Consider the following 72,089-nt stretch of genomic DNA (forward strand, 5'->3'; position numbering starts at 1 on the left):
TGTCCATGTTTTAGCATGTGTTGGGACTTCGTTTCTTTTTACGGTTGAATGATATTACATTTATGGATATACCACATTGTGTTTATCCTTTTGCCCATCATTGGACATTTGGGTTACTTCCACCTTTTGACAATTGTAAATAATGCTGCAATGAACATTGGCATGGAAATATCTGTTGAGTCCCTGTTTTCAATTCTTTGGGGTATATACCTCGGAGTAGAAGTGCTGGGTCATACAGTAATTCTATGTTTAGCTTTTTGAAGAACGACCAGACTATTTTCCACAGCTGCTGCCCCACTTGATATTCCCATCAGCAATGTACGAGGGTTCCAATTTCTCCAAGGATATGTTCTTTAACTGAATTTCCACCACTAATGGGCACATTTCACATCTGTGCGCCCTCATTTCATGTGTCTGGGAGAGAGAATGCCATTGGCCCAGGTTGGGTTGGATCAGGGGCTTGCCCCCAAATCAACTGGCAATGCAGGGAGGAGGGATCATGTGATACAGATGCAGTCAAGTGTTGGGGAGGCAGGTGGGATTGTGCGAGCTGAGCCGTCAACCCAGGATGTCTGTACAATACTCAGTTTCCTCTTTTCTGAAATGGGGATAATAATACTCAATATAATGCACCTGGGAGGATTAAATAAGATAATGCACAGAAAGTTTTCAGTAATTGCCTAGCACCTGATAAATACAGGTTAGTAGCAAAAGCAGCCGAGGTCTGAGAGTGCGGGAAAAGGATGCTTTGGGGGCAAGCACCGCTATCCTCGGTCAAGTGTCAAGCATACCTAGCTTTCCCGTTACAAAGGAAAGCCTCTGTTGTAGATTTATAAGCCCTGAGTTTATCCAAAGCAATTTTTGAGCCTACTTCTATTTGCAGCCTGTATCACCTTCAGCAGCAACATGTTTCGTTTCTTTACGCCTGCTTTGTCCAGGAGTCATTTGTTGTATTTGTCCTAACCGCCCCCCGCCCCCCGTTTTCAGCTCCTGTGACAGCTTCGAAGTTCTACCGCAGGAGCCCCGGGGACCTTCACCACCTCGACCTGTTCGAATTTCTGACTTCAAGCCAACGGGAGCGTTTGCACAGGTGCTGGGCTTTCTCCTGAGTTGCTTTCCAAATCATGTATTTTCTTTACATTATCTTTACAGACAAGCTTATAGCCTTTTTAGCTCTATTGAAGTGTCAGAGAGAAATCACTTCTTTACAGTGTTCACGTTAAGTTGCTGCCCATGAGAAGGACAAAGCTAAGTGGCTGCTTTGTGACTGGCTAGGTGCCACCACCGTCTCTGGGCCTTGTTCCTGCTACTCGCCACCCAGCACAGGCCATGCAAACCCGTGCCGCAAATAAAATGACAAATTATCTTACCTGCCTTTGGAGTTACTCTGATCACGAAGGAAAATTCATGACTGCAAGAGTCTACTGATTCAGAAGTCAGTGAACACATGCATTTTTTTTAGCTTCTTTTCTCTTCTATGATTAGAGGTGCAATTAGGGGCATCTGAAAAGAGCTTTTTCTCCATATAAAACTACAGAGAGCCAACTGATGCTCTTCCTTGGGCCCCCCCAACTGAGTTAATCACATTAACCCAAGCTCTGAGAAATGCTACTTGCAATGTGATCCATAGGAGACCACTGTGTCTCTTCCCCACATACAGTCACTCCCAATTATCTGCACAAATGCAGGGGTGCGGTGGTGCAGATAATTCAAAACAGCAAACAATCCAAATGCCATTTCTGCTTGGCTTGAGAATACATTATGCAAATTTTGACAGCAAATTTACCTTCTTTATTACATTTTGCTTGGATTTATATTAAAAAATTATTTGCATTCTCTATGAGTTGAGTGTGTGGGGGGAGGGGAGAGAGGAGGAGAGGAATGGCAGTCTTGGAGTTCAAGAGAATCATAAAATCTTGGCAGTGAAAGAAGCCTTAGGAATCATAATGCAACTACTCCATTTTTTTTTTTAGAGAACGCAGCCAAGGCCCAGAGAGGAGATGGGACTTACGTGAGATCCCGAAGTAAACTGGTGGCAGGGGAGGTACCAGATGCAGCCCTCTGGCTTTTTCATTCCAAGGGGAGAAACACACAGGGTTACCTCAGAAGCCCAACTGAGTGTTCCAGTGTTTTCAGGACAAACCCAAACACACAAACCATCTTGTTAGTGCTTCCAAAGGGTGAAGCTATCCACACTCTTGTTTCCGGAGGGACGAAACTTCCAGAACAAGGCTGGATCAGGAGGTTCTGCCTCCGCGTGGACTAGACAGTACCTGTTTCCCCGAGGCAGCTAATAGTCCTGGAGTGCTCTGAGCCTTCTTATCATACGCTGTCGAGATTTGAATTGCTTGGCATAAGCCAAGAGCTCTCAAGGAGAGTCACTTGAATTCTGTTTGAGTAGAGAGTAGGGAATTGTGGGGAGACCACAAACACTGAAATTAGCGGATCTGTGCCTTGGGGAGCATTGGGAGGGAGAGTGTGTGTAAACATGGTGCTTTGACTCAGGACTCCAGCAGCGTGTGCCAACCTGATGAGCTGGGATCTGGCCTCTGGTGAGTGAAGTTGACCTTGAAATAACAGCTAAAGAGCAAACACAAAGCAGATAGGCAGGCCTCCCCGCTCCGTCTAACTTTCCTAAGAAGCATAGCAGTGAGGTTCAAGAAAAGACATTGACAAGATCAGCCAGCCAGCAAACATCAGCTCAGGTGCCTCTGGGGAGCTGGGTGGCTAGAGGGGGCAGTAATGACCTATGCTGGGTTGCCCCATTCCACATCAGCTTCCAACCCGACTAGCAGCTGTGCTAAGGGTCAATGGCAGCTAAAGGCTCTTTGTAGCTTGGAGCCAACTGGCTGTAGTTCCTGTGTAAGCAGGTGTTCTCAGGACCTTGGGTCCTCCTGGAGTGATTCAGCAGAAGGTGCTAGAGCACTTGGAGGTGCTCAAAGGCTGACACGGCATTGGAGGCTGGCTTCAAATGGGAATGGAAGCCAAAGATGGAGGAGATGCTCTTTGCAGGGAAACAGGTAGGGTTTGCTTGGAGCTTCCAGTCTGGCAAGTTTGACCTACCAACACCACTTGCGTGTCCTGCACACCCTTATTTTCTGCCAAGAACGAAGACAAACATTTACATTTGAATGCAGAGTGACGTTTGAAGCTACTTAATGGCTCCCTTTTAATCAGAGATGGATTTTATTAATGTTTATTCATTCTTTTGGGGCAAAGCCTTTTTCTCTGCTCATAGCAACATCTGCTTAGAACGGCTAGGGTTATCAATAATAGCAATGTTATCACATAGTAGGTTACTAACAATAATACATCATAACCATACAACTTTAGTTTATGGAAAGTTAACACTGATGGAATAGTTTGTATAGAATTTCCCATTTATTTCCCACAATAGCCATGTAAAGTAGATAAGAGCATTTTATTATCTCCAGGTCTTTAGGGAGCTTACACAAGGACACAGTAGGACAGAAACTCGAACCCAGGTCTTATAATTTTCTTTTGCAGGTTCTATGGCTCTCCCTCCAAATACCTGGGAGGAGAGATTCAATGGCTTAGGATAAGGCAAAGTGGGAGCTATGAGCTGGACCCCAGTGCTCGGCAGGATGCTCCGTGCATGGTGAGCAGAGCAATGCTGCATTGAACACACTGCTCTCGATTACACCTGCCATTTGGATTGAGAACCTTCTACTACCAGCTCATAGAGGACACACAATAGGTAGTGGTCTACAGAGGGTAATTTGAAGATCATTAGAAAGAATTGCAAATACAAATTCGTAGGCCCTCTCCAGATCTACTGAATCAGAAACTCCGAAGGGAGACACAGCAATCCGTATTTTAATAGGTCCTTCATGTAGCTCTGATGCTCACTAATGTTCGAGAACCACTGGCTGAGACGAGGGGTCGGCAAATTTTTATTGATTTGTATATCTGTAAAGGGCCAGGTAATAAGTATCTTAGGCTTTGACAGCTACTCAATCTCTATCGAGATTATTCAACTCTGCCATTGTTGTGAAAACAGCCCTAAAGAATATGTAAATAAATGGATGAGGCTGTTTTAGTAAAACTTCATTTAGACTAATCAGAGCTCACTTGGTTGACATTAGTGCATACCAATGTGAGTATACCTATAGAATAAATTCCAGTAAGTAAAATTGCTTTTTCAAAGTATAATGCACTATTTTATGAAATTTTAAGAAGTCTTATTTATTTTTATTTTCTGATGACTTATCTCTAGCCTAAGATACCTCGCTTTTCAGTGTTACAAAGACACCTAAGTGGGTTGTTTTCCCTTTTTTTTTACTGAATTATATTTCTTTTTATATTTTATCAGTATATACTCTTATATCAGTATATATATATATTCTATATATATTTTTATATCAGTATATATCTTTTATATCAGTATTTATATCAGTATAAATACATACTGATACATTTATCAGTATACATTCTTATTTATATTTTATCAGTTAGCTTTGCTGCCCAACAAACTACCCTAAAGCTGAGTGACTTAAAACAGCAACCATTTATTATTGTTCCTGATTCAATAGTTCAGCTGGATGATTCAGCTCACCTGGGCCAGGCTTGGCTGATCTTAACTGGGCTTGTTTATGTGTCTGTGGTCAGCCAATGGATTAGCTGGGGGCTTACTCATCTAGGATGGCCTCACTCACACACCTGAAGGTTAGCAGGTGATGATGATGGTGACTCAGACACATATCTCTCATGGGAACAAGGCCAGGCTTATTCACATGGTAGCTGGGCAGCGCTCTAAGAGGTCTAGTGAAAGGCCACAGGTCTTGAGGCCGATGCTCAGAGCCTGTCCAAAGTCACCTCCACCATATTCTATTCATAATGCAATTCACAAAGTCAGCCCAGATTCAAGTGGTGGAGACCTAGACAAGTCCTCTTGATGGAAGGAGCTGCAAAGGCACATTGCGAAGTAACGTAGATTCAGAGAGGAGAATAATTGTGGCTATTTTTGCAATCTACTGCAGAGATGCTTTTCATTTTCATATTTGCCTTTTAGAAAGTTCTAAAAAAAACTGCATTGATCATGAAACTAGCGTAGAGTCCTGCATGACATTTTGGGTTTCTCCATCCCCGCTGATACATCTGGGAAAGAATTATGTTGAATAAGCCTTATGAGACCTTAATTACCTACCCAATGCTGTGAGGAAAGGTCCAATGAGGGGGGACTATTTTAGTCTCACCTAATGATCTGTGAAACTAGAACTATTTTGGAATCATTGTCCATTCCCCTATTCCTCTCCCTCTCGGTTTCTCTTGCTGAGATATAATGTACATGCAATAAAATTCACCCTTTTTAATGCAGTTCTATGAGTTTTGACAAATGCATATCGTTGTTCAACCCACAGCACAAAGAAGATACAGACCTATTCCATCACTTCAAAAAAATCCCCTCCCCTCCTCCAGCACCTGTAGTCAACCCCACACTCTACTCCCAGCTCCTGGCAACCTCTGATCTACTTCCTGTCCCTATAGTTTTACCTTTTCCAGAATATTGTAGCAATAGAATCCTACATTATATAATCTTGTGGTTCTGGTTTCTTTCCCTTAGCATAATTCCTTTAAGATTTATCCACTTTGTAGCATGGAGTTTGTTCTCTCCAACTGGTGAATAGTATTCTGTCTGTGTTCTTTTAAATTACTCTTTAGGAAATTAACTTAGGCCAAGTTCAGAGGTAGGTTCTATTCATGCAAACATGTTCTTTTCTACTCCAAAGCTTATGGAATTAGCATAAGAGCAGGAAAGAAGAAGCCCATGCAGGGGAAGAAAAGTCTTTATTTAGCCCTTTGCCATGCTAGTTACTTTTCATACCTTTCTCCTTGGAGTGGTTTCTCTCCTTTGAAGTTTTTAAAATTTTTTTTTTTTTTTTAAGATTTTATTTATTTGTGAGAGAGACAATGAGAGACAGAGAGCATGAGAGGGAGGAGGGTCAGAGGGAGAAGCAGACTCCCTGCTGAGCAGGGAGCCTGATGTGGGACTCGATCCCGGGACTCCGGGATCATGTCCTGAGCTGAAGGCAGTCGCTTAACCAACTGAGCCACCCAGGCGCCCCTCTCCTTTGAAGTTTTTAATAAGTGCTTTTTAAAGCTAGGAGCAATTTTAAAGATCACCTAATATGACCCCATTATTATTTAAAAGTAAATGTTTACGTTTTATCAAATTATCATAGGCAGGTAATTTTTAGAAATCGAGGAGTGCTGAAACACATAGCTAAAAGTCACAGCCCCAAGCCCCACCATTTCCTGGTTCCCCACAGGCCACTACTCTGTTTTCAATCCTTTTGTTTCTTCCTTCTGGTTTTTACCTACACATCTCTAGGTCATGAGCTGATACTGATGTTTGAGTTACCCTTTCTGGTGTTTTCTATTGACTGTTACGTCAGATGAAGATTTAGGTTTCTTATGCACTCTTTCCCCTCCCTCCAGACTCGTAATGTACTCATGTCACAGTTGAAGATTAAACTGACATTTGTACTTACATGACATTATTTTGACTGTGCAAACTTTGTCTACTGGTGTACCAAGTAGTCCACTATGATTGTTTCCTTTCTTGGACTTTTTCCTCTGGTGTTAATGATTGCCTCATATTTTTCATTTCCTGCTTTCTTGGTAAATATTTAATTTTTCATCAGATGATCAATCATTTCCTTCTTTTCCCTGGAACCTTCCATTTTCTTGCTCCAGTGTTGACTGGTTGCTCTCTGGGCTTGCTGCTCTCATTCTAAGAATTCTCTTTATCTTTCTCCCTTGTGTTGGATCCCTGATGATCTGTTTCCCATCTTTTCTTGTGTCTGTTTTAATCCTTTTTGTGGAGTGCATTCTTTAGTAGCTTCCAAAGAATGATTAATGAAAGGTAAAAATTTTAGGTCCTTTTATACCTGAAGATGTCTTTACTTTATTCTCACAGTTGATAGTTTGGCCAGATATAGATACAACATAATTTTCCTTCAAAATTTTAAAGACATTTCCCTACTTTCTTCTAATTTCCAATAATGCTGTTGAGAAATCCAATGCCATTGTGATTCCTGATCTTTTGTATATGATTTAAAAAACAAAAACAAAAAACCTCTAAAAGATTTAGGCTCTTTATTCCTGATGTATTGAAATTTTACAATGATATCCTTGGATGTGGGTCTTTTTCATTCTTTGTAGTGACATTCTGGAGGCTCTTTCAATCTGGAGATCCATGTCCTACAATTTTCTTGTATTATTTCTGTGATGATTCCCTCCCTGTGCCTTCCCTTGTTCTCTCTTTCTGGTACATCCATTAATCAGATGTTGGATCTCTTGGTTTGAACCTCTAATTTTCTCATTGTTTCTCCTGTGATTTTTCTCCTTGTCTTTTTATTATACTCTTTGAGACATTTCTTAAACTCTTTTTTTTCTACCCATTTATTGGGAAAAACATTAAAAATGTTTTACGGTAATATTTTTAATTTTTAAGAGTTCCTTTTCTCTGATTATTCTTTTTATAGTTCCTTTCCCCCCCATGGATTTATTATTTTCATTATTTCTAGGAATATAAATTATATTTGTTTTTTGAAAATAATTTTTTGCTACTACATTGTCTGTTTCTTTGTCATTCCTTTTTCCCTGTGTGTGTGTGGGTGCATGTGTGTGTGTTTTAGTATCTTTCATATTGGAGGATTTTCTCAAATGTCAAGAGATCCTTGGTTGTCAGTTCATATTTTAGAAGGAGCTATTAAAGAGCTGATTGGAAATTCCATCTGTAGAGCTGAGCTTGCTGGCTTCGTTGTAAATTAGTGGAGTAGCGAGCTGATTGATTTTTATTGGTAGAATTCATATCTGTATCTCTAGGTATTTTCTCTGGGACTTTCAGTTATTCCAGAGAAGAATTCTACAATTTATTTTACTTTCTTTGGGTAGAGGGTGGTGGGGAAAGGGGAAGGCCATGGCAATAAATCTGGTTCCCAGTGTTTTGGCAGCTAAGCATAGCAGAGGAGGTGGGGGTCTTGCTGTTCATTTTACACAGAATTTACTTTTTTTAATCTAGTGCTTATTCCCTGCCTTCCACTGGGCTGGTGACCCTGAGTTTGAAGCCACTCTGCTTTAATTCCTACTTGGTCCTGGGAATGAGAGAGATACACATGTGACTGCTCAGGATGGGGTGAGGCTCTGCAGGGTTCTCTTTGTTCCTTATATAGACTTTTAATCAATCCCCATTTTTAGCCACTTTCCTCACTCCTGCGTTCTATAGTATTGTCTTAAAAATCCTATTGAACCAACTATATAGGCTTTCTCCATGCTGCTACATCATTTAAACTCCTTCATTTATTTTCACATATTGTAGTTTGAGGTTATAAATATTTCCTAATTTCATGGATTATGGAATTTGTGTTTTGTTTCTCATATTCCTTGTTGGTTTTGGGTGATTTCTTAGAAGGAAAAGCGGCAGGAAAAGACTACACTGCTATCTTAAAATTGGAACTCTCTAATAGCACGTTTTAATTTTGATGCATATTCTCAAATTGTCCTCCATAGAGTTTGCACCAATTTATATATAACAATATAAAAGTGTCTTCCCTATATCATCACCATCTTAATATGTTAACTTTTTAAAAAAGATTTTATTTATTTTATTATTTTTTTTTAGCGCGTGAGAGAATGAGAGTAGGGAGAGGGGCAGAGGGTGAGGGAGAGGGAGAGAATCTTAAGCAGTCTCTGGGTGCTGAGCCAGAGACCCATGCAGGGCTGGATCTCACGACCCTGAGATCGTGACCTGAGCCAAAAATCAAGAGTCCATCGCTTAACTGACTGAGTCACCCAGGCGCCCCAATATGTTAACTTTTTTCTCTTGGTCAATCTTTGTGAAAAATGGAGATGGCACAATTTTAACTATATCTTTCGTAAAGGGCAATAAGACCTCATTCATTCTAAATGTAGTCTTTCAGTAAATACATGTCTTTGCGTACAAGTGTTTGTAGAGAAATTACTATAAATTCCTCTTTGGAAAATACCTCAAAGCGTTCACTTTTCTGACAGTAGATTGTCAGGAGAGTTGTATTTATATATGAGGAATTGCACATGAGTGAGCTTGTTTATATATAATAAAGGGCCCGGGGAAGTGGAATTTGAAGAACTCTGAACCCCGTCACATTATTTCTTAGTTTGCCCTCTTAGAGTTTCCTCCAGGGAGGCAAGGACAGGTGATGAAAAGGGGTGGGGACACTTATCCTACATTATGCTTTCTTCTCAGGTTCCTGACTTCTGAGCTCTCAGTTTTGCACAGTATGTGTCCTCTAAGCTGTTCAAGGTGGTCTATAATCTCTTTGACAGTGAACATTTCATAAACTGCACAATAGCCCTGCCATTAGATACCAGGCTAAAGGGAAATATTTGGCATAGAAGCGATTCCAAATCTCTGGCCTGCCGTCACTGAGGGTTGTGGAAGATATTTAGCTGAGAAAGATCTGGTTAGGAAGTTACCTATCCTCATGCTTAAGAAATGTGAAGGGATGGAAATAGATTTTCCATTTGATGGTCAATTCTCCTCCACTGGGGTCCTTGTCTATCTGGAAAGATAAAAGACACTATTGGAAGGTATAGAAGAGAGAGTTGCCTCATTTTAACAAATTTAGTACACCAAATTGTGAAAATAGTTTGCCATTATTTGGAAGAACTGCTTCTTTGCCCTTTATTAACCTGTTATGACAATTTTTATACCTAATTTCCAATTCCTAGCTTGTATCTGTGGCTAAGTTGGGTAGGTAATCTCAGTTCAGGGAGAGGCTAAGGGGGTAAACAAAGAGGGATTCCTAGTTAGTGTGGCATATTAGCTACAGAAACATCCTGGCACCAGCTCTTACTTTTTTTTTTTTTTTTTTTTTTTTTTTTTTTTTGAGCCTTAATGACTATATTGTCTTCTAAGGGTTATTCTCCTCAAAGATTTAAATGGGTCTTTAATGTTCTGAAAAATTTATAAAACAAACAAAAAGGCTGCTTTCATTTAAAGGTGATTTATGGCTTTGAATCTACTTCACTGCATTTCATCACCCTCATAAAAAGGCAAAATGGAAATAGACCTCTTAATTCCTTGATATTAGAGGAAAAAACACAACTACATACTTTGCTAGACTTTTCTAGGTAGAGTATAGACAGGGATCTATGCCTTGCATTTCAGTGAAGTTTCTAAGCATAATTTTTAGCTTCCCTAGTGAATGCCTAACACCTGTGTGTCTCCAATGCCATACTGTATTTCTACCTTATATAAGAGACACCCAGCAATTCCATCAATAAGGGTTTTTTTTGTTGTCACTTGACAAGGGAACAATACGCTGACAGACTAAGCCCACAATAGCTTCTATCAATCAAGCACTTTGGGAAATCAGAAATGACAATGAAACCCACTGCATTAAATAACCCATGGTGCTGGGAATTAATCAGAAATCTGGTGTTGTTGCAAATAAATGAGTTTTTAATAAATTAGATTTGAGAATTACTTATAAGCTGTGGATTATGGGTCTGTGCAGAGGCAGCTTCTGATTCATTGGGAAATCTGCAGGGGGTAACTGCTGCTAAAGTAGACAGGAAAATATGCTCATTCTCCCAGAGAAAAGGAAAAGGAGGTTGGTTGCCCAAAGATGTGCCAACTTCTCCTCTCCTGTCCATTCCCATACTGGCTGGGCCAGATCTTTCCTTGAAGCCCCTACGTTCTCTGTGTTTACATTGGTAACCAACAAAGAAACATTTTTCCTACTTAGCGCTCTTACATGAAACATCTGCTTTTCATCTTAGATTTAAATTACCTGAAGTTTCAGAGTAAATTATTTAAAATATGATGACACTCAATTTCATAATTAAATTAATCGATTTGGTTTGGGAGACATTCAGTTAATGATCTACAATAGTCAGCAAGATCTGGCCTGCCATACCCTAACAATCAGTTAGCTTTAACTCAAGACAATATAGCAATTAGTTATGAGTTCCTACTATGTGCAAGATCCTATGCTATGTATGAGGAATATAAAATTGCCAAAGCTCTCTAAAGGATCTTAGAATCTTACGAGGAAGTTGGATCTGAATACAAACCAAGGTGTCCTAAGTGCTCAGCTATAATTACAAATGCCTATAGAATGGCAGAGGAGGGACAGGAAATTCTAGGTTGAGTTGTTTGAGAAGATGTCACAGATGAGGGCATTTGGAGTGGATGCTGGATGACTAATCTGATTACAACAGATGAGCGAAGGGTTAAGGTATTCCAAGCAGGTGGAACAGTATGAGCAAACACTAAGATGGAATCTTGAAAATGCAGGATAAATACAGTTAACAACACTATATTATAAACTTGAAATTTGCTAAGTGCATGAATCTTAAGTGTTTTCACTATACACACAAAGGGAAGGATAGAAAATGGTAAATATTGATGGATATGTTAGTTAGCTTGGTTGTATTTATTATTTTACAGTTTGTACATATATCAAAACATCAAGGCATACATCTTAAATATATATAATTTGTATTTGTCAAATATACCTCAATAAAGATGGAGGGAAAAAGAAAGTGCATGTTATATTTGAAAATTGTAATTTATTTGCTCATCCAACAAGCATTGAATGCCTACTCTAGCTTAGCTTCTGTATAATGAAGCTGAAGTGTAAGGTTGAGGAAAGACTATAGCAGGAGATAAGGCAAGGAAAAGTTTGGGAGTAGAGGTTGAAGGACCAAGAGTTCATGTAAAATATTTATTTTTATTTTGTTTAATGTTGTTTTCATAAATGGGGTTATACTGAGCCTATTTTTCTGCCACTTCATTTTTTTCACTTAATATGTCCTGGAGACACTCCCATGTCCATACCTATAAGACCATCTCATTCTTTTTTTTAATTTATATATCTTACATAAAAATGAACTATAATTTATCTAACCATTTTCCCATTGATGAATATTTAGATTGGGGAAAACTATCTTAAACATTTTCTTTCATTAAAAGAAACCAGCCCAAGGGCCATTGCTATGTTGTAGAACTTTTTGAAAGGAAGCTTTCTTAGAGCCAAGACTGGATCTTATCAATCAATCAGTCAATCAGTCAATAGTCAATATTTGCAAAGGATTTTATCAGAGTCATGCCAGAAAAAGAGAATGCATTCACACTAGGTAACTGAGAAGAGTTTAATAAAGTTCTACAAAGTCTGATAAAGTAAGAATGCTTAGTAAAGGCAGTTTTTAAGAAAGCATAGGCCTGGTTTAGGGAAAGTAACAAGGGATGATGTTATACCCCACAGTCAAAAATCAGGAAGTTGTCATCACCTATTGGCTAGACCGGCAAGGAGCCAGAGAGGTTCTTGGACACTCGGCAGAGAGAGGCAGCCAACTCCTCATGACCAGGCAAAGAGGGATCCACAGGGATATACACCTTGCCCTCACTCTTATCCTGTTCTTTCATCTGGGTATTCCAGTGGCCAAACAATTTAGCAGCCAGAGAGCAAGATGATGCAGTTCACAGAGGTCAGCCCCTTGGGTCACAAAGCAGAATGGAGAAAGATGTGTACCCAGAAAATCTCTAGTAGAAAGACCATTTAAGACCATTTAAGACCATTTTCATATTAAAAATTATACTAAGGGGTACCTGGGTGGTGCAGTCGGTTAAGCATCCAACTCTTGGTTTCAACTCAGGTCAAGATCTCAGGGTCATGAGAATGAGCCCCACGTCGGGCTCTGTGCTCAGCTCAGAGTCTGCTTGAGTTTCTCTCTCCCTCTCTCATTGCCCCTCCCCCCCAAACAAATAAATCTTTTTTTTATTAATTATACTAAAAGATGGGAAGTTTCATTGAGAGTTTCAGGATTAGTACTTATTGGGAAGAAATTAAATATTATTATTTAATATTATTGAAGGTCAGAAATAGAACTTTTAGGGCATTCTACAATATACCTGATTAGTATTCCACAAAAACAGAACTTCTAAATCCGTATTCTTGACTTTTCTCCTGAGTTCCAGACTCCTCAGATTTCAATTGATTACCGAGCATCATTTCTTTCTTTCTTTCTTTCTTTCTTTCTCTTTCTTTCTTTCTTTCTTTCTTTCTTTCTTTCTTTCTTTCTTTCTTTCTTTCTCTTTCTTCCTTCCTTCCTTCCTTTCTTTCTTTCATATCTCTGCAGGAAGTCTGATTTTATTTTAATTTATTTTTTGTTTCAAGTTTTTATTTAAATTCCAGTTAGTTAACATAGAGTGTAATATTGGTTTCAGGAGTAGAATTAGTAATTTGTCACTTACCTAAAACACCCAGTGCTCATTGCAAGTGCCCTCCTTAATGCCCAACACCCATCTAGTCCATTCCCTGCCCACCTCCGTCCAGCAACACTCAGTTAGTTCTCTATAGTTAAGAATCTCTTGTGGAGCACCTGGATGGGTCAGTTGGTTGAGAGTCCCACTCTTTATCTTAGCTTGGGTCTTGATCTCAGGGTTGTGAATTCAAGCCCTGTGTTGGGCTCTGCACTGGGCATGGAGCCTACTTTAAAAAGAAAAGAGAAAACAAAAGAAGAGAAGAGAAAAGAAAAGAAAAGAAAAGAAAGAGTCTCTTATGGTTTGCCTCCTCTTTTTCCCCCTTCCCATATGTTCAACTGTTTTGTTTCTTAAATTCTACATATGAGTGAAATCATATGATAATTGTCTTTCTCTGACTTATTTCACTTAGCATAATACACTCTAGCTCCATCCACGTCATTGCAAATGGCAAGATGTCATTCTTTTTGATGGCTGAATAATGTTCCATTGTATGTATATACTACAGCTTTTTTATCCATTCATCAGTTGATGGACATTGGGGCTTTTTTCATAATTTGGCTATTGTTGATAATGCTGCTATAAACATCAGGCTGCATATGTCTCTTTGAATCTGTATTTTTGTATCCTTTGGGTAAATACCTAGTAGTACAATTGCTGGATCATTGGGTAGTTCTATTTTTGACTTTTTGAGGCTCCTCCATACTGTTTTCCAGAGTGGCTGCACCAGTTTACATTCCCACCAAGAGTGTAAGAGGGTTCCCTTTTTTCCACATCCTTACCAACACCTGTTGTTTCCTATGTTGTTAATTTTAGCCATCTTAACAGGTGTAAGGTAATATCTCATTGTAGTTTTGATTTGTATTTCCCTGATGATGAGTGATGTTAAGCATCTTTTCATGTGTCTGTTAGCCATCTCTATGTCTTCTTTGGAAAAACTTCTATTCATGTCTCCTGCCCATTTTTTAACTGGACTATTTGTGTTTTGGGTGTTGAGTTTGGTAAGTTCTTTATAGATTTTGGATACTAACCCTTTATCAGATATGTCATTTGCAAATATCTTCTCACCAGGCATCATTTCTATGTCAAACTTAATATGCCTCATTCATGCCTCCTCAGACTTGTCCTTGATCCTGGCCCACCTCGACTACTCTCTCCTTCCCTTGCCCCTGAATTTCTCTATTTCTCTCACCTTATTATAATCTGTCACTCTAGGTTTCTTCCTCCACTACATTGTTAGATTGTTGAATTCAAGACAAGGATATGGCTCCTTTTTTTACCCTCCACATGTCCTGTGTAGAGCTTGTCTACCTTTATCTTGGGAAGAAATAGGAACTTTCTCTTCCAAAGCAAATCTATTCCACAGGACTCATTCTAATTTGTATCACCTTAGTTGTTCCCAAGCCATTCAATTTTTTTTAGCCATCTCCTCACTATATTGTAAGTTATTTGAGGGCAGGGACCACATTTATTTGTGTTGATATGCCTTCTGGTGTCCCATTTTTTGTGGAAAGAACTTAACACTCAGTAGGAGACCAATGGCTACTATTGATGTTTTTGTTCTCACTGTTAATTGTGTCTGGAGTAAACCATATCTCAGCTTGGGCACCATATGAGTTTACCAGACAAACTTCAACATGAGAACTAAGTTTGGAACTGTAATATTCAAGACGGATTCCTGTTGTGTCAGGGCTCCCCACTAGGAAAATTGCTTTCAGTTCAGCCAGTTTTTAACTGCTCTGTCAGCTGACATAAATATGCAAAGGAAAAAAAGGCCACCGACAGATCACAGGGTGGCTTGGTGATTAGGCATTAACAGACAATCAAAGTTTGGACAGACCGAGTCTTCAAGTGTTGCAGGTATCAAGAAAATGTACTAAATTGTTCTGATTTCATTGAAATGGCTGTTAGACAAGACTGAAAAATACTTGATTATAACTATCGCTTTGTGGGTCTTTTCCACATTCATTTGAAAGAGGTATGGCAGCTCGTAAAGAGCAGCAACTTCCTTGCAAGCCAGAGGGCTTAATGAAGAATTAAAGATACTGCAAACTTGTAGCTGAAATAATAGAAAGAAAATTGAATTATTCTTCCCATATTAAATGCATATATTTCTGAGTGTTTCTGCCAAAATGCCTTTGCTAAGCCGTGGAGTAAAATACACTTTGTTTTCACATGGGTGCCTTAAACAAAGCTGGGGCTCTACTACAACTGCTTGGAAGGGAACAAAAAACATCAGGGTGAAAAAGCGTGCTAGATGGATGGTTATATCAGCTCTAAATTGTATCACAGCTGCTTCTGGTACCATTAGACGGAACACTGGGCAATTTATAGAAGTCATTTTTAACAATTTGATTGTTGGTATATATCTGCTGAATTGATTGGTTGCGGAGACAGATCTTTATTTTTGTAATAGCAATAACGTCCTTTGCAGATTACTGCTCAATGTATTCCTGACGCTAACATTACCACCAGCATCTATCAATTTATGTTGGAAAAATATGTTCTTATTTCTTAATTATCTGTTTAATTGTAGGGAGACTAGAGTCCCGTGATGCCCTGGTTTGCCAGCACTGGGGAGCCTGCCAGAGTCAATGAGAGTCTCTCAGTTTGGCTTCTAGAGAGCTCTGTGCAACCTCATGGTATTAACAACATTTGCCCCCATGGATAATAAGGAGCTCATGCCCTGAATCACAGCCCGCAGCACAGCCTGCTCTTCTGTGCCCTAACGGAAGTCTCTGCAAGCCAGCAAATGGCTTCTCCATTGACCTACTTTCCCGCTGCTCTAATCTTGCCAGCTCTCGTGTCAGGAATCCTGGTGCTGACACCCTCCATGGGGTCTCACTTGGGCCTCTCTGGAGAGTGACTGACGGGAGGGCAGGACTGTCCAAATTTTGTGGCAGCTCCCTGGGATAAATTATGGGCCTCGTTTTTGACCAATGGATTCAGACTGGTAAAAATGGAAATTAAATACATGTTGCTGGTTTCCTCTTTCACCCCAGTCACCAATACCACTGAATATAAATGTATATCTATGTAATAAATGTGCATTAGAAAGCAACTACTGTAATTAAATCATATTTGCCTGTTCTTTTATTTTGAGGTTTCCTTTATTTTTTATTTATGTTATGGTAAAATAGATGTAACATAAAATTTACCATTTCAGCCATTTTAAGTGTATCATTCAGTGGCATTATGTACACTCACATTATTTTGCAATTATCACCACCATTCATCTCCAAAACTTTTTCATCTTCACCAACTGAAACTCTGTACCTATTAGACAATAATTCTCTGTCCCCCACTCCCTACCCCCCAGGCCCTGACAAACTCCAACCTACTTTCTGTCTATAAATTTGACTACTCTAGATGCCCTGTGTAAGTGGAATCCTACAATATCCACTCTCTAGTGTTTGGCTTCTTTTATTTAGCATAATATCTTCAAGGTTCATCCATGTTGTAGAACATATCAGAATTTATTTCCTTTTTAGGGTCGAATAATATCCCATTGTATGGATAGACCATATTTTGTTTATTTTTCATATCTATCAATGGACATTTGGGTTGTTTCTACCTTTTTGGCTATTGTGACTTCTTTATAGTGGTATGATTCGATCTCTTTCTCTTTATCTTTTGTGTATCTACTAAAGGTTTTTTCTTTTTTTTTTTTAAGCTTTTTCTTTGTGTTCACCATGAGGTTTACATAGAACATCTTACAACTATAGCATTTCATTTTAAGTTGGTTGTTGTGAATAATGCTATCATGAACATGGGTGTACACATCTCTCTTGAGTCCCTATTTTTAATTCTTTTGGTCTTTGCTTACTCTTTAAAAGTACTGCTCATCTTTTTCACCATATGACCACATCCCAACCTCGTCTCCTTGTGATTCACAGTTCCTGCCAAAGCGTTTCATTGTTGCTACCTGAATTTCCCCTTTTCTCATTCTCTACCATTCCTGCATCCTCTTCTTCAGCTCACAGACTGTCATTTATCTCCCAAACCTCCTTTCCACCATCAGTCTACTATAGAAAAGGCAGAAGCCTAAAGGTGGATTCTCAGAAGAGGAATACTCCCATCTCTCCCACTGATGCCCTATGGTCAGGGTGGGTCCCAGTCCTAAGCCTTCCACAGCCAGAAGTGGTAATTCCTGATTTCTGCCTGGCAGCCTATATGAATGCATGAAAATCATCCCTGATTTTGAGACCCTGGCAGAAGATAAAGGCTGAGCATAAGCCCTGTGGCCAAAGACGAAAAGCCAGCACTGTGATAATGGCCAGCAACTTTGAACTCCATCAACACTGTGGCAGGAGGAGGCAATCTTTGTCCCAAGTGGGATCCAAGATCAAATAAAGACAGCCCTCTCTCCAATAAGGAGGAAAGTTTGGTTGGGGCCAGCAGCCCTCTCAGGGGTTATAATCACTCTTTTCTAAATCACTCTGGTGTTTTATTGTTCTTTTAATCACAATCATCATCATTATCTTAGATCACTACCATTTCTTGCATGCTTACTACATACAAACTACATGATAAGAAATTTACTTGAATTTTTTCTTTTTGTATATTTTTAAACTCACTTTTAATTGGAGGCAGAATACTCTTTGGAACCAGACTTCCAAGTTCCAATCCCACTAACTAATGGCTTGAATCTCTCTATCCCTCACTTTCCTCACGCAAGAGGGGACAATAGCAGTCTGTATCTTGAAGAGCGTCAGGATTGAATGAGAGCATCCATGGAGAGCATTAGAATCATACCTAGCACAGAGCCAGTACTTGCCTAAGTTAGTTCTTCTTATTTCTCCATCTCGAAGATAAAGAAACTAAGGCATAAGGCAGAGCAGGTTAAGAAACTTGCCTGAGTCCACACATTCTGGGTCTATTGACTCATAATATTTCTCGGCTTTGTAGATACTTACTCTGTTGTCCATGGAGGAGAAAATAGAAAAAGCTATATTTCAGCCTTTTATATACATTACAAATATGTACCCCCCCCAAGATATATTTTGTGTTAGCCAGCCTACCTCTACTTCCAGTTGCAAAGAGAAGATAACACAGAGTTAAATAAAATTCCTGCCTCTAATTTTTACTGACCTAAGGCAAGTAGATATCTAAAAGGCTGATATATTGATATCTTCCATGTACAAACACACAGAGAGCGTGGAGATTCCTTATCTCACCCTCTGCTAAATATCTATTCTCCACATTCCCAGTCACTGGAAAACAGACTATTAATCCTTTCTCCTATCTCACCACCCTCATCACTCTCCACAAATTGGTACGTGAGAGATAGTGAGTGGAGATGGCAATTCACAGAGCGGGAAATGATCTCCACATGTATTCCTTCTGCAGAAAGCTGCCCATTCCCCAAGAGGAAGGACCAGATGAGTCCTGCTCAAGTGCATTTCAAAGTCATCACAGCGAAACTCTTTTAAAATCTGCATCACTTCAACATTACCTTTAATAGACTTAGCATTTAATTTTCTTGGACTTGACTCACATCGGAAGCAGTTTGACTTTATTATCCCTCTCATCAAACCTCATGCTGTGGTTGATACTGATTGGTTATTTGCTAGTGGGCGCGGCCCTTCTGACCACAGGAAGGCAACAGGGCACCAGTCTGAATGCAGACAGTTGTTGGGTTTTTTTGTGGGTTTTTTTGCTTGTTTGTTTGTTTTTGGTTTTTTTTTTTTTAAGATTTATTTATTTGAGAGAGAGAATGGTGGGGAGGGGCAGAGGGCAAAGGAGGGAGTCTCAAGCAGATTCCACCCTGAGGGCAGAGCCCATCAGGGGGCTCGATCTCATGACCCTGGGTGTCTGAATGCAGACAGTTGTTTTGTTTTGTTTTAAGATTGACTTATTTATTTGGGGGGGGCAGGGAGGGTCAGAGGGTGAGGGAGAGAGAGTCTCAAGCAGACTCCATGCTGAGTGCAGAGCCCATCGCTGGGCTGGATCTCATGACCCTGAGATCATGAGCTGAGCTAAAACCAAGAGTTGGAGGCTTAACTGACTGTGCCACCCAGGTGCCCCTGAACACAGACAGTTTTAAATTGAAACATCATTCTGCCTCGGTTGTGATGGGTCCCTGGACATAGATGTGAACTCATCTTTGAAAGGTGATGCCAGGTAATATGGACATGGTGGAATGCAAGTGAACTCTTTAGAGTTGGTTCACGGAAGACTGGTGGGCACATGTCTAGGTTTTATGGAAACTTTTCTTGCAGAAAACAATGTGCAAGGTGTTAGACCAGAGAGGGAAGTGTGAAGTTTATTTTAATGTCCACATTTTCTGATTCTATAGGCAAAAGATGGAGTGTGTGTCTTAGGGAAAAGATTATGTCTAGGTCAGGGGTTGGTAAACATTTTCTGTAAAGGGACAAATAGTAAATATTTTAGGTTTGCAGACCATGTGGTCTCTGTCACAAGCTCTGGCATTGTAGCAGGAAAGCAGCCATAGACAAGATATAAATGAATAGTCATGGTTGTGTTTCAATAAAACTCTGTTTACAAAAACAGGTTGTGGGCTGATTAAGTCTATGGGCCAGAGTGGTCAGCCCCTATGCTAGATTCTATGCTAGGCACATTTATACATTATCTCAATTGCTCAGACTGAATGTAAGATATAGTACAGTTATGCTAACCTAGTTAAGTTACATGAACAAAGGTAGAGAGAGATTTTTCTCATGCATCAAGTGAAGAATAGTAAATAAGGCTGGCCCCAGACTTCCACAAGAACATCCAATGCTAGAAGAAAGTAAGGAGGGATATCATCAGAGTTCTAAGAGAAAGAAAGTGTGATCTGTGAACATTACATGTATGTGAAAAGCTATAGCAGACTCTCTCACATATGAAATAACAAAGAATACAGACCCATGAGCATTTCTGAAAAAACTGCGGATAACAAAATTCCACATTGAGGTAAATCAAAACAAAGAACCCAAGAATGGACATTCCATGATCAAAGGACTGGTAGAAAGCATTAAATACCTTTGAATAGACAGCCAAATCTAGAGCCAAAACCAGATTCCAAGGAACTATGGGAATGACATGTACAGAAATTAAAATGAAAGCTACAAATGTAGACATTATAAAAACAACCATTCAGCAAACACAGATCAGGAGGTGGGTGAAGAGAGCTGGGAGGAATTGAGAGAGTGCTAATGTCTTGCAGAGAAATATGTGATGATTCTCCCTGCCTAATAGTTTTCATATTCTCATCTTAGCTTTGAAGGGATCTTTTAGAAAATTGTTTCTATGGCAGGTGAAGGAAACAGTCATTTGAAGGTCAACAGTTCTGTTTCATGTCTATTAAAACAAAGCAAAATTAAGTTTAGTTCTTTTAACTTAAAATAGCATCTATAGTGTGAGCTCATTTAAAAAAAATGTATTTCCATCTATTTCTAGGTCCACGTTTGCATTTTAAAAAGATATCTTGGGTAACAAAAGGGTTTTTGTTTTGTTATCCTAAATAAAGAATAGAATTTTGGGATGGAGGGATTTAAGCTGTTTCTAAATTTCTAATTTCTTTTTTTTTTACATTTCCATTAATTGAATTTACATCCTGAGCAAGTAAATTTTTTAATAAAATGATGGAGTGGTTTTCATAAAGAAAAGAATGAAAAAGAAAAGAGAATCGTGTTAGCAGTAGTTAACTTTCGGTGAGGATACAAAAAAAGATTGAATATTTCATTTTGTTCATTTATATATTAAAACAATCAAAGAAACCAACATGAATTTGTATAAACATAGGACATATTGTCATAGAAGCCATAGAAAGAGCATTTTCGAGGCAAGAATGGTCAACAGTGCCTATTCTTAAGAGAAGTTAAATAAGATCAAGACAAATATTACCAATAGGAAAGTCACAGTTGACCTTAATGAAACCAATTTCAAGGGAATGATAGAAACAGAAACCAGAGAAGTAAGTGAATGTGGAGAGAGTAGGAAGGGAAGAAGTGGAGATTCTGAGTTTAGGTAACTCTTTCCAAAATAAGCCATTTTTCCTCAAAAACACCTCTTAGGATAGATGATATTTCCTCTATTCTTATGGGGAAATTGAGGTTTATGGTCCTTAACCAAGGTCACATGGCTGGTAATTTCTGAGCCAGTGCCCCAACCCAAGTCTGTCTGATTCTAAGCCTATTCTCTTTCACTGTACCATGATTTGCGTGAAGTTGTGGTTGAAAGGTTTGGTTGGATGATAGGACTATCCCGGCCATACCAAATGGACTAGAGGGGACACTCAGTAGACAGTACTGACTGGACTGGAGTAGATCAAATACAAGCATAAATCTTCTGGGAATTTTTATTAGAGCTACAAGATACAGTACTTTTTTTTTTTTTAAGGCACTTGAACTGAGGAAATTAAAATGGGTTGAGGTAGCCATATTTGTCCTTGTGCACATAAAGAGGCAGAGAAAGCTGATTAAGAGAGACAGCTAGATGGAAGAAGGTGGAGATGGAGATGGAGATGGGGGTGGGGAGAAGTCATGCAGGGAAAGGGAAAGTACAAGGCCATGTGATTCTAGAAAGGGAAAGGGACAGAATGAAGTAGAGAGAAGCTGCTTTGATTCATCTAGCTTTTCGGTGCTGGTTCTGGCAAAGTCCAGCTGCACTTTGTTGATTGAGCTTGTTATTTCTATTCCTGCCAACCCATTAGTCTTGACTAGGGCAGTAAGGTAAGCATTTAGTCAAATCAGAGGAAGACTGATGGAGGGGTGAGAACCGAAGGGTGACCTGACATCGCCATGGCACTGGGCCTGCTACTCACCAATGGATTGTTGGAAGGACTGCCTACCCAGAATGTTCCAATTCTACTGAATAAAAAGAAGTCTCCTGAGAAATATAGCTCTGACCCCTCTTTCCAGATACTTTCCTCCCTCTCTTGCTGGGCCAAGAGAAGATCAGAGCATGAAATTTTACAAAAGTATATAACAGGAAGCATCTATAACCTAAAGGCAGGTTATGAGCTCTTGAAGCCCCCTGAAGTTGCACTGAATCCTCCTTTCTTGAAAGAACCTGGGAGGATTCCCAACCTGCTATGAATTCTTGAGACATACTCCAGTACTTCTCAGTCTTTGAGGGCTGTGGTGTTCCCAAGTCCCCTTACTGTTCCTTAGCAGGGTTTGGAGAACATAAGGTTTCCCATAATTACTAAGTCCCAGTCCTTCAGGCAGCAGCCAGAGGAGGAGACCATTTATTCATTTCATTTATAGTGGAGCTTACTTCATTTATAGTGAAGAGTTGGCATTAGAGAGACATTCATTCATTCATCGTTCATCATCATCATTCTCCTGCAAAGCTCATGTACTTAATCAATTGATAAATGGGTGACCATAATACGATCCTAAGTTTAAACAACTATAAGTCATTTGGCATTATTCTGATTCAAGGTGATAGCTGTTAATCGAGCCGTAGGCTTCATGAGTTACTTGATAGAGATCCACCAGCATCAATACTTGAAGGTGATATTTTCACAAGGCATAACCCATTCCGCAGTAGATTGGAGGCACCATCCTCTTTCCAAACATTTGGATTAGCTTCATTTGTCAGATCCTCTCTCATAAGGACCCAGTCGTTGTGGAGTTTTCCAGCAAGGAACTGATAATTCAGTGCAGTAGAGGAACTTCGGCTCTCAGATGGAGTGTGATGTAGATGCTCTTCCTTCATGCATTTTATACCCTCAGCTATCACTTGCTGCACCTGAGACCGTGTCCTCTGAATAATGAGCATATCGTGTCCAAGCCAACGTGTGCAACTTGGCTGATGCCGACTTAAATGCTGCGATGCATTACAAAGGGCTTCATGCCACCCCAGGTTGTATTCCCCTCCATCACGGCTTAGGTTGCTGGGATGCAACGTAACAGGATGTGGCAAAGCGGGGTGGTGTTTGAAGCAGCGTTACGTGTCCTGCCTGCAAAGCAGTGTGTTCTCCATGGGAGCAGCACATCACAACAGAAAGCCCTGCTCTCATCCGATCCTGCGTCTGTCTGTGGACTGGGGGAAACTAGCTCGCTGAGGCTCTCAACACCTTAGTTCAGTTCTAAGTGCATTTTACCCAATTCTATCAGCAATTGCTTTCAAAGAATCAGCCTGAAGCCAACCTAAAGCCACCTCGGGGGAGATACGAGCCTGGAATTGCATATCTGTGGTTAGAAATTAGGCATGTGTGAAATCTTGGCATTTGCCTTGACTTGCCTTGAAGGCTGTTACGAGGGCAACTTCCGACATAGCTCCTGCATGTGTTTGCCAGATTTGCATTTCACTCCGAATATGATCAAGTCAGTGATACCAAAGAGTCTACGCAAGACCACCGTTAGCATAGAAGTTGCTTTTTGTAAATTAGAAAAAGGCACAGCTTTTTCTACTGGGTGTCTGCAAGGCTGCTCATTCTGACAATAGCTGCTTGCTATCGAGAGTCACAACACCCCACCCGCTTGCTCTTAGTCACTTGAAAGGATCTTTAGCCCATCTCTTCCTTGGTCAAGTTACCCTCGTTTCTTGCCCATTGGCATTGCCTATGCCTATCTCCATGGAGAGCTCACTTCAGAGAAAACTTACACAGACAGTCAAGGGGTGTTTAAAATTCCAGGTTGTTCCAGAACATCCACTCGCTGAGTGCAGGACAAAAACACACCAATATATACCCACAACAGTGAAGATAATGTTGTGGGTTCTCACTGAATACGAGAGATATGAATCATGATTATTAAATGAGGTTTTGGTCTTTATACATAATCGGCTTTCCTAATCATAAAAGTGGTGTTTATTAAAGAAAAATTAAAATGTACAAAAAGCATAAAGTAAAAAATTAAAATCACCTACAATCCTACCATTCAGACATCATACTATCTGTTTTGGTATATTTTCTTCCAATTTTTGTTATAGGCATACTCATGCATTAAAAAAAAACCTCTTGAGATTATATATATGATACATATTACCATGTACAATGTATTATACATAGTAATTACATGATATAATATTACATTATTGCAAAAAATATAACATATTATTACATATAAATATAATATATATAATTTTGTGCCCTTCCTTTTCCCCACTTATTGTAATATTATTAACATTTCCCCATGATTTACTTTGGATAAATTACTAGCACGGGAATTACTAAGTCAGAGGGGCATTTGTAAATCATGCAATGTATATGAATGGTCACACCACAAGGATGTTGTCTGGCTTTGAAATCTCAGCAAGCTCACAGGCCAGGGAAGAACAGTCCATCGTCTTTCCCTGAGAGGGACCCAGGTACATTATGGGAACTAATCCACAGCAGCTGGAGGCTGAGGGTGCTCCTTCGACTTCGTTCACCAAGTCACTGGAACAATACATATTTCTACCCCAAGCCTCACCTTCTACCTCTATGAGAGGAACTTAAAAATTACCCTCAGGATTCCTGAGGTCTTGTTGCAAGGATCACAAGACAGCCAGGCTGGGTTCCCAGACTTCCTCACACATACTGCCCACCATTCCTGGCTCTCCCCAGAAGCAGATTTTTTTTTCATATGTTCGGTTCTTCTGGAGACTGGGAAAGGGGTTCTCAGGTGAGCAGAGGGTTGGGAGCAGAAGTGAAGGATGACAGACAGAGGGAAAATGTTACAGAAGCCTCATGCTCTGCTCCATCTCCTAGATTCTTCCTTAATTCCCAAAGACTTTTCTCAGGAGACGTTGGGAATAAAATGTAAACTTGTCCTTTAAACCTGTCCAATGCAGTAGCCACCAGCCTCATGTGGCTATTTAAATTTAAATGAATTAAGGGGCACCTGGGTGGCTCAGTCAGTTAAGTGTCTGCCTTCAGCTCAGGTCATGGTCCCAGGGTCCTGGGATTAAGCCCCATGTCAGGCTCCCTGTTCAGTGGGGAGTCGGCTTCTCCCTCTCCCTCTGCCTGCCGCTCCCCCTGTTTGTGCTCTCTGTCAAATGAATAAATAAAATCTTAAAAAAAGTTGTTAAATGAATTAAAATGGAATACAACTAAAAATTTAGTTCCTCAGTCTCACTAGTCACATTTCGAGTGTTTAATAGCAACATGTATCTATTTAGATCATTTCCATGATCTCAGAAAGTTCTGTGGAGGGTGCCTGGGTCACTCAGTTGGTTAAGCGACTGCCTGTGGCTCAGGTCATGATCCCGGAGTCCTGGGATCGAGTCCCACATCGGGCTCCCTGCTTAGCAGGGAGTCTGCTTCTCCCTCTGACCTTCCCCCATCTTGTGCTCTCTCTCTCTCAAATAAATAAGTAAAATCTAAAAAAAGAAAAGAAAAGAAAGAAAGTTCTGTGGATAGCACTGCTCTAAACTATTCCTAGTGAGAGCAGAGTAAATGCATACACCTGGGATTTGGGAGCCTTCGCCAGAACTTTATCAGGGAAGAAATTTCTTTGAAGACTCTTGTTTTCTTTGAAAAGCTCATGTGAATTTTTCATTTCTAAAATATAATGCATACACATTTGCTTTCATGTAAAAACATGATTTTAACTACTGAACACTGAATAAAAAGGACAGACTGAAAAAGCGTTACATTTTTCCTGTGCTTTCTCATATCACAGTTGGAGGAACACGCCTGTGGGGCATGGAGGGTATTGCTCTGCGCTGCCTGTCACCAGGGCAAACCTCTCACAGAATTTCCCCCCCACACCCACTGAGATACTGTAAAACACAGGGGACATTAGGGGTCATTTCAGAAGGTCTTTCCCATGTTTTAATTATGCTGTGACAACCTGGCTGGCCGAGTAAGTACAGACTGCTTTTGTTGACCAGACAGCAGGTTCCTTGTCTGGTCACTGAGGTCCTAGCCTTCTCTCCGGGAATGCTGTTCTCAGGGAGATCATTTCAAGCCCAGCGCTGAGGTTTGGTCACCTTAGGCCAGAGGTTTTCGAAATTTCAAAATAATTAAAATTATTAAACATGTAAATTCCCTAATAAACAAGAGGCTTGAGTAATTATATTACATGTGATCCCTGAGCAATAGTACCTACTGAGCACCTACTGTGTTGGGTATCGTGGCAGGCAATGGAAAAATAAGGCAAATAGTCATTAATTTCTAGAATCTTAAGATTAGGAGCAACCCCCAAAGCATATACAAACCACATCTAAGCCTTCAGTGGCTTCAGTTATAATCTCTAGTCTGACCTTCCTTCCAGTGCCTGAGATTAGGGCTCTCCGTTAATGATTTGGCCTGTATTTTTTTCAAAATCCTGCTTTCATTTAGCAAAGGATGCTTAATGATTTCCAACAAAGAAGATGTCCAGAATGAGATGAAGAAAAATGGAAATTTGTACAGAGCATTGGGGGGGGGGGGGCTGGGCTGGGATTTATGGCCTCTTAGCTGTTCTCAAGGCTTCCAGGGAATTAGATCGAATGTCTGGGTCGTCTCCTGGTCTAGAACCTAAAATGTCAAAATGTGTGCTCAGTTCAGTTCCTCATTCTGTAGCTGAGGCTTTATTTCTTCTCTGGGCTCAGGAGAGATGGAAACAGCGAATTTCTATTCTTAGGGGAAAAAAAAACTCCTCGTAATGTTGAAAATCTCTATTAATGTCTTATGCAGATTTATGGCCCAGACTCAATCTCTGCTCTCTCACCTTCCCCATAGGTACTATTTTCCAACTCAATCACTCTTGTTTGTTTCTGGAACTTCTCCAACGAATCCATGCCCACTCTAGGGTAAATGGGATGACAGAATAAGGTCTGAACCAGTGCTGCGGGGTTGGATTCCATCAAAACTACACCAGGGCCAATTTCAATTCCAATTTCTACTGGCCCATTGGTTTTTCTCTAACCTGGGGCCTAACACCTGTTGTGTGTGTGTGTGTGTGTGTGCGTGTGTGTTGCTTTGTTTTGTTTTGTTTTGCTTCACGTCTGATCAGACCCCACTGTTAAGATTCTGTCAGCATTCAACTGTTGTAGATATATCATATATAGGAGTTGTTATTGCAAATATTTTTTTAATTAATTAGCAATGGCCTTATGATGAAGCCTGCCTGCATTTTTCTATTGTAACCATGTGGTAGCTCTAGCCCCAGGCGACGCACAGCCCAGCAACAATCCTTAACGACCCTCTTAATTACACAGTTGGGGTAACCATTCTGTCTAAAAAATCTGCTTCGTAATTACAAAATCACCAGCCCAGCCAGCCGTGTTGACCCATCAATCGCTTGCATTCCACTGTGTCCTTAAAATGTGTGCTGTTTTCTCTCCAAATCACAGGGAGGCTTCAGAAACTGGTGAGTGCGGGGCGCAGCTTCCTGTCGTAAATGTCTCTGCCTCTCTGCCCAGGGCTGCTCCACTCCTGGGCTTCTTTGCCTCCTGCCATCTTTTCCTCCACCAACGCCTCAAACCCACAAGGGAATTCATTTCTTCTTTCAACTCCATCTACAAAAAGCTAGTTGCTGTCATTTAGCATAAGCCTGAAAAAGTTCATGTTGGCCCCTCTCGTTGACTGGCTTGGTTCCTTGGATGCAGAAGCTGTTGTGGAAATTGCTACTTAACTTGCTCCCATTTACTAACCAGGCTTGTATCATCAGCTCCCAGATCAGTGTGTGTCCCTTTGTTACCGTACGTATTGCATTGAATTGTGATGACCCTGTGGACATGTTGGTCTCCTCCGTGTACAAGGAGCTCTGGGATCCTAGCATCGAGCACAGTGACTGGCCCATGGCATGGGCTTGGTGCATCTTTGTGGTTAAGTGTTGGCAATGAAAAAGCTGGCAAGTTCTTAAATTCTCTGCTATGTCACATTTTTTCATTTTGAAGGCTCCTGCTGGTAAATTTGTCCTGACCACAATATACATGAGGAAATCTTGGGATCTGGATAATATATGTACATCTTGAGAGGCTGGTTAGTGGAGTTCCTTTTTGATATCAGGGAAGTACTGTTTGGCTATGTGATAAGAATTCCTAGTATCCACATGCCCTTATTTCATCCAGGCAATCATAACCTCTCCTTAGATTGTGAAAATACCAAAGCTCCAGGTATCCTTTGGGAACCGATGGTGCCTAGAGTCATGGGCATGGTAGATTCTGAGGATCTATGTCTCAGTCACCACCCCTTCTTATGGAAACCCTGCCTTCTGGAGCAGTGGAAACTGGCTAGTTGCTTGTCCTCATGTTGCCAGTGACATGATTTGAATTAAAAGGGAAGGTTTGGAACAGCAGGAATGCTCATTCATTGCTGGTGGAAATGCAAAATGGTACAGTCCCTCTAGAAGACAGTTTGGCAGTTTCCTGCAAAGCTAAACAGAGTCTTTCCATACGATCCAGAAATAATGCTCCTAGGTATTTACTCAATTAATTTGCAAAGTTACGTTCACAAAAACCTACGCATAAATGTTTATAGCACATTTAAAAACATTTTTTTATTTTTGAGTAATCTTTACACTTAACATGGGGTTCAAACTTACAACCCTGAGATCAAGAGCGGCATGCTCTATCGACTCAGCCAACCAGGCACCCCCATTTATAGCACTTTATTCATAATCGCGAAATGTTGAAAGGAACTGAGATGTGCCTCAATAGGTGGATGGATAAACAAACTGTGGTATATCCCTACCATGGAATATTATTTGGTGATAAAAAGAAATCAGCTATTAAGCAACAAAAATACATGAAGAAACTTTAAAGCTCCTAAATGAAAGAAGCCAATCTAAAAGGCTATATATTATATGATTTCAATTATAGGACATTCTGGAAAAGGCAAAACTATACAGCCAGTAAAATGATCAGTGGTTTCTAGGGCTTCAGTTGGAGGAGGAGAGGGATGAATGGGTGAAGGACAGGGGATTTTTTTAAGGCAGTAATATTATTTTGTATGATACTGTAACAGGTATATGACATTATACACTTCTCAAAACCCAAAGAACTTTACAACACAAAGAGTAAATCTTAATGTATGTAAACTTAAAAAAATTATTTAGGGGGTTGAAGGGTCCCAGGAAGGAATGCAAACTGTGATAAGAGGATTTAAATGTATGAAACATTCCCCCTGAAGGGGACAGAGGAAAAGACGCTGACCTAAGTAATCTTGGAAATCAGTCAAGTCTGTAAGCCTGAAGATGAAAGACACTGCACACCAGTTGTTATCGAGTTTGTTTATCGAGTTGTTAGCCACAGGGGTGTAGGTTAACAGTTCTGATACTGCTATTTGTGTATATTGGAAATGAACATTCATGTGGATTGGAATTAGGTAAATGAATGGCAAATGGTACAAACCAGGTTTCTCACTGATGGGGTGGAAATTTCCGGATCAGCAAGGGGAGAAACCTAGAATGATTCATGTGGTAATGGATTAGAGTTGGAGACATCAGTGTGAATTCGTTTCGCCTAGTATAGATATAGAGGACTACATATGGAAACGTATATTTTTGTCTGTGTGCATGTGTGTGCACATGTGCACACATGTATTTATGTGTATATGTGTGTGTAGATACCTAGATTTTGGTTTCTAATATCATTCTTCAATGAAATTTCTTCAATGCCTATGAAGAAATGGCAGATTCTAGAACTAGGGCTAATGTGACAAAATAAGAAATACATATTTGGTATTTGGTCTTTCTTCCCAATTCCAGGCATAGAACTACTAAAACCCTTGGAACTTCCTGAGTGGTAGGATGAGGGGCGTAACTTTTGTTCTTCACGATAAGCCCCTTTAAACTGTACCCAAGTTTATGCTAATGAGGTGACTCTTGGAGGATGGGGGCTGGTTGCCAGAGGAACCAATCATGTGACTGGAGACTTGGAACTTTCAGTCCTACCTCTACTTTCAGAGAAGGGAAAAGGGCAAGAGATTGAATTAATCACCAGTGGCCAGTGATATAATCAGTTATGCTTACGTAACGGAATCTTTATAAAAACCCTGCACAAGGTGTTCAGAGAGAGTCTGGGTTGTTGAACATATCCAAGGTGCTAGGGGGACGACATGCCCCAAGAAGGCGTGGAAGCCCCACACGCCTTCTTCCTTCCTTGCCCTATGCATCTCTTCCATTTGGATGTTCCTGAGTTGTGTCCTTTATAATAAAGCAGTAATAGTAAATAAAGTGTTTCTCTGAATTCTGTGAGCCATTACAGCAAATTATTGAACCTGAAGAAGCAGTTGTGGGACCCTTCAATTTGTAGCCAAGTGAGACAGAGTGGATGACCTGGGTTCCCACTGCTCATGATTGGCAACTGAAGTCAGGGGCAGTCTTGTGGGACTGAATCCTTAAGCTGTGGGGTCTGTGCTAACTGCAGATAGTTAGTGTCACAACTGCTTAATGTAAGGGAGAACTGCACACATTTGGCATCGGAAGTGTTATGTGGGTAGAGGAAATAGTTTTTCTTTTAGCAAGAAATGCACAGAATAAGCTTTGAGCACCTTGTGAGGCCAGAAATTAAGAAAGCACACACACAAAAATAAAAACAAAACATATTGATGGGGATGCATCAATGGAATACAGGAGCCAACTGAAAAGCTCCCAATGGCCAAAGCTGGGACAGTTTGAACAACGAGATAAAGTAGCATTGGATTATAACCCAAAGCAGAAAATAAATATCCGTGAGTCCTTACTGACATAATGAATGACTGAATAAAATAATAAATGGTAGAGAAAAGAGAAATCTGACATGCAGAAGAATTCCAAATAATTTATGTAGATGCTCCACCTTCAAGGAGGGGAAGCATAAGTCTGCAATCCTTAAGTGTCACATGTAGTGACTTCCTTCTAGAGTACACTATGGAAAAGGGGAAAAAAATAACTGTGTGGTGCAGAAAGCTAACAGACACTTCCTCAGCCTGGTGATCAAGGTCAGCATCAATAGGCATAAATCACATTGAAAGTATGTACCCTTGATATGACATGATAAAAATGGTACTTTACCTCTGTGGTTTTCGTTCCAGTAATCCATAACCCAGTCTTATCATGAGAAAAACATCAGACAAGTTCCAGTAGAGTAGCATCCTGCGAAATACCTGACCAGTACTCTCAAACCTGTCAAGGACATCAAAAACAAAGAAAGTCTGAGAAGCTAAAAGTCACAGCTAAAATGAACCTAAGGAAACATGGTGACTGAATGTAATATGGTATCCTGGATGGGATTCGGGGTGGGGGATATCAAGATAAAACTAAGGAGATCTAAAAAAAACTATGGAGTTTCATTAATAGTAATGCATCAGTAATACTGGCCCATTAACCATAACAGATGTGTTATACTAGTTTAAGATGTTAATCACAGGGGAATCTGGGTGCACGGTATATGGAAACTCTTTGTATTACCTTTTAGATTTTTCTAGAACTCCAAACTGTCCTAAAACATAGACTATTAAAAAGAGGGGACAAGCTCTGTGGTCATCAGGGCTTCCAACCTGGTCCCCTTCTCTCCTGCCTCCGCATGCTGGGGGACTCATAACTCTTCTGCTCTGCCCTCCTTACCCTTGGCTAGGATGTCAGGGCAAAGCTGGCTCTACTGTTTGTCCTTCTGCACTCGTTCCTTAACCTTTCTCTGTGCCTCTAGAAGTTGCCCACTATGAATTGCACCAACTGGGCTCTCTTGCCCTCTGACTCCTGCTGGGTTTTGCAAAAGGAAGGCACTGGCGGGAGATCAGGAAGTGCAAGGAGAGAGAAGCTGGGGTATGTATTCCCCTGGTGTCCTTCCCGCTTGGCTGTGAGCTGGTGGTGAGTGTGTTGTACTCTCAGAGGCCAGAACTCTGTCTGGGTGGCCCTCTCAGAAGCTCTCTCTGTTTCCCTAACCGCTCCCTCCCCTCGTTCCTTCAGATCAAGGCTCGTTACAGGTGCTGCTACCCAGATATTTTACCATTACTCATTGGTTTCTTTTAACCCTGCCCAGGGCATTGTAAGTAGCCCCTTCATTTAACTCAACCCAATTTCCCCACTTAAATGTGCCACCCGGATCCTGCCCCGATCCTACTGACACTCGGGGCTTCAAGGCCCTGATTATCACCAATGCTCCCTTATGTGCTTGACCCACCCCCTGGGGCCCCGCACCTCGCCAGCCTGTAACCCACATGCTGCTCTAAGAGAACAAGAGAAACTTGCTTCCTCCTGGCGCTCCGAAGTCCACCCTAACAGGGTCTGCAGACCAGGTGGAAGCAGGAGGATGAGAGGTTTAGTCAACATCATCTCTCAACGTAAACTAATGGTGAGCCACCCTCTCACCCCTTAGTGAGGTTCTTCATTTGAAAAATGGGGATGTTGCCACGGGCATACCTTATTTCTTGCTATAAGAACTGCCAGTGACAACGAAAGTGAAGTCATTAATAAAACTAAAGAAACGTGTAATAACATCGTTTTTATAGTCTTTTCTCCTCGTTACAAAAGTAATATAACTCCTACAGTGTTGAATTTTTTATAAGCATGTATTCATATATTAATATTGTAATGAAAAGGCTATAAAAAGGTAAAAATAAAATACATGCTTATTGTTAAACATTTGAAAAATATTTTAAAAGTTTAAAAGAGCAAATAAAAATGACCCGCGAGGTTGGGACAACAAAATGGCATGTCGAGACAACATGAGACTTCGCAGTTAAAATGCTGGTGCCATCCCTTTTAGCTGTAACCTTGTACAAGTCACTGAGCTCCTCGGAATCTCATTCGTCACAGCTATAAAGAAGGGACACTAATACTTCCCTGTGAGTATTGTGGCAAGAATTAGCGATAATATAAGCATGGCCTTTTGTACAGCGCCTCATGCAGAGTTTGAGGAGAGACAGACCTGGGTTTGACTCTCTGCTGGTCACAGGCTGTCCGACCCTGGAAAAGTTAGCTAACCTCTCCGAGTCTGTAAAATGGGGAGACAGAAATGATTACTCTTTCCTAGAGTTAAACAGGGTAATTCGTGATAGCTTCTCAGAGCTTCTCAGTACCGCAAAGAGCCCGCAGAGAGCACCTTGCATTGCAGCCTCTGCCTTCGTCTTCCTCGGGCTCCTCATCTTTATACCTTCATCATCATCAACCCCCCCCACCACCACCATTATCTCAGGAAAAGAAATCAATTCCAAGGTGACCCACCCGGTCTGGTCTTACAAATAATGTATTTACATATTCAGTGAGGGGGGCAAATTGGGCCCGCTCACTATCCCCAGAAGTGCGCCTTCAGAGATGTATTTTAGTTCAAGCCTGTTGAAAGACAATAAGGGTAACGTGGGAGCTCATTGGTCATGGGCTTTAGGAAGTCCTGCTTCCTAGGGGATGGGGGCTGGGGCCCTCCCCACCCCGACATTCCCAGACTGATCAAACCTGGTAAGAAAAAACAGTAGCAATAACCTTACATTGGAGAAGAAAAAAAAAATCAGTAATGTGGTGAGAGAGAGAGAGAGAGAGAGGGAGGGGGGACTTGGGGGTGGGAGGTGAAAAGGAGGGGTGAGAGAGTGGGCTGTTAGGAGAAGCTGTCTTTTCCAACTTGTCTCAGCAGTGGGGAGTGTTTGCCAGGTTTTTGTTCATTTTATTTATGTTTGTGTGCTTGCTGAAGAATCCCCTATACCGTATTCTATGAGCCAGGCCCTGTTCTATGCACTGTGCAAATATTAAATTTGTTGTAAACATACACATTTACAAGTATAATCATTTGATTATATGGAGTCCTAGGAGTCTCCGACTTGGTTTAAAGCAGTAGGTACACCCGTTCTGCCTCACTCTCCTCTCTCTGTTCTGGGGGTCGGTACGATGGCATTTGTGCACCTAACTATATACCACTCATTCATTAATTCTTCCAAGAAAGATTTACTGCACACCTCTTAAGTCAAGGAAATAGCTCACACTGATGACATTCTGGAGCTTATATTCCAGTGGAAAGAAACAGAACAAAGAAAAATTGGTTATAAATAATTCTTCTAGGGAACCCAGAGTTTCAGGATGAATAAGTCCATCAGATAGTCTTTCTGAAAGCAGGTGTTGATGGATGAGAGGATGGCCAAAACCCAAGGACCTGGTTTTGGGGAATGGGGTTATATGGGGACACGCTAACAAGAGGAAGACCCAGATGGGGTGATCAGAGGTCGGAACTGATCCCCACATCACATCTTTGGCTGGGTCCCAGCCTGGAGCTCGGGCATCACTAGCTAACCAGGCTGTCCCCCACAATCTCCAAGAATGAGGGGAGTGCTGAGCCAACGGCCGGCCGGGCGGCTTCAGAACTCCCTTATCTCTTTATCTCCTGCGCGGACTGTTTCATAAGGCAGAGGGGAAGCGGGGATGATAAATTTTCTTAGGAAAATCATATTAAAGTTCAATTTGTTAAATCAGCCTCCTGATCTTATCAACGGTGGGCACTCATTCTAGCAGCAGAACCACGAGGTGATAAATTCTTTAGGCTGAGCCCACAGATGGTTATCCTAATAGAGGACGAAATTAATGGAGAAGTCATCTAAGGAATGTACTCGGGGCTTATATAATACCGGGCTGGTAATATTGCTTGATCAGACTGCAATCACTATTCCCCCCTGGTGTGTGTGTCATTTCAATAACAAAGCTTTCGATACTGTTGGAATTTCCCTCTTCTGGTGAGAACAGCAGAAACACCTGTTACCTATGTTCTTGTTTTCAACAACAAACTTCAGACTCTACTGTGCCGAAACATCTCCTGGAAATTTTTGGAAACAAGGCCGGGAAAGGAGGTTTTATGCTGCTGGCAATGAGCACACGCCCATTTGATGTATGTGTTTCTCAGAGAGCCTTCGGTGCTGAGGAAAGCAACCTGACAGCCTGAGGGGCAATTGGGGAAGCAGCTGCCTTTGGGGAGACTTTATGGGCAGATGAGATAAGGGGTTACACCAGAGAATGCCTTAGGAAACAGCCTAGGGACTGGCCTTTACCCCATTGATCCAGTCACCCAGTAAGTGCCGAGCAAGTTCTGTGTGCCAAGACCCGTGTGAAATGCAGATTGGGGGGTGCCTGAGCAAGTCGTTCCCTTGCTCAAGGACCTTCGGATCTAGGGCAGGGTGGGCCATATCTGCCCCTGCTTGGTCTTCTTTTAGCCCAAGGGCTAAGAATGGTCTTTACATTTTTTTAATGGTTGCAAGGGGGTGAGGGTAATATCTCATGACAGGTGAAAATAGTAAGAAATGCAAATTTCAGTGTCCATAAATAAAGTTTTATTGGAACACGGCCCCACTCATACATCTATATTATAGTCTATGGTTGACTACTCACTACAGTAGCAGAGTTGAGTACCAGTGACAGAGAACTTATGACCTGCGAAGCCCAGAATGTTTATTATCTGGCCCCTTGTTTATTTATTTGTTTGTTTAGTATTTATTTATTTAATCTGGCCCTTTAAAGAAAAAGTTTGCCGACCATGATCAAGCGGGTACAGGTAAGTAAGAAGGAAGAAGCTGCCTCACAGCGTTGACAAGACATACAGGGTGGTACGTACAGCAGGGGCCCCTTACCTTTAGGACCGGGACTCGGCACGTACCACAGACATCTGCATGACAGGTGTCCACACAGCTAGGCAGAGAGTAGAAGGAAGCTTAAGCCCCTGGCCGTGATCCACTGTGTTGGAGTTATGTCTCCTGCTGCTGGCTCCTCAGATCCCCTGGCTGGCCTTGCAGCCCCTGCCGGAACATGCACCTCCTGGGCTGGAAAGAACACGGTTCTGGGAGTTTGGAAGGCCTGGGTTCCCTGTATTAGTCAGGGTTCTCCAGAGAAACACACCCAGAAATAGTGGTTGGCCAAGTATCTGGGCACCCTGTAATCCAGTCAAGTTGACATATAAAATTCACCTTCACAGTCCTGACTGACCCTGATAAGCTCTTTATCTTTTCAGACTAGAAAAAAACTGCCCTTTCTAACTCATACACTAGTGGTGAGGCTGAAACTCGCTTCAAGCTTCACAAAAGAGCAGAGTGCCATAGAAATATGACATGATTACTATTATTTCTATCAGAGAGCCCTTCTCCTTTCTTCTGTAACACTGAAGACTTTTCAGAGAGTGTTCGTTGCCCATCAGCAGCTGGCCAAGAGCCTCATCTGTATACAGTTAGCACTTAGCAGTGGGAGTGTGCCTCTGTGGATTAGATGGGTTTGCTTGGCCCCAGGATGTGTCTTGTTACTCACTGGCATTTTCCTATTTCTTGGTTAATCAGTCCACTTTGGAGCACTAAAGAACCATAAACATCCATGAAGAACTATAGGAGATTCATGTTTCTGACAAAAACAGCTAATCCTTTGACCAGGACTTTTTTTAAAAATTAAAATAATAAATATAAAAACGAAGATGTGAGACCTTCCTGAGCTCCCAACCCACTCTGTTTCCTGAAAAAAAAGAGTATGTTTGGGTGACAGATGGCAAGCCTCTTCACGTCTTGCTTTCCTGAGACCATTGAAAAGACACTTTTCCTATATCTGCTAAATTGATCTTTGATTGTATTTGCTGCTTGTGTAATATCTGGGGAGAACAAAATATCCTGCTGCTTTTAAATATATGCAAAGTATCTCACCCTGATAGAAGACAGTGTTCATCAAAGGGAGAAATAAGCAGGGGAAGAAAGAGGGAGAAAAGGAGGGGTGGGGCGAGAGAGAGAAAGAGAGAGAGAGAAGTGAGCCATCTCACGATGCCATCCCTACTCTGGGCTGTCAGAGAAGAGGCAGGTGTGCAGAGAAATGATAGCAACAGGGGATCGTCAACATCTGGCATTCACTGCTCATCACTGCTTGGTTCAGTCTAGGTGAAAATGTTATGAAAAAATCTCTTCTGCTTAAATCCATTCATTTTTACAACAGCTGAGAGAGGCACCAAGTAAAACCAATTCCATTTTGCAGATATGAGAAGTGAGTACCTAGTGTCCTATGACAGTGGGGCTGGAGAGAGAATCCAGAAACGTCCATTCCCTGGAAACCCCTTTGGCTTAAAGCAGCCTGATTCCCTGCGGTCCCATTCTGCCCCTTCCTTTGCTAGTTTGTCCCTCCACCCCTGATGACATTTCCTTCTCAAAGTAATTATGAGCAGTAGTTCTGAGATCCTGCCATTTGAAGAGAAAAACTGTTTTAAAAATTGAAACTCTCAAACTCTGGAGTCAGTCCTTTAAGTTTCCTTCTTGTTTTAAACACTAAAAAGCAGAAATGCTCACTATTCTTAAAGAGAAGCAAAGATCAAAGGCAGGAGTTAAACCCACGGTTACAGATCTATCATTTCAAAGATTTTCCCACCATTGCCATATTTGGAATTTGCAGTAAGCAGCGTGTCTCAAGTCAGTTGTTTCACATGTCTTTCATGATTCCTATTCCTGAGGATTTGACAATCTAACAGTATGTTTCCCCCATCACAAAAGTCAGCTTGATACCCTTGTTTCTCCTTTAATAGATAAAGGCCCTATGATAGAGAAATGGCAAATGGCTTTTCCTGTGGTCTTATCAAAGTCAATAGAAGACTCAGCACTTGAACATATAACTCTGGCACTTCTTCTATTTAGGATTACCAACTAATATATCCAGTCCGGTCCTGGGCTGACTGGACTGTAAGAAGGCAAAGAGGAGTAATAAACTGGGACAACACATTCACTGGGGGATCTGGGTGGCATATCACAGCATCTTTCTAAAGCCTTTTGTCTTTTTAAAATTAATTAATTGATTGATTTGAGAGAGAGTGTCAGAGAGCACACACACCAGAGGGGGAAGGGACAAAAGGAGAAGCAGAGAGAATCTCAAGCAGACTCCCCACTTAGTGGGGGTCCGACACGGGGCTTGATCTCAAGACCCGGAGATCATGACCTGAGCCGAAGTCAAGAGTCAGACACGACCAGCTGAGCCACCCAGGCGTCCCACCAGCAATCTTAAGACAGACACTGATAATTCCGGCAAAACAAAAAAAAGAAAGAAAAGAAAAAGAAAATGGATGAGGAAGGAGAATCTAGTAGTCAAGAGTCCCTACTCCCGCTCGCCCCTCACCAGCCCTTTGGCAGGAAGCTTGTTACACACATACAACAGGCTCTGGAAGAGGCAAGACATAAGCTGAGCGAGGGAAGCTCAAATCTTCTTGCTGTGGGTGGCTGCACAACCCCCCACTCTGTACAGAGGGGTGTCCGCTAGCAACAGGGAGCCCAGACAAGGCTTCAAGTGTTGGTTTTACAAGGAAAGGACCAGAGTCAGAGTAAGATGCTGTCCTCCCTGTCTCTAAGGAACCTGTGCTTGCAGAGCTCAGATTGGTTTAACTCAAAGCTACCCTGGAGTATGGTAAGCAGCAAAGGGCAAATTCAACACAACTTCAGTTTTGTTATGAGAGCTGAGCCGTGCAGGGCACCCCTCTCCTACAGACTCTACCAGGGGCTCTTGAGCTAGCTGCTCCGAGGGCCTTCTCTTCTCAGCAACTGGAGCCTGGATCCCCGTAGCAATTAATAGATGCTCATGAAATGGAATGACCCTAAAAATGAGACTCAGATCCACAGAGGAAGTCTTATCACTCCTGGGGTGTGGGTGTCCTTTTCCAGGTCTACACTCCAGCATTTGAAGCTTGGTCTATGTGAGGAGACTCGGGGACAGGAATGAAGCTCCGGGTTCTCAGAGCTCCAACTAGGATGCTGGTACTTGAAGAAGGTCCAAACTGAATCAAGTCTGGAGATCTGACCTGCTTTTTTCAGTGATGCCCTTTTGAGTTGTGAACACCTAGAGAGCTGAATACACAGGTGAAACTGAGCCCATCGATAGGGCTGATCTGTCAGGATGATCTTGACTTCAGAAGGTAAATTCCTGTAACTATCCAGGCATAAAACTTTCCCATTCATTCTTTTAACAGACATTTTTGTGGACCCACTCTGGGCTAGGCATTGCATCAGAAACTGCAGATACAAAAAGGTTAATAATGAACCTTTTCCTTGAGGAAATCATGGTGGGCTTTATAGTGGTATTTCCTAGAATTGTTATGTCAACCACAGTGTTGGGTGGGGCAAAGCTAGGGTAGAGGAGTAAGGATTACTAGGGACTAGTCTCAAGCCCAAATGACCTTGACTTCTTGACATGAACTCTAGGGTTTCTGCTGAGTCAAGAGCCCTGCTCTGAACCTCAGACTTTTTGGCTAAGGCCTTTATATCCTATCTGGCACTTGTAGAAAACTCCTACCTAATGTTGGTCTTTAATAAGGATGAATTTCTTGCCATTTTTCTATCTTCAAGCATCTCAGCATCATAGAAATTTCTGCTGACATGTCTCACCCATTAGGCTGAACCTCTACATATTTATGCCATCCCAGACTGAGTCTGAATATGCTATAGACCTTTGGACTTGGGTATTGCCTTCCTTCCTTCTTTTCTTGCTTCCATCCTTCTTTTCTTATTGGGACTAAGACCACAAGCAACCATCCCATCAGGACCACCCAGAAAGCAAAATTAATACCTCAGAGCAAGCCCTACTTATTTGTAGCTTCTTCCTTTTCATCTCGGTTGCAGCTGAGAACCCAGCATGTCTTCAGGACAGCCCCCGATGATTATGACACTGCCCAGATTAAATCTTTCCCTAGGAAGACCTCATCCTCCATGTCATCTGTTCCATGCCCCCTCCTTTGTGCTGCCATTGTGGATTCTTGTGTGTGTACTGAGGAGAATGACAGCCTGAAATTATGGTGCTGCTTTTGGACATTGGATAGGAGGATGATTCCAAACCCAAGTGTGAAGTAGAGTTGACCCCTTGATGATCAGCCTGAAGGGCCTCTTTTGACCCCCTCCTGCAGATTAGTTTGGATCAGCTTCAATGCAAGAGTTAAACTGATGCTTTGGGACAATAGACCTGGGTTCTAATTCCAGCTCTGCCTTCCCTCTGTGATTTTGGGCCCATTACTTAGCTCTCTAAGCCTCAGTGTCTCTGTCTGTAAAGCAGTGCTAATACCCTCCCACAGAGGATGATCAGAAGATTTAAATGAGATGGTGTGTTAAAGCATTGGCTCAGTGTTCCAGAAGAGTTCAAAACATGGCCACTATTATTACTTTCTATTGTGATGGTTATTTCTTTGTCTCTCCCTAAATGAAATCTTAGAAGAGACTCAATCCTACATTTGCAATGACAGTGCTAAAACATGACTCAGGAAAGCCTGGAGGAAGAGCACAGGAAATTACAGGTGAAACTGAAGAGCAACCTGAGAAAGAGAGAGGAAGCAAGGCTCAAGGTCATGCCCTGTCTCTGGGACAAAATGTGCTTTTCGTTTTTTTGTTTTATGTTCATTTCTAGGATCTCGCATTTCCCTTTTCCTTATGGATATTTCTAATATACACAAAAACAGAGAGCACACTCTAATCAAACATCCATGTACTCGGCCTCCAGCCTCAATGATTATTCGCCAACCATGTGAAACTTGCTTTTGATGCCTTAATTTCTTCCATATATAGTAATTAATAACCAATGTCTATTTCCCTCCTTGCTAACAGGAATGGATAGGGATGATCGTGAGGAACTTGCCATTCTTCCACTCCCAAAATACTTTCAGAAAGCCATGAAACACATCATGTCATCATTTCAAGTATGATAGACTTCTGAAAATGTTGAAATTTTCCAATCTGGCATCCCCATCCCCAAACTTGCCCACAAATCCAAGACATAACCTTATAACATATATAGGAACATAACTTCCTTTTTTCCCCTAACTCCTGTCATATTATGTGGTATGAAACAATTTGAGATTAAAGTGACAAATTAACTGTTAACTGCTAAATATTTAATGTCAAGAAAAGCTGTTTAAAACCCATAAAAACTCAGGCAATAAGTCTGAATAGTATAGAGGGGGAATGTTATATTAACTTAGATTTTGCAGCACCTTAATACTGTCTTATATTAGATGCTTGCCAATTGGAGAACACACAACACATTTACTGCATAAATTTATGAACATGTTCTAATAACCCATCCATTTTCTCTGTATTGTTTTCTCTTGGCATTTATAGCAACTTCAGTTTGTCACTGCACAAGGATAAGTGATTTTTAAATTTTTTCTTCTGGCTTTGGCTCTTGGTTAGTGGAGTACACTCAGGGCTACCTCAACTTTTTTCCATCACCCTGGAAAAATCAGGTTGATTTTTAAAAATGAAAGTGATAAGGGGGGGGCGGAGCAAGATGGCGGAGGAGTAGGAGACGTGGATTTCGTCTCCTCTCAGGAATTCAGTTGGATAGGGATCAAACCATTCTGAACACCTACAAACTCAACAGGAGATCGAAGAAAAGAATAGCAACAACTCTCTGAACAGAAAAGCGACCACTTTCTGGAAGGTAGGACGTGCGGAGAAGTGAATCCGAGGCGTTATTCGGGAGGATAGACGGCGGGGGAGGGGCCTCCGTCGGCCGCTTCTGGCAAGTGATAGAGCCGCGGAGCACAAAATCGGAACTTTTAGAAGTCTGCTCCGCTGAGGGACGTCACTCTGGTGGCGAAGTGGGGGGTGGAACCCTCGCGGGACAGTGTGGTCTCAGGACCCTCGGGGTCACAGAAAGACCGGGGGTGCCTGAGTGCGGCAGAGCTCCCAGGTACCGGAGCAGGGAAGCCGGCTGCAGAGACGGAGCCCAGGCGCGGGCTCTCAGCTCGGGGTTGCTATAAACCGTGATCCGCGGCACAGTCGGGCCACTGCTCCTCCAGCAGGGACCCAACAAGCGGCAGATCCGGGGAGACTCACCTTCTTCCCCCGGGAGGAGCGGCGCGGGAGCGCACCGCGGGGATCTGCTGGGTTTGGAGACTCCGCCCGGGGTCGGGTGCCAGATAGAAAGGTGCGGTCACAGGCCGGGTGAGCGCGGAGTGTGGCCGGAGACCGGGGAGACGGGAGTGACTGACTGCTTTTCTCTGGGGGCTCGCTGAGGAGCGGGCCCCCGAGTTCTCGGCTCCGCCGGGGCGGAGACTGGGAGGCCGCCATTTTCACTCTCCGCCTCCAAAGCTGTACGGAAAGCTTGCAGGGAACAAAAGCTCCGGAGAGCAAACCCGAGCAGATTACTTAGCCCGGACCGGCAAGGGCGGGGCAATTTTGCCTCCGGCAAAGACATTTGGGAACCACGGCAACAGGCCCCTCCCCCAGAAGATCCGCGAGAACAGCCAGCCAAGACCAAGTTTACCGATCAATGAGAACGGCAGAACTCCAGCGCTAGGGGAATACTGCACATAGAATTCATGGCTTTTTTACCATGATTCTTTAGTCTTTCAAAGTTAATTATTTTTTTTAACTGTCTTTTTTTCTTTTTTCCTTTTTTCTTTTTTTTTGAATTTTTCTTTTTCCCTTTTTCAACCAACATCTTATCAATCCCTTTTTTAAAAAAAAAAAATTTTTATTTTTCATTTTTAAAGTCATATTCTATCCCTTCATAGTAGTTACCCGTATTTTTGGCATATATATATAAGTTGTTCTCTCTTTAAAATCTTGAGATAGTTTCTTCTAACAGATCAAAATATACTCTAAATCTCTAGTGTATGGTTTTTTTCTACTCCCCTGCCTGATCACATTCTCTCCCTTTTTTCTTTCTTTTTTTTTATCCTCTTCTTTCTTTTTTCAAACAACTTATCAAATCCTTTTTTAAAATTTTTTATAATTTCCATCTTTACAGTCATATTCCATCCCTTCATCATATCAACCCTTATTTTTGTACATATATAAGTTTTTCTTTCTTTAAAATTTTGGGAGGGACTTTCTTTTAACAGACCAAAATACACCCAAAATCTAGTGTGTGGCACTGATCTATAATCCAGCCCGATCATATTTGATCACATTCTGTTTTTGTTTTGTTTTGTTTTGTTCTGCTTTTGTTTGTTTTTATCTTTATCTTTTTCTTTTTTCTTTTTTTCTTTCCTTTTCTTTTTTCTCTCTTTCCCTTTCTTTTCCCACTGCTTCAGGTCTTTTCTGATTTGTTTAGAGTATATTTTCTGGGGACGTTGTTACCCTGCTAGCATTTTGTTCTCTCATTAATCTATTCTCCTCTGCACAAAATAACAAGACGGAAAAAATCACCTCAACAAAAAGAACAAGAGGTAGTACCGACTGCCAGGGACCTACTCAATACGGACATTAGTACGATGTCAGATCTAGAGTTCAGAATCATCACTTTAAAGATACTAGCTGGGCTTGAAAAAAACATGGAAGTTATTAGAGAAACCCTTTCTGGAGAAGTAAAAGAACTAAAATCTAACCAAGTAGAAATCAAAAAGGCTATCAATGAGGTGCAATCAAATATGGGGGCGCTAACTGCTAGGATAAATGAGGCAGAAGAAAGAATCAGTGAGATAGAAGACCAAATGATGGAAAATAAAGAAGCTGAGAAAAAGAGAGATAAACAACTACTGGATCACGAGGGCAGAATTCGAGAGATAAACGATACCATAAGACGAAACAACATTAGAATAATTGGGATCCCAGAAGAAGAAGAAAGAGAGAGAGGGGCAGAAGGTATAATGGAGCAAATTGTAGCAGAGAACTTCCCTAATTTGGGGAAGGAAACAGGCATCAAAATCCAGGAAGCACAGAGAACCCCTCTCAAAATCAATAAAAATAGGTCAACACCCCGACATCTAATAGTAAAACTTACGAGTCTCAGAGACAAAGAGAAAATCCTGAAAGCAGCTCGGGAGAAGAGATATGTAACCTACAATGGTAGAAACATTAGATTGGCAACAGACTTATCCACAGAGACCTGGCAGGCCAGAAAGGACTGGCAGGACATATTCAGAGCACTAAATGAGAAAAATATGCAGCCAAGAATACTATATCCAGCTAGGCTGTCATTGAAAATTGAAGGAGAGATAAAAAGCTTCCAGGACAAACAAAAACTAAAGGAATTTGCAAACACGAAACCAGCCCTACAAGAAATATTGACAGGTGTCCTCTAAGCAAAGAGAGAGCCTAAAAGCAACATAGACCAGAAAGGAACACAGACAATATACAGTAACAGTCACTTTACAGGCAATACAATGGCACTGAATTCCTATCTTTCAATAGTTACCCTGAATGTAAATGGGCTAAATGCCCCAATCAAAAGACACAGGCTATCAGATTGGATTAAAAAACAAGACCCATCGATATGCTGTCTGCAAGAGACTCATTTTAGAACCAAAGACACCCCCAGATTTAAAGTGAGGGGGTGGAAAACCATTTACCATGCTAATGGACACCAAAAGAAAGCTGGGGTGGCAATCCTTATATCAGACAAATTAGATTTTAAACCAAAGACTGTAATAAGAGATGAGGAAGGACACTATATCATACTTAAAGGGCCTATCCAACAAGAAGATCTAACAATTGTAAATATCTATGCCCCTAACATGGGAGCAGCCAATTATATAAGGCAATTAATAACAAAAGCAAAGAAACACATCGACAACAATACAATAATAGTGGGGGACTTTAACACCCCCCTCACTGAAATGGACAGATCGTCTAAGCAAAAGATCAACAAGGAAATAAAGACTTTAAATGACACACTGGACCAAATGGACTTCACAGACATATTCAGAACATTCCATCCCAAAGCAACGGAATACACATTCTTCTCTAGTGCCCATGGAACATTCTCCAGAATAGATCACATCCTAGGTCATAAATCAGGTCTCAACCGGTACCAGAAGATTGGGATCATCCCCTGCCTATTTTCAGACCACAATGCTTTGAAACTAGAACTCAATCACAAGAGGAAAGTCGGAAAGAACTCAAATACATGGAGGCTAAAGAGCATCCTACTGAAGAATGAATGGGTCAACCAGGAAATTAAAGAAGAATTTAAAAAATTCATGGAAACCAATGAAAATGAAAACACAACTATTCAAAATCTTTGGGATGCAGCAAAGGCAGTCCTAAGAGGAAAGTATATAGCAATACAAGCCTTTCTCAAGAAACAAGAAAGGTCTCAAGTACACAACCTAACCCTACACGTAAAGGAGCTGGAGAAAGAACAGCAAATAAAGCCTAAACCCAGCAGGAGAAGAGAAATAATAAAGATCAGAGCAGAAATCAATGAAATAGAAACCAAAAGAACAGTAGAACAGATCAACGAAACTAGGAGCTGGTTCTTTGAAAGAATTAACAAGATTGATAAGCCCCTGGCCAGACTTATCAAAAAGAAAAGAGAAATGACCCAAATCAACAAAATCATGAATGAAAGAGGAGAAATCACAACCAACACCAAAGAAATACAAACAATTATAAGAACATATTATGAGCAACTCTATGCCAGCAAATTAGATAACCTGGAAGTAATGGATGCATTCCTAGAGATGTATCAACTACCAAAACTGAACCAGGAAGAAATGGAAAACCTGAACAGACCTATAACCACTAAGGAAATAGAAGCAGTCATCAAAAATCTCCCAAAACACAAAAGCCCAGGGCCAGATGGCTTCCCAGGGGAATTCTACCAAACATTTAAAGAAGAATTAATACCTATCCTTCTGAAACTGTTCCAAAAAATAGAAATGGAAGGAAAACTTCCAAATTCATTTTATGAGGCCAACATTACCTTGATCCCAAAACCAGACAAAGACCCCATCAAAAAGGAGAATTACAGACCAATATCCCTGATGAACATGGATGCAAAAATTCTCACCAAAATACTAGCCAATAGGATCCAACAGTACATTAAAAGGATTATTCACCACGACCAAGTCGGATTTATCCCTGGGCTGCAAGGTTGGTTCAACATCCGCAAATCAATCAACGTGATAAAATACATTAACAAAAGAAAGAACAAGAATCATATGATCCTCTCAATAGATGCAGAAAAAGCATTTGACAAAGTACAGCATCCTTTCTTGATCAAAACTCTTCAGAGTATAGGGATAGAGGGTACATACCTCAATATCATAAAAGCCATCTATGAAAAACCTACAGTGAATATCATTCTCAATGGGGAAAAACTGAGAGCTTTCCCCCTAAGGTCAGGAATGCAGCAGGGATGTCCACTATCACCACTGCTATTCAACATAGTATTGGAAGTCCTAGCCACAGCAATCAGACAACAAAAAGAAATCAAAGGCATCCAAATTGGCAAAGAAGAAGTCAAACTCTCACTCTTTGCAGATGATATGATACTTTATGTGGAAAATCCCAAAGACTCCACCCCAAAACTGCTAGAACTCATACAGGAATTCAGTCAAGTGGCAGGATATAAAATCAATGCACAGAAGTCAGTGGCATTCCTATACACCAACAACAAGTCAGAAGAAAGAGAAATTAAGGAGTCGATCCCATTTAAAATTGCACCCAAAACCATAAGATACCTAGGAATAAATCTAACCAAAGAGGCAAAGGATCTGTACTCAGAAAACTATAAAATACTCATGAAAGAAACTGAGGAAGACACAAAGAAATGGAAAAACGTTCCATGCTCATGGATTGGAAGAACAAATATTGTGAAGATGTCAATGCTACCTAGAGCAATCTACACATTCAATGCAATCCCCATCAAAATACCATCCACTTTCTTCAAAGAAATGGGACAAATAATCCTAAAATTTGTATGGAACCAGAAAAGACCCCGCATAGCCAGAGGAATGTTGAAAAAGAAAAGCAAAGCTGGCGGCATCACAATTCCAGACTTCCAGCTCTACTACAAAGCTGTCATCATCAAGACAGTATGGTACTGGCACAAAAACAGACACATAGATCAATGGAACAGAATAGAGAGCCCAGAAATGGACCCTCAACTCTATGGTCAACTGATCTTTGACAAAGCAGGAAAGAATGTCCAATGGAAAAAAGACAGTCTCTTCAACAAATGGTGTTGGGAAAATTGGACAGCCACATGCAGAAGAATGAAACTGGACCATTTCCTTACACCACACGCAAAAATAGACTCCAAATGGTTGAAAGACCTCAATGTGAGACAGGAGTCCATCAAAATCCTAAAGGAGAACACAGGCAGCAACCTCTTCGACCTCAGCCGCAGCAACTTCTTCCTAGAAACATCGCCAAAGGCAAGGGAAGCAAGGGCAAAAATGAACTATTGGGACTTCATCAAGATAAAAAGCTTTTGCAAAGCAAAGGAAACAGTCAACAAAACCAAAAGACAACTGACAGAATGGGAGAAGATATTTGCAAATGACATATCAGATAAAGGGCTAGTATCCAAAATCTATAAAGAACTCATCAAACTCAACACCAAAAGAACAAAGAATCCAATCAAGAAATGGGCAGAAGACATGAACAGACATTTTTCCAAAGAAGACATCCAAATGGCCAACAGACACATGAAAAAGTGTTCAATATCGCTCGGCATCAGGGAAATCCAAATCAAAACCTCAATGAGATACCACCTCACACCAGTCAGAATGGCTAAAATTAACAAGTCAGGAAATGACAGGTGTTGGCGGGGATGCGGAGAAAGGGGAACCCTCCTACACTGTTGGTGGGAATGCAAGCTGGTGCAGCCACTCTGGAAAACAGTATGGAGGTTCCTCAAAAAGTTGAAAATAGAGCTACCATATGATCCAGCAATTGCACTACTGGGTATTTACCCCAAAGATACAAAAGTAGGGACCCGAAAGGCTACGTGCACCCCGATGTTTATAGCAGCAATGTCCACAATAGCCAAACTGTGGAAAGAGCCAAGATGTCCATCGACAGATGAATGGATAAAGAAGATGTGGTATATATATACAATGGAATATTATGCAGCCATCAAAAGGAATAAGATCTTGCCATTTGCAACGATGTGGATGGAACTGGAGGGTATTATGCTGAGTGAAATAAGTCAAACAGAGAAAGACATGTATCATATGACCTCACTGATATGAGGAATTCTTAATCTCAGGAAACAAACTGAGGGTTGCTGGAGTGGGGGGTGGGGTGGGAGGGATGGGGTGACTGGGTGATGGACACTGGGGAGGGTATGTGTTCTGGTAAGCGCTGTGAATTGTGCAAGACTGTTGAATCTCAGATCTGTACCTCTGAAACAAATAATGCAATATATGTTAAGAAAGAAAAAAAGAAGAAGAAGAATGTAGCAGGAGGGGAAGAATGAAGGGGGGGAAATCGGAGGGGGAGAAGAACCATGAGAGACGATGGACTCTGAAAAACAAACTGAGGGTTCTAGAGGGGAGGGGGTTGGGAGGATGGGTTAGCCTGGTGATGGGTATTGAGGAGGGCACGTTCTGCATGGAGCACTGGGTGTTATGCACAAACAATGAATCATGGAACACTATATCTAAAACTAATGATGTAATGTATGGGGATTAACATAACAATAAAAAAAATTAAAAAAAAATGAAAGTGATAAAAACCAAGGTGGGACTACAAAGGAGGTAGAACACAAGGATGGGAAGCTCTCACTTTCAACCTCCCAATAACTCACCCTGGGAATTCATATTGCTACTCTTAATGTATTCTCCTGAGGTTGCTAATACTTGCCACAAAAAAATTGTCCAGAGATATAGAGGGAGTTAATGAAGTAATAGTGAGGTAAAAATGCCTAGGAGTTATAGAATGTTCCTTGGTTTAAAATGGTAATAAATGAATGTGAATCAAATGAGATCTTCTTGGTCTTTGCTTATGTTGTCTTCCCTACCTAGAATGCTTAATCCCCTTCTGCTTTGCCTATCTACAGGGATGCCATGTGCAGCTACATAGGTTGTGCACTGCATATCTCTAGGGGCTCCATTCACATAGACCCCCATGTGATTAGTGTTCCTGCCCATCATGCTCCACTCTGGGATGCTTTCCTGACCCCCTCAGTCCTCAAGTTTCTCTCCCTTCAGTGGACACTCAAAGATGCTACCAGAGGTACCTCAGATAGGTGCCTCTGGCCCTGATCTCATGAGAGGACAATCTGCCCCCCCTCCCTGAATAAGAATTCTCACCAGGGAACCCTGAAGACCTAAGGTGAGTGGTCAAGAGTGAACCAAGAAGGGAGTTTTAACCCCACAAATTAAACCCAGTTACCTCAGTGGTATTAAACTACCCACAGAAAACCACAGCAAGGATTCTTGGGCCAAGGAGGCTCAGCCATCTCCACGGGGAAAACAAAATGGGGGTTTAGATGCGACTAGCCCTTTCATCTGAAAGGAGATCAGCTGATGATCTAGCCTGAGGTCAAGCTGAGTATCTCAGAACCCTGCTGCCAGAATTCCCTACCTAGGAGCCAGGACAGAGCTAGTCATATGCATTTCTTCTAGCCTCCAGTTCCACCCTCTGAGCCATCAGGACCTGAGCTTCATTGAGCTGCAACTCATTCTTATCTTGCTTCAAACAAGAGCCCAGAACCTTGTTGTATGAACATCATTCAGACTCCCAGCCCAACTCCTGCTGCAGACCATGACCTGAACAGTTAGCCGTGTACTCTAAGCCTGGCCAGTATGCCCTCCCGTCGCTGCTTCTGTCCCACTATCCAGGGCCATTAGGCAGCCCAGGACAAGGCAGTTATACTGATAGCTTGATACTCGTCCCATGTTACCTGTGATATGCATTGAACACAGTGCTCCACCTGGATGAGGACACAGCCTGGATGAAGACACAGGCCAAGTTGCATTTGTCTTTCTATCCCCAGGGGTCAGCACAGCGATGAATGCACAGTGGGTATTCAAAAAGCATTTGTTAATAGTGCCATGCATGTAAAGTGAGCAGTTTTAAATTTCCTAAAGTAATAAAAGGATTATAGCTCTTGTATCATCTATTTTTTATTGCCTTATTGTTCATTGGACAGCACCAGATTAGAACACAATGATTTCTAAATATTATCTTGTAGCTGACCTGCATTGCCAATGGCCTTCTAGAGTTGGCTTCTCTTACCATGTAGTTTCCTGTTGTGTGGAAAGTTGCCATTGCCAATGGCCTTCTAGAGTTGGCTTCTCTTACCATGTAGTTGGCTGTTGTGTGGAAAGTTCTTATAAATGTTCCAGGAAGGAGAACTAGGACAGGGAATTCCTAAAGGTCAGAATGAGGGAGAGAGAGGTAACATTTCTGTGGGGCTCTCCGATGCCAGGATATACTTATATAACTTCATTTAATCCTCTCAACCCCATTTTGCAGATGAGAAAAACTAAGACTCAGAGAGGTAGGTAACTACGTAAGATAGCGTGGCTTTAAAAGGAGAACTCGACTCTAATGCAGGGATATCTGACTCCAGGGCCCAAGCTCCTTTCACTACACATGCTTCAGAACAAGTTGGGTTGGGAAGAACTCAACAATGAAGCTATCAAAGTTCGAGGAAATGGATAAGAAAAATGACACCCTACACAGATGAATTGTGTGGTGATAAAGAAAGACAGAGAGATAACAGATAATATCTGGTGTTGATTTTTATCCAGAAGCAGGGCAAGGATCATATCTGTCCTGGTTACCATTATCTACCCTCTGCTTAGCACATGCCTCGCTCCTAATTTGTGCTTTATTTTTTTTTAAAGATTTATTTTGAGAGAGAGTGTCGGGGTGCGGGGCAGAGGGAGAGAATCTTTCATGTACACTCCCCGCTGAGTGAGGAGCCCAACTCCAGACTTGGGCTCGATTCCACAACTCATGAGATCATGACCTGAGCCAAAACCAAGAGTCGAATGCTTAACTGACTATGCCACCCAGGGGCCCCTAATTTGTGTTTTAATTTGTCAAATAAGATTCTAGTCTCTGACATGAGGCTTTGTTTGTTTTGCAATTAAATCTCAGCAAGAATAATCAAATGCACCTTTATTGGTTTTAGCCACTATGCTTATAGATTGTTTCATGAATATGCAATCAGAAGTGCCTCATAGATTACCCTAAGTCTTTCCAAGTAGGCAAGAGAGCAAAGTGGTTTTGAGCTGTTGGGCTTGGAAAATCAGGGACCATCTAATATAATAGTCACTAGCTGCATGTGGCTATTTAATTTCAAATTAATTAAAATTAAATTAAATTTAAAATGCAGTTCCTGTGTTGTACTAACCACATTTCGAGTCTCAGTAGCCACATGTGGCTAGTGGTTACCTAATTGGGCAGGCAGTGCAGATAGAAAACATTCCCATCATCACAGAAAGTTCATTGGACAGCACCAGATTAGAACATAGCCCTTGGTGTCAGAGAGAATAAGGCTGAATCCTAGTTGCATGATCCTATAGCTGTGTAACCATGGACAAATAATCAACTGACACCTATAATGGAAATAATAATAGTACCTGTCTTAGCCTAAGTGTCCCAGAAAACAGAATCTAAAATAGAGGTCTATGTACAAATCCTTTACTGGGGAGCATCATTGCCAAGAACGGGAGTCAAGGATGGGGCAAGTCAAGAATGAAAGAGGGAGAGCCCATACATGGAATATGGTTGAGTGGACGTCATCTATAAGCAATCAACTACTTGATTCTTCAACACTATCTGCAAAGCTGTATAAAATGCAACTCAGATTCAATTTTCTGGGGAATGGAAAGGGATGGGAAACATTCATCTATGAGTTCTTACTCCCTTTGCTTCCCTCCTGGGCGGGGGGTGGGGGGTGTGATTCAGATATTCATCTCTGAACAAGCTAAGATTTGGTTGCCCTGCCCTTGCCAGACAGTGATCACTGCAATTCCCATTCACCAGTCACTAAGAGATGCTCACGTTGAATCGCCTGGGTCCTAGATAAATCCCTCCCTATGTGAGTTGTATCTCACTAGCTCCTTGTGGTAATCAGGGGTCAATTACCCTTGCCAGTATAATAGTTCCTTTCTTAGTCTCCTTGCGCTTCAGCATGAGGATCTGCAAATGATCAAATGGTAGTGACAGCTTCAAGTTCAGTGACTAAGTCCCCTGGCACAATTCCTCCCCACTCCATGTATTCTAGATGTTGGGGAGATCGTACCATATATTTTCTTTTGACTCAGTGCGTGTATTATATCCTGCAGCAAAAAAAAGGACAATCCAGCAGGGTGCTACTCCTGAGATGGAGTCTTTTTGGGGATGGTCCTCAGTAAAATATTCTGTTAGGCTGGTTGCTTCTGAATAACAGGGTACATGGTCAGATCAGAAGATCCTATGGTCATGTGTCCCTTATTGCTCCCCATTTGCCATAAAAATGACCCTTTCTTCTAAGGTAATGTTGTGCTGTATATAACGCTAATAGATGAGGGATTCTGTAGTTCAATAATAGTAGCTCTGGTGGGGGCACTGTGGGCTAGAAAGGCAAACACATATCTGGATTAAGTATCAATTCTGTTAAAGGCAAATTTCTCTTCCCTCTGGGGTAGAAGAGTCTGATATAGTCAACCTACCACTAATTGTCTGGCTGGTGTCCTTGAGGAATGGGGCTATATCGAGGGCTCATGGTCAGTCTTTGATGTTGGTCAGTTGAACATTCAGAAATGACATTAGCCTTGGTGAGAGAGGACCTATGCCATTGGACCCATGGATAGTCTCCATGGCTGCCACCATTGTCACTCTGGTTTTAGATCCATTATGCTGCCACTGGAGTGGCTTATGAGAGAGGCTGGCTAACATTCGTAGGATGAGTTATCCTGTCCATCCACCTGGCTATTTAGAGCCTCCTCTGCCGAGGAGGTATCAGGTATCCTTTGTTGGGCATCAGTGTGAGACACAAAGATCTGCCTGCTTTTTTCTTATTCCTACAGGTCCAACCACATGTCTTTCCCCCCTGATGTATCTGTCTTATATCTTCCAATCTCGTTCCTTTCAAGTCCCTGACCAACCAGCCAATGCCTTCACCACTGTCCAGACATCTGTGTTTATCCATACCTCAGGCTACTTCTCCTTTCATAGAAAATGGGACAGTTAAGTACCCTACTTCTCACTGCTCCATCTACTAGGAAAATTTCCCTTTACCATTGGACTTATAGAATACATTTTTAGCCAGCACCAATATACAATACCAACCCATCCAGGAACCAGATGCAAATTCTTTCTCCCTCTATTAGTTGGCTATCAGGACACCCTTCTCCCACTCCATAAAGCCATTGCTGCAAGTGGAGGATAGATGTTGCTGCAACAAAAGTAGGTGACTTGGGGACTGGGATGATTGAGCCTACAATTTGCTTATGCATCCTAGACCTGCTCTGACAGGATCCCAAATGTACTGTTTTGTATGTGTAGTGAACTACTTCTGTGCCTAACTGGCCTTATGTCTTGGTGGTTCTGCTAACAGTGAGCTCAGAATGGTCAGTTTGGGTTTCATAGACTTTTTTTTTTTTTAATTTTTTTTTTTTTTTTTTTTTAAGATTTTATTTATTTGCGAGAGAGAGAATGAGAGACAGAGAGCATGAGAGGGAGGAGGGTCAGAGGGAGAAGCAGACTCCCTGCCGAGCAGGGAGCCCGATGTGGGACTCGATCCCGGGACTCCAGGATCATGACCTGAGCCGAAGGCAGTCGCTTAACCAACTGAGCCACCCAGGCGCCCCGGGTTTCATAGACTTTTGACATCCCAGGTATTAGAGATCTCTGCTAGAGCCCAGGACACATCAGAAGCTCTTTCTTAAAAAAAAAAAAAAAAAAAAAGATTAATTGTCTGATTCAGAAAGGTGTGGCCAGCTCCAGAAATCTGCTCTAATCCCCATGTTAGGGCTTACCAGAAACTTCAGACACCATTCTTACCCACAAGGGATCTCCCCAGCACTATTGGCTCTGCTGGGTCACATGGTCCCAGCAATAGGGCAGTTTGCCCTGAAGCCTGGACCGTTGCTGAATTGTTTTTGTGTTCTGGATCCCACTTGAAAATGGAAGCCTTTCTAGTCACCTGATAAACTGGTTAGAATAGTGTTTTTAAGTAAGTGCAAGCTGCTTCCAAAATCCAAAAGGCTCATCAAACATTGTGCCTCTTTGATCAGAGGTGCAAGGTACAAACACCTGTCTTCTACCTCAGTATAGGTTTCCAAGGCCATCCCAGACTTTATGGACTTCTAAAAATGTCATCACCAGCTACATATCTACAGGAAACATAGAGGAACATGCCAAAGGACACCACAGGGATGCCATTAGCAAAATCCAATCTGCAGGAAAAATGACCCAGTTCCTTTAACAAATAAACTGCAAGAAAAAATATCCCAAGGAGATGGAAGAGGACCTGGTAAATTAGAAGCAGCTTTAAAAACATATCAACCAGGGTGCCTGGGTGGCTCAGGCAGTTAAGTGTCTGACTCTTGATTTCGGCTCAGGTCATGATCTCGGCTCAGGTCGTGATCTCGACTCAGGTCATGATCTCAGGGTCATGGGATCAAGCCCCATGTTGGGCTCTGCACTTAGCAGGGAGTCTGCTTGAGATTCTCTCCCTCTGCCCCTCCCTCTGCCCCCTGTGCTCTCTCTCTCTCTCAAATAAATAAGTAAATAAGTCTTACTTGGAGGAATGTCTGTTCATGTCTTCTGCCCACATCTTGACTGGATTATTTATTTTTGGGGTGTTGAGTTTGATAGGTTCTTTATAGATCTTGGATACTAGCCCTTTATCTGATAAGACATTTGCAAACATCTTCTCCCATTCTGTAGGTTGACTTTTGGTTTTGTCGACTGTTTCCTTTGCTGTGCAGAAGCTTTTTATCTTGATGAGTCCCAATAGTTCATTTTTGCTTTTGTTTCCTTTGCCTTTGGAGACGTGTCTAGCAAGAAGTTGCTGGGGCTGAGGTTGAAGAAGTTGCTACCTGTGTACACTAAAAAAATGCTCAACAGCACTCAGCATCAGGGAAATACAAATCAAAACCACAATGAGATACCACCTCACACTGGTCAGAATGGCTAAAATTAGCAAGTAAAGAAACAACAAATGTTGGTGAGGATGCAGAGAAAGGGGAATTCTCTTACACTGTTGGTGGAATGCAAGCTGGTGCGGCCACTCTGGGAAACAGTGTGAAGGTTCCTCAAAAAGTTAAAAATAGAACTACCTTATGACCCAGCAATTGCACTCCTGGGTATTTACCTAAAGGATACAAACATAGTGATCTGAAGGGACACCTGCACTCCAATGTTTATAGCAGCAATGTCCACAATAGCCAAACTGTGGAAAGAGCCGAGATGTCCATTGACAGGTGAATGTATAAAGAAGATGTGGTATATATATGCAATGGAATATTACTCAACCATTAAAAAAATGAAATCTTACCATTTGCAATGACATGGATGGAACTTGAGGGTATTATGCTAAGTGAAATAAGTCAATCAGAGAAAGAATTATATGATTTCACTCATTTGTAGAATTTAAGGAACAAAATAGAGGATCATAGGGGAAGGGAGGGAAAAATAAAATAAGATGAAATCAGAGAGGGAGACAAACCATAAGAGACTCATAACTATAGGAAACAAACTGAGGGTTGCTGGAGGGGAAGTGGGTGGGGGGATGGGGTAACTGAGTTATGGGTATTAAGGAGGGCACGTGATGTAATGAGCACTGGGTGTTATATGCAACTGATGAATAACTGAACTCTACCTTTGAAACTAATGATACACTGTATGTTAATTAATTGAATTTAAATAAGATACAATTTCAAAAAATAAAATAAATACATCTTTTAGAAATAAATAAATAAGTAAATAAATAAAAACATATCAACCAATTGCAATGTGTAGGTTTTCTTTGCATCTTTATTCAAACAACCAACTTTAAAAATGTGCAACATTTATGAAACAACTGGAAGTTTTAAAAATGACTGAATATTTGATGATATTAAGCAATTATGAAGCATTTTAAGATGTGAAAATAATACTGTAATTATGTTAAAAAGAAGTCTTATCTTCTAGAGGTATGTATGGAATACTTATGAGTGAAAAGATACGATCTCTGGGATTTGTTTCAAAATACAATGAGAGGGAGAAGTGAATGAAATTATAGATGAAATAAAATTGGCTCTGAGTTGATCAATGTTGAAGCTAGGTGAAGGATACATGGTGATTTTATTATATCATTCTGCCTAGTTTTGTATATGTTTGAAATTTTCTATAATAAAAGTTAAATTTATCAGTTAAAACATTTTAAGTCATTAGCAAATAAGCAAACTAGAAATGTCTGCAACTTGAGGCTGTAGAATTTATCTTTACGAACTGGCTCACTTACAAGAGCATCCAGGATACTTGCCATGCCATTCTCCCCAGATCCCATTAGCAAGTTGTCATTAATGCTCTGGTGGAATGTCAAGACAATCAAGTCCCTACAGACTCAACTGGGGCCGAGAACAGGAAAGTTAGCATAGCCCTGGGGCAAGACAGTGAATGCACTTCTGTCCCTCTCATGTAAAATCAAACTGGTTCTGATCCTCCCTGTACTGATCTGGATGGGGAAGAAGCCATCTGCCAGATCAATAACCACATACGAAGAGCTAGAGGCTATGTTGATTTGCTTTAGTAAAGGTAGAACAGCTGGAACGGCACCTGTTCATTAGGGCTACCACTTGATTAAGGTTTATAGTTATCACCCACCACGATCGATCTTGGATTTTTTGTTTTTGTTTTTCAGCATTCATATAGGTGAATTAAATGGCAATATTGTGGGAACCACTCCCCCTGCATCTTTTAAACATCTGAATGTAGCACTAATCTCTACAACTTCTGAGATGCACAGTTGCTTTACTGTCTTGGTCAGAAATGTAGGGGAGGGGAGAAATGAAACTGTTCTCTCTATCATCGTGGCATTTATTCTAGAGCTCAGAAAACTAACAAGAGGATTCTTCTAACTTTTGAGTTTCTCCATCCCAGTGACATACTTGGACTTTCTCAGAGCAACCCATGAGGAGCATGAGCAGAGAAGCTCTGGGGCAGGAAGCATGGGACTGAGGGCAGATATCGCCAGGTTGCATCTGTATGGAGCTGGCTGGAGTCTATGCAGGACTGGTCACTGTAACATTGGCTTGACTAACAGATCAGTGAGATTCAGAGAATTTAAAGTAGCGTACAAGGAGTGTCCTCTACCGTCAAATCCAAGCTGAAGGATTATTGAGAGGATTAAATAAGAAAGCCATATAATGTTGCATTGTGTATTACATACTTAAGTACTCAAAAACTCTTAGCTACTCTGTCATTACTGTCATCATCATTATTATTATTTCCCTGAGGAATAGACCTTTTATTTAGGGAAAGAGCAAGGTGCAGAAAGCTTAGATTATTATACCACCACCTCCCATCATCTCTGGGATCTTCTTCTTAAGGAATTCATTTGCTTGCTGGGCCCCATAGGGCATGCAAACATAATTAAAACTACAGTAGCAATTGCTATTTTGCCTCTCTCACCAGAATTGTTCTGATAATAATGAATTATTATTATTTTTCATTTATCTTTCCTCCTATTATTAATTAATGTTTTACTGAGTAGCCATGCTGGATACTTCTCATTCCTTAAATTCTCTTTTCAGAGGCCTGTTGTGATTTCATTATGGCACCTGGATTCTGAGCTATCCTTAGTCTGAATCTTGTTGACTGTGTTATCAGGTTCACAGAACTTGCTTCCATGAAGTGTAATATCCTACTAAGTTGCAAACCAGTCCAGAGGAAAAAAATGAGAAGAATAAAAAATAATCAGTTTAAAGGAAAGCAATAAAGGGAAACAAAAATATACATATATATACATAGAGAAGAGAGAGGAACAATACAAAGATGAGATGGTAGATATAAATCTAAATAAATCAGTAATTGCTTAATAAAAATGGACTAATACTTTAGCTAAAACAAAGATTTTTCAGGCCAAATTTAAAAGATCCAAGTACATGTTATTTTTGAAAAACATCTAAAATATGAGACTATAGAAAGATTAGGAATAAAAGGATAGAACTTCTGATTCCAGCCAAGATGGAATAACAGAGGTCAAATTTACTCTCCCATCTGAAACAAACAAATAAAAGCAGACAAAATATTTGAAACAATGATTTTCAAGATGCTGGAACTTGGCAATGAAGAACAGTGATCATTAGAAAATAGGAAACAATGGAGGTGAGCCACACCATTACCCCAGCTTAAAGTCTTGAGAGTTTCTAGGTCCCTGGAAGAAAGGAAGAACCCACGCGGAGGTTGGTGAACTCCCTGAATTGAGGAAACAACTAAGAGTCCAAGGTGAAATAGGTGGCTAGAGCTTTACAGGAGAATGCTGGAAAGAAAGGGCTGAAAAGATAGATAACTCTGGAGATCTGCAGAGGGTCCTTGAGTATTCAACAGAGTACTGATCAGTGCATGCATGTGAGGAAATTATCTGGGACAGGGGGAAAAAACATTTGCAGGCTTTCACACGGGGTTGGGAGCTGTTCCCACCAGTCAAACGAGAAACCTAATTCACAGATAAACTGGATAGAGTACTTAAAAGGGTCTTGCCTCAGTAGTGAGGAATAATTAGTCCTAGACTAAATACTGTTCTGGTTCTAACTAGCAAAACTTAAAGAAAGAGCAGAAAGGACCAAATTGTTTCCAAGTAACCTAACAATGTCCCAGAACAAAGATCAAAACTATTTATAGGAAAACAAAACTATTCAGCACCCAGCAAGGTAAAATTCACAATGACTGGCATTCAATTAAACAGTACCAGACCTGGAAAGAAGCAGGAAAATATGATCCAGAAAGTGGAGTAATATCTATTAACTGAAATTGACTAAGAACTGACAGATATTAGAATTAGCAAAGATATTAAAACTGTATTTTCATATATTTAAAAAGGTAAATAAAGGGGCACTTGGGTGGCTCAGTCAGTTAAGGATCTGATTCTTTATTCCAGCTCAGGTCATAATCTCAGGGTTATGAGATCCAGTTCCAAGTCTGCATCTGCACTGAGCACAGAGCCTACTCAAGATTATCTCTCTCCCTCCCCCCCGCCCCCCCCCCTTGCTCTCTCTCTTGTGCACACTCTCTCACACACACTCTCTCTCTCTTAAAAAAAAAAAGTAAAAAAAAACAAATGGAACTTCTGGATATTAAAGTTACAATGTTTGAGATGAAAAACATGCTGGATGGGTTAGCAGCAGATTAGACACTGCAGAGGAAAAGATTAGTGAACTTGAAGACTAATAATAATAAGTGCTATTTAAAATGACACACAGAGGAAAAAAAATTTTTTTAATGAAAAGAGCTTCAGTGACCCGTGAGACAACTTCAAGTGGAAATAAGAAATAAGAAAAAATAAGAAATAAGAAGGAAATATCTATTGATATACACAACATGAATGAATTTAAAAATAAATATGTGAAAGAATTCATATAAAAAAAGAGAGCATAAGGAATGATTCCATTTATATAAAATTCTCTGGAAAGCAAACTAATCTATAGTGACAGAAAAAAGGTCAGTCATTGCCTAGGAACTGTTAGGAAAGGCTGCAGAGAGAATCAAGGGAAAAGGGAAAGAGGCATATGGGAACTTTTGAAGGTGATGCTCATGTCCATTATTTTTTTTTTTTAACTTAGTTTTATTTTATTATGTTGTGTTAGTCACCATACAATACATCATTAGTTTTTGATGTAGTGATCCACGATTCATTGTTTTCGTATAACATCCAGTGCTCCATGCAGTACGTGCCCTCCTTAATACCCATCACCAGGCTAACCCATCCCCCCACCCCCCTCCCCTCTAAAACCCTCAGTTTGTTTCTCAGAGTCCGTAGCCTCTCATGGTTCGTCTCTCCCTCCGATTTCCCCCCCTTCATTTTTCCCTTCCTTCTCCTAATGTCCTCCATGCTATTCCTTATGTTCCACAAATAAGTGAAACCATATGATAATTGACTTTCTCTGCTTGACTTATTTCACTTAGCATAATCTTCTCCAGTCCCATCCACATTGATGTAAAAGTTGGGTATTCATCCTTTCTGATGGCTGAGTAATATTCCATTGTATATATGGACCACATCTTCTTTATCCATTCGTCTGTTGAAGGGCATCTCGGCTCTTTCCACAGTTTGGCTATTGCAGACGTTGCTGCTATGAACACTGGGGTGCGTATGGCCCTTCTTTTCACTACATCTGCGTCTTTGGGGTAAATACCCAGTATTGCAATTGCTGGGTCATAGGGTAGCTCTATTTTTAATTTTTTGAGGCGCCTCCACACTGTTTTCCAAAGTGGCTATACCAACTTGCATTCCCACCAACAGTGTAAGAGTCCATTACTGTGATGCACAAAGATACCTGGCAAATATTAACTGAAAGAAATATGCTTTAGCTATGCTAATATTGGGCAAAGTAGATGGTTAGTACACAAAAATATTGTTAGTGGTAAAGATGACCACTTCTTAGTGATATAATTACAATTACCAAAAAGATACAGTAAACAACTTAGTAATATCATCTCAAAATATATAAAGCAAAAATGGACAAAACTAAAATGAGAAATAGATAAATCCAAAATCTTAGCAAGAGATTTGAACAACCTCTCTCAAAAATTCATTTAAAAAGCAGACAAAAATCAGTAAGAATATGGAAGATTAGAACAATTAACAATTTAACAAACTTGGCCTAATAGCACCCAGTAGAACAGCATCCAACATCTTTAGTATGTTGATGCCTTTCAAGGACCCATGGAAAATTTACAAAAACTCTCCATGTGCTGGGACAGAAAAGAAATCTCCACACATTTCAGAACATTGATTCATAAAGGACAGTGTTGCAAGTTGGGTTCTCCAGAAGCATGTCCCACCTGAAGGGAAGGAAGCTGGGATACTCATATACCAACTTCTATCAGGGATTGGCTGAAGTCTGCTCCCTGAGTCTGAGGCAACCAGAGAAATCTCTCAGGCAAAGAAAGGCAGGGCAGGCAGTGCAAGGTTTGATCAATGCTCATTGAAGAGGTAAGGGTGAGGGGATAACCGTATCTGCCACCACAGAAGGGAGGTGGGATAGGGAGTGTGGTGATGAAAAACACATGGGTGACCCTTCCCCAAAATATCCCAACTCTTGGCCTCTATTCCCCTTAATAAATTTGCCTTCTCTTATATTACCTAGAGGTGGGTGATGAGCCAGTGCTGGCCAGAATATTTTCACCACCCTTTTTGGCATGTCCTATGTTAATGGTCTAGCAGTGCAGTTTAGAATGTAGAGGTATTTTGCACCTTTAATCATGAGTTGGGGAGCCTAAGCCCAAATTCTGAGATGGGAAGAGTCCTATTTTTCTATCTTATTCCAAATCCTTATAATTGTTTGCCCTTCCTGTTTTCTCTTGAGGCAATGGGCAGATCTCTACTCTTTGAAACCCAGAATCCAATGAAAACATATATATGTTGGCACATAGGGAGTTAATTATAGGACTGGGAGGGAAATAGTTTCAAAATCTTTGGAAAGTAATGGAGCATTAGTGACATTTGAAGCATATGGCACAAGTTCTTTTGTTATTTCTCAAAGGGTGGAACAAATTTTAGTGAGAAAGGAAATCTTCTAAACGTTGGAGTCGATTGTAGTCTGTATCCTGTAATACATCCATCTGTGCCCCAGCTCTCTTGCCCCCGGAAGCTCAAGTCCTACGCACCATCCTCCCACTTCCCCAGTAAATAGTTCAGAGAAACTTTTCATCTCAAGTCCAAAACCAAAAAGTTGGAGAGATCATGTTCACAATCTGTTCAAACATCAACAGACCAGAACAACTCAATCCTCCAGAACAGCCGGGCAAAAACAATGCTGCCACCTCCAACTGGGAGCTCACACCACTTCTATCCAAAGAAAGGCCTCCCTGTCCTAGCTCTTGGGGTTGGGTCGTTGATTCTTTCTCTGCAATTTGTCTCTCAGATACATCACTCCGTTCCCAGTTCCTGCATTCTTAGATAAAGGTTCCATATGGCTTATCTGAACTATAGTCTTCTGGAAGATTTTCTTGCCTCCCACCACTATCTCACCAACACTATGTACCCTGTGTTATCTGTAGCCAGAATAAGCCATTTAAAATACCACTGTCATTACTTCCCTGTCTTATTTAGTATCTCACTCCAGTGTAATTTTTTAAATTTTTTATCTAAGGCCCATCCTGGCTTTCACAAGTCAGCTCTTCTTTATCTGTCTAGAATACCCTGTGCCTAATTTTTAATGTGTATCCTGTGCCCTCCCTTATCTGGTTTGTTGCCCAGACTCATGATGCTTTTTCTTGCTCCCATATGCACATGCTCTCACTATTTCCTTCCTACCTACCACTAACATCCAAATGCTACTAAATGAGAAGATATGTGTAGAAGAATCTACCTGACGTAATCAATCTTCACATGTTGCTCCCCTCCCCACAAATGGCACTGATTACTATTTCGGGTGCCCCAGTCATGTGAAGCTGTCCACCTCAGAGGAATGAGGCAGAAAGGGGACTTGAGTCCAAACTTTAATGAACAGGGGCTTCCAAACCAATCAGTCTAAGAGCCCCCACCTCTGTTACTCTTTCATTCCATTGTAATTTTATTCATAGTGTTTTCATCATTTGAAATTACCTCTTCATGTACTTGTTGATAGTCTATGCCTCCCCACTAGGTTGTGATCTCCACCGGAACAGTGTCCTATCTTGTTCTCCACTTTATCCCCAGCACCTGTGCCTGGCACATAGCAGGTGCTCAAGAAATAGTAGTTGAGGGGCACCTGGGTGGCTTGGTTGGTTAAGCATCTGACTTTTGGTTTTGGCTCAGGTCATGATCTCTGGGTAGGGATATAGAGCGTTGGGTGGAGAATAGAGCCCCCCGTCAGTCTCCCCACTCAGTGGGGAGTCTGCTTCCTCTCTCCCTCTCCCTCTGCCCATCCTCCCTGCTTGTGCACGCACACTCTCTCTCTCTCTCTCTGAAATAAATCTAAAAAAAAAGAAATAGTAGTGGAATGAATGAATGAATGAATGAGTCTGTTTCATGAAGCCTTCTCTTATTAGGTTGGCTAGCACTGATTTCTCACTTTCCTGACTGATAACTCAGTACCTCAGATTCGACCCTTGGTTAGATTGAGTGTGGCAGCTCACTGAAGTTGTCGGCACTTATTTTATACATGTATCTTTTCTTTCCCCACCTCAATATACTTTATTTCAAAGCATTTTTTTTTATTTTTAAGTAATCTCTACACCCCTGCAGATCAAGAGTCGCATCCTCCACCAAAAGAGCCAGTCAGGCCCCCTCGATATACTTTTTGTTACTTCTTGTTGGTAGGAATTTAAGCTTGGTGATTGAGATCACCAGTTTTGATTGAGATCATCTAGCTTTTAGAACTAGATTTTAACTCCATTTTTTAGCTGAATGATTTTGAATAAATTACTCAACCTTTCTGAACTGGAACAAGGTAAAAACAGTACTTTTCCCAGAGGATTGGTAGAAGGATTCAATGAGAAATTGCATGTAAAGGGTTGGTAGAGAGCTTTGGATGTAGTGAATACTCGTAAAATGCCAGATACTTTTAATTTAAAAAATACATACAGAAAATATAATGTATATTATTTATGTTATAATGTATACATTATAAAAATATAATTTATGTTTTAATAAATAATATAATGTATATATTATTAAAATATACTTTTAAAAAGAAAATAATATAATGACCATGTGCCCACTACTCAGACTTAACAACTAACATTTCATCACTTTTTCACATTTTTTAGAACACATTATAGATAAGCATAGAAAAGCCCTTGGTGCTAAATATTCTTATGACTATGATTATGGTTATCATTTCCACCCAGAAATGCTCCTTGAGGATAATAATCATGTCATATATTTTTTCCATTTGAACCCTTCTAGAACAAATGCTGGTGTAGGTACCGAGGAATACTCATTGAATTAAACTGAGATGTGAGTTTATTCACACTGTAGAAATCTGATTTCAAGAGGATAAGAGGCTTCATGATTGTCAGATCCAGGAAAAATCTGCAGTGTTTCTAGATCATGTATAAAAGATTTTATTAAGTTTATCAACCCTGTGACAAAGCTGAAGATAAATTCTCTCCCTGTAAGATCTCAGAGAAACACTACAATTTGAAAAGGAACCAAATAGGAGGATGGGACTCACATTCCACTCCATCTAGAAAGCCTTTGAAGGCAGCATCCAGCCAACTAATAGGAGTCAGAAAGGCTTCCAGCAGGGAAAAGATGATTAAGAAGACACTGGTCTGTTCAAGGCAGTTTTGTTTTGTGAACCAAATGAGAGGTAGCGGGTTTCTGGGTGCTTGGTAGCACCAAGCCTGGGCGGCAGTACTGAACAAAACCAGCACCAAAGCGGGAGTCCGAAGATGCATCCAGGTCTAAGTCAAGCTGTCACCAATTCACTCCATAACAAGTCCCTTTGTCCCCTTTGAGCTCAGGCTCCTCACTTCCCAAATGAATTGGTAGGAACAATTGAGCTCTCTGGTCCCTGTAAAAATCCTAAATATTGTGATATTCTAAGTCCCGTCTGTTTCTGAGTGAGTCTGGTTCCTTCACGGTTTAACGTTGTATTAGTTATCTATTTCTATGTAACAAGATACCCCAACACTTTGTAGCTTAAAACAGCAGACGTTTATTGTCTTAGTTTTCGTGTATCAGAAATGCCAGGATGACTCCACCGGGTGCCCAGGTGAGGGTCTTTCTCAAGGCTACAGTCAAGGTGTTGGCAGGGGCTGCAGTTAGTTCAAGGCTAGGTAGAGAGGTACTCTGTGTCCAAGCTCACTCATGGGACAGTTGGCAGGTCTCAGGTCCTCACTAGCTGGTGGCAAAGACATCAAATTTTTGCCCTGTGGGCTTCTCTATAGGGCTATTCAAAACATGGCCACTGGTTATCCTCTGAGGGAAAGGGAGAGAGAGAGAGAGAGGGAAGGAGAGGAAAGGGAGAGAAGGAGGGGTAGGGAGAAGAAAGAACAAAGAGAGGGAGTGCCCAAGATGGAAGCCATGGTCTTTTTTCTAAAATCTCGGAAGTAACCTCCTTCACTTCTACCCTATTCTCATTAGAAGTGAGTGAATAAGTTCAGCCCACACTCAGCTGGAGGGGATTAACAAAGGCATGTAAATCAGAAGGTGGGGATCATTGGGGCCATCTGAGAGGATGCCCACCACTAAAGTAGAAATGGAAATAGGGTTAGATGGAGATGCAGGACCAGGTGGAATTTATCTGGTGGAGCCAGTGATGAAGATACAGGTAGGATGACCAACTCATCCCAGCTTGCTTGACACTCTCTTGTTTTTATTTTTTATTTTAATTTTTATTTTTTTTAAGATTTTATTTATTTATTTGACAGAGAGAGACACAGCGAGAAAGGGAACACAAGCAGGGGGAGTGGGAGAGGGAGAAGCAGGCTTCCCACTGAGCAGGGAGCCCAATGTGGGGCCCGATCCCAGGACCCTGGGATCATGACCTGAGCTGAAGGCAGACGCTTAACGACTGAGCCACCCAGGCGCCCCGAGACTCTCTTGTTTTTAGCAGTGCCAATCCTGTGTCCCAGGAAACCCGTCGGTTCCTGGCACATAGGGACATTTGGTCACCCTATGGGTGTTCTGGCAATTGCTAGTTCTCCATTCCAGAGTGCGCTCTGTCCCTACAGAGGGGCTGCTCTTTTTCTCACAGTAGCTCTACACAGACAGAGCCAATATTACCCACAGGACAGGGTCTACACTGAAATGGGCCATAAATGACTTGCCATAATGAGAGATGTTCCTAATTTGGCAGTGTGGGCCTTCCCTGGGAAGACCTTCTTACTGAATGGTATAGTTTATTGTGTCATGCAGGGCATTGTTGTTAATGCCACTTTGGCCGGCGCTGGGGCTGGTGGATATTGGCGTATCACCCTGCAGCAAGGGCACCATGCCATCGTGACAGATGGGTTCGTGTGCTGGCATGTTGTGGAATCAACAGGTCCATCGAGTGCAAAAGTGACAGGCTAGAAAAACATTTCAGAAACTCAGAACTCAGACTGAGCCCTGGGAGACTTAGGGATATTGTCAAGGCCGTGCTGGGGGATGAGTGCATCAAAGAAAAGTTCCACCCAGCCTTGGTTTTTTTCTCTCTTAGTGGCAACAAATGCCCAAACAGAAGATCATCTCCTTCCCGCTAACATGACGAATCAGAGCAAAACAGAGGCAGAAAATGAGGAAGAGAGCCTCTGAATCCAATTGAACTTTCAATTCCCCCTCTGCTTTGCCTATTTCTTTGTGCCTATATGGCCAAACCAGGTGATGAGTTAATAGAAAAATCCTACGGTGAAATCTTCTTTAAGAAACACTTTTGCTAAAAATAATAAGTTATCTCATACATTATTACAATTTTTTACCCGAGAGTCATCCTCATTCCACTAGAATGTAATTCGATTTACCATTGTGACTATTATTCCCTGCGTTTTCCTTAGAAACCTTGAGAAATATACTCTCAGTGAAGAGGAATAATGGCAGGCATAGAAAAGGAATGATTTTTAGTATCAATGCAATGTTTTTCTTAGCAATCAGAAAAGCAGGACAAAGGGGGAATCAGGCAAGCAGTGCACTAGACTGACATGGATATGCTAATAGTTCTGGCGGCTCGGATATTCGGATTCTCTGAATATCCGTCTGTATCAGACTTCCTTTGGGCCACTATGGGTAAAGGAGACAGAGATTGCAGATAGAAACCGCTAGAGGTTGTAAGACTGGGAAGGGGATCACAGAATCTCAGCCACGGTGATGCAATTTCACGGGTCTGTTAATTGTTCTCTCTAAGGCTTTCTCATCTATAATCCTACCTTGCAGAGGAGGTAGGGAAGGTGTTATGAGCCCCACTTTATCCATGAGGAAAGTGATGACAAGACTTCCTTCACATATCTGAACTCCAGCCAGTATCATACCCTTAGATCCAGAAGCCCTCACTAGAACATGGTCCAATGAGGGCCGAACTGCATACCATTCAGGCCCTGAGTACCCATAACCCAGCACTTGACACCCATTCAATGACCCCCTTCACATAGTGTGACAAAGGAAAAGATGCCATTTTCTTTTTTTAAAATAGATTTTAATGTTATTTTAGATCAAATACACACAACAGAAATAGTATTTGACTTAGGGTCAGAAAACTTAGGTGTGAGTCTAAAGCCACGATTCACTTATTACTGGGCTTTCTTTTCTGGAGGTACAACGGACATATAACTTTAAATTAGTTTCAGATGTACAACATAATTATTCAATATCTGTATATATTGCAAAATGATCCCCAAATAAGTCTAGTTAAGATCTGTCACCATACACAGTTACAATTTTTTTTTTATGATGAGGACTTTTTTGTATGTATATATATATATATATATATTATTTTATTAAGGTTTTTAAAAAATTCCAGTACAGTCAACACACAGTGTTCTATTAGTTTCAGGTGTGTGATATAGTGATTCAACAATTCTATATATTACTCAGTGCTCATCATGATAAGTGTACTGTTTAATCCCCATCACCTATTTCCCCATCCCTTCCACCTCCCCCCCGGTAACCATCAGTTTGTTCTCTATAGTTAGGGGTCTGTTTCTTGGTTTGTCTTTCTCTCTCTCTCTTTTTTCCTTCACTCATTTGTTTTGTTTTTTAAATTCCACATATGAGTGGAAATCATATGGTATTTGTCTTTCTCTGATGGACTTGTTTCACTTAGCATTATATTCTTTAGATCCATCCATATTGCAAATGGCAAGATCTCATTCTTTTTCATGGCTGAATAATATTCCATTATATTTATATACCATATCTTCTTTATCCACTCATATATTGATGGACAGTTGGGTTGCTACCATAATTTGGCTCTTATAAATAATGCTGCAATAAACATTGGGGTATATGTATCCTTTTCAATTAGTGTTTTCATATTCTTTGGGTAAATACCCCGTAGTACAATTACTGGATAGCAGGGTAGTTCTGTTTTAACTTCTTGAGGAATCTCCATACTGTTTTCCACAGTGGCTACACCAGTTCCATTCCCACCAGCAGTGCATGAGGATTCCTTTCTTATAATGAGAACTTTTAAGATCTACTCCCTTAGGAACTTCCAAATATGCAATGCAGCATTATTACCTACCATCACTATGTTGTACATCACATTCCCGGGACTTATTTATTTAACAGCTGGACCTTTATAGCTTTTTACCCCCCAAAATGTCATTCTAAATACTCCTCTCTTGTAAGAAAATTCAGTGCCAAGGAAGTTCTTGGTAAGGATGCCTAGTGAGGAAGCTGAGAGGAGCTCTAAATTGTCCCATGGGAAATAGGAAGCTAGAGAGGGGAATGCTGAACTCCAAATAGCTGGAAAGTGTGCTCAGTGGGAAAGGGCAGGCCACCGTGTCCTAAGGGGAATTTAAAGGAAACTTTATAAAATTTTGCTGACTGAACTGTACTATAGATTTTTCCTCTGTCTTATCACAAAATCAGTCATAATTTATGAAATTTGCTGGTGCTCTTGGAGTTTGAGTTATTACAGGTGGGTATGTTTATTGTGCTATTTGGGAGGTGGGGAGGGTGCAGTAAGGTGCTGAAGTGCTGAGGTGACCCAGTGTCGGGGGGGGGGGCACTGAGCATGAGCATAGACGCTGTCCACACAGAGAAGATCAACCTTGGCCCCCCTTTGGCCATGCTAAAGCAGCTCAGGAACTTGACACATTAGACATGGTCAGAAGTGATGCCACACAGTCACTCAGGAAATAAGGGTATATATTTATTAACTTCAGAGAGTCAATAGGGGTGAAGAAGAGCCCTGGATATTCTAGCTCAGGAGCAAGACTAAATAAGATAGCATTTTGAAGGTCTATCATTAGAACGCCTTCCCCTGATTGACCCTAGATGGGGAACAGCAGAATAACGTACCAAGAACAGAGAACAGCATATCAAGAGCCCTTCCAATTCAGGCTACTTTTTCTTATTTTCTCTTCTATTTGCATAAAGGGAAATAAGGAAATTTACCCCTACTCATTCAATTATTTGTTTGGCCACCCCTGGCCCAGAATCTAGGAACTAAGGCTTTCACCACCAAGGCTTAAAAACAGCAGATGGTATTAACCTGTACTTTAAAACCAAGCAAGTCAAACATATTAACAACAGAAGCTTGAAATAAGAGTCTTTGCACCAATCTCTTACTGAGAAAATAAGCTGTTGTAGTTGCTGGCAATTAATCAATTTGGTATTTCGTGTGGGATTCAGAGGCACCTATGCATTACATAGGCTGGTAGCACATTGCATTTATTCTGAGCAGACAATCCGTTGTCTGCCAGTCCTTTACCACAGCTGAACTAGACTTAAGGGGGATGCCCAGAAAAGAAAACATGTTGTCGGCATTGGGGTGGGTGACACCACTGGCTATCTCCCCAGAGCCCGGGGCTAGCTCTGAGTAGTGGAGAAAAACGGAGCTCCCAAATGCCAGGGAAGCATCTGTGTCTACAGCAGCAAAGCCCTGTACTCATTCCCTCTGCTTTTTGACTCATTGCAGGAATCTCATTATGAACTCATTTCATCTCTCCGGGGAGCAAGCTGATGGAAGACACTGTTAAAATTGTATTTCAGTGTCTTGAACCTATTTAAAGCAGACTGCTGGGAGGTTATTATCCTTCCTGTCGTTAACAGTGGAAACAACGCTAACAATAATAATATTTTTATTGAGCACTCAAACCACAAATATTTATTGAATAAGTATTGTGTCTACCTAGCCCTGTATCAGGGACTACCTGAGCTTCAAAGCAGGTTGGTACCTTGCCCCTGTCTCGGGAAATCTACAACATAGTTGGAAGACAAGATCTATAAAATATTTTCAGTACGGTTGAGCTGTATAGTGGAGAGATTCAGCCCACAGACACAGAAGATCTGGATTCTAGCTTTGGTCCCACCATTTACTCACTGTGTGACATGGAGTGAGCTCTGTGGGTCTCAGTGTCCTTACTGATAGAGTGAGAGGTTTATCCTACATTATATATTTGCCAAATATTTATTGAACTTGTAGGTGTCAGGCATCATGCTGGGGTTATAGAAATAAAATAATCCACATTTTAATGCAAGCAGCAGATAAATCAATAAATAATTACAATATTCTTTGCAAGGTAATACAACAGAGATTCATTCATTCCATCTTTCATGTATTCACTTAGTACCTACAATGTGCTATGTCCTCTTTAGGTGCTTTGGGAAACATCAGTGAACAAAATGGACAAACATTCCCTACCTTCATGGAGTTTATATTCTAGCAGGGAGGAGATAGAGAATAAATAATTAGTAAAAATAAATAATTGTACACCCAAAAGTGGTAAGTATGAGGAAGACAAAAATGAAAGCAGGCTCTGTTGGATCAGGATTGAGGGGAGGATGGGGTGTGGAGAGTTGAGAAGGTGATTTTTTTTGAGAAAAGACTCGAAGGAAATGAGGGAGTTACTCATGCAAATAGCTGGGGAAGTAGTGCTCTAGGTAGAGGGTCCAGCGCAGGTGGTATTTGAGAGGTGGTGAGGAGGCCGGCGTGGGTGGGGCAGGCGGAGCAGAGCAGAGGAGTAGGCGAAGGCAGAGAGATGGGGGTGGGCAGGGGGAAGACTCTGTTGGATCCTATGAGATCCTGGAAGGATATTGACTCTTAACTCTTCATGAAGTGGGAGCTTCTGGAGGGTTCAGAGTAGAGGAGGATATTCTCTTAACTTACAGACCGAATGGCAGCAGAACCTGACAACTCCACAACCCCAAGGAGCTTGAACCGTAGCCTAAGGGCAGTGGAGTCTTGCAAGGACTGTTGTGACATTTCACTACGTGAATTTTAGAGGGTTACCTCTGGCAGCTGTGTAGAGAGTGGGCTGGAACATGAAGCTTGGAGGGATAAAAAGAAGCCTCCCCCCTCCCAGCTTCATTGAGGTGTAATTCACATATCACATTGTATAAGTTTGAGTGTACCACTTGCTGACCCCATACACTTGTATATTGCACAAGTGTAATATATACCTCCATCATGTAACATTATTACCATTTCTTTTTTGTGGTGAGAACATGTAAGATTTATTCTCTTAGCAAAGTTGAAGTATATAATACAGTATTATTAACTCTAATCACCATGCTGTACATTAAATCCTCAGAACGTATTCGTCTTTTAACTGGAAGTTTGTACTCTAACATCTCCCCATCCTCCCCCCCCGCCACGCCCTGCTCCCCCGCTCCAGCCCTGGTAACCACCACTCTATTCTCTTTTTAAAAGAAGCCTCTTAATGCTTCAGGAGAGAAACCAGAAAGAAAGGTAGAAACTAAGTACTAGGGATGGGAGAAGGAAAACCAAATCAAAATATTTTTAAGGTAACAGAATCAGAAGTCTTTATGACCAGTTGTATTTAGAGAGAAAGGACAAGGATGGCTACCAGATTCTGGGCTGGGGAACTGGATAGACAGTGGTATCATTCTCTGAGAGAACACCATACACAGTTCAGGCTCCCATAGGGCAGGGTGGGGTGGGAGAAGACATGCTCAGTTTCAGACTTGTTGAATGTGACATGAGCGTGGCCATAGTGATGGAGATGTTCAGTAGGTAGTCGTGATAGACATTACCAGTGCTTGTCAATATCAGCTTCTGTTCTCCTTCCAGGCTCCTGGAGGGCTTCACAGCCCCCTCGCAGGGGGGCAGGGCCAAGGGATTTATTCTGTCTGATGAGATATGAATGAAAGTGATGTGTGCCATTCCTGGTACTATTTGCATATTCATTCAACAGTTCTTCCTTGGGCCCCTACTAGTGTGCTTGCAGCAGTGAACAAAACAGACCAAGTGCTTGTACGGATCTGATACTCTAGGGTGCTAGGGGAGGTGGATTGACAAAACATTTTTTTCACTGCATGTTATTTCTGAAGCTGGGATGCACCTATAATTGATGGTATGTCATGCTTAATTGTCAACACTCTTTCTTCTTAGTAGTATATAAAATAAGAGCGTGTCTTACAATCGATGACATCTTAAATTTGATGATATATGGGCGTAGGTCATCATAGTCACAAATAATATAAAAAAATAACTATTGATTTAGCCAAAAGTTCTGATGTACTATAATGTAAGTGTCAGGGAGTGTGGGAGAGCAGAGGTAGTGTAAATGAGTGACTTCTCCTCTATCACTGTGGGAAGTCAATAGATAATATTTAGAATGGAAATAGGATATGCATGATACTTAAAATGTTGAGAC

The sequence above is a fragment of the Phoca vitulina genome, unplaced genomic scaffold (genome assembly GCF_004348235.1).
Source record: "Phoca vitulina isolate PV1807 unplaced genomic scaffold, GSC_HSeal_1.0 scaffold4, whole genome shotgun sequence".
In the NCBI taxonomy this organism is placed as follows: domain Eukaryota; kingdom Metazoa; phylum Chordata; class Mammalia; order Carnivora; family Phocidae; genus Phoca; species Phoca vitulina.